Source organism: Panicum virgatum, chromosome 2N (genome assembly GCF_016808335.1).
Source record: "Panicum virgatum strain AP13 chromosome 2N, P.virgatum_v5, whole genome shotgun sequence".
Taxonomy (NCBI): domain Eukaryota; kingdom Viridiplantae; phylum Streptophyta; class Magnoliopsida; order Poales; family Poaceae; genus Panicum; species Panicum virgatum.
In genome coordinates, this window is record NC_053146.1 from 4,203,482 (window position 1) to 4,265,156 (window position 61,675).

The 61,675-nt window shown below is 49.1% G+C and overlaps 4 protein-coding genes and 1 long non-coding RNA gene across 6 annotated transcripts; 2 read left to right on the forward strand and 3 right to left on the reverse strand.

The window, feature by feature from the left end:
* Positions 1–12,001: 12,001 nt before the first annotated feature.
* Positions 12,002–13,231, forward strand: LOC120659355. Its single transcript, XM_039937473.1, has 2 exons — positions 12,002–12,469; positions 12,680–13,231. The coding sequence occupies exon 1, from the start codon at positions 12,182–12,184 to the stop codon at positions 12,419–12,421; it is 240 nt and encodes a 79-aa protein (XP_039793407.1). The 5' UTR covers positions 12,002–12,181; the 3' UTR covers positions 12,422–12,469; positions 12,680–13,231.
* On the reverse strand, positions 12,557–34,798 carry LOC120659354 (Fanconi anemia group D2 protein homolog). 2 transcript variants are annotated; one of them, XM_039937472.1, is made up of 30 exons: positions 33,775–34,797; positions 33,396–33,650; positions 33,065–33,277; positions 32,831–32,962; positions 20,134–20,263; positions 20,018–20,064; positions 19,839–19,940; positions 19,617–19,730; positions 18,919–19,061; positions 18,723–18,817; positions 18,356–18,437; positions 18,204–18,255; positions 18,051–18,131; positions 17,288–17,383; positions 17,097–17,200; positions 16,219–16,681; positions 16,041–16,076; positions 15,757–15,964; positions 15,492–15,625; positions 15,213–15,399; positions 14,897–15,126; positions 14,469–14,561; positions 14,206–14,298; positions 14,096–14,128; positions 13,861–13,986; positions 13,713–13,773; positions 13,519–13,574; positions 13,363–13,419; positions 13,155–13,275; positions 12,557–12,999 (listed from the first exon to the last, which is right to left on the reverse strand). In XM_039937472.1, exons 1-30 carry the CDS (start codon positions 34,507–34,509, stop codon positions 12,818–12,820), a joined length of 4,461 nt encoding a protein of 1,486 aa, XP_039793406.1. In that variant the 5' UTR covers positions 34,510–34,797; the 3' UTR covers positions 12,557–12,817. The 2 variants fall into 2 exon arrangements, with proteins under 2 accessions (XP_039793406.1, XP_039793404.1); XM_039937470.1 differs by having other exon boundaries at positions 20,018–20,263; positions 33,775–34,798.
* A 5,687-nt stretch (positions 34,799–40,485) lies between these two features.
* On the forward strand, positions 40,486–42,023 carry LOC120659356 (putative oxidoreductase C1F5.03c). The gene is made up of 2 exons (XM_039937474.1): positions 40,486–41,336; positions 41,441–42,023. The coding sequence occupies exons 1-2, from the start codon at positions 40,565–40,567 to the stop codon at positions 41,824–41,826; spliced, it is 1,158 nt and encodes a 385-aa protein (XP_039793408.1). The 5' UTR covers positions 40,486–40,564; the 3' UTR covers positions 41,827–42,023.
* Positions 41,994–44,040, reverse strand: LOC120659358. Its single transcript, XM_039937475.1, has 4 exons — positions 43,630–44,040; positions 43,330–43,514; positions 42,633–42,741; positions 41,994–42,541 (listed from the first exon to the last, which is right to left on the reverse strand). The coding sequence occupies exons 1-4, from the start codon at positions 43,978–43,980 to the stop codon at positions 42,221–42,223; spliced, it is 966 nt and encodes a 321-aa protein (XP_039793409.1). The 5' UTR covers positions 43,981–44,040; the 3' UTR covers positions 41,994–42,220.
* A 2,140-nt stretch (positions 44,041–46,180) lies between these two features.
* LOC120659359 lies at positions 46,181–50,091 on the reverse strand. The gene is made up of 6 exons (XR_005668989.1): positions 49,545–50,091; positions 49,265–49,383; positions 49,097–49,174; positions 48,856–48,945; positions 46,575–46,653; positions 46,181–46,470 (listed from the first exon to the last, which is right to left on the reverse strand). It is a non-coding gene; the product is annotated as an uncharacterized LOC120659359 (long non-coding RNA).
* Between the last annotated feature and the right edge of the window lie 11,584 nt (positions 50,092–61,675).

Consider the following 61,675-nt stretch of genomic DNA (forward strand, 5'->3'; position numbering starts at 1 on the left):
CTGGTGCTCAAATTTTTACACAAATCTAAGCATAGCATGAAGTAGCTACCCACCAAAAATAACCCCTAGATAGTGAGTAGAACTCCTAGAATAATTACAACCTATGTAATCTAATCTTTTTCCTAGATTAAAATACAGACATAAAATAAATATGTGCATGTAATGAAAGTTGTAGATATTGTTGCAAGGATTCCAAAACATTTTAGTTTGCATTTTTCTGATTTTTCTACGATTTTATATTGAATTTACAAGTTTGCTGTTTTTGAAAACAAAAGAAAAAGAAAACGAACTTTTGCATCTAGGCCCCTGAACTTCTATTTCTTCTCAGCATGGGTCCTTGGCGGACGGGACAGTACAGGGGAGGTTCGGGCGGCCGTTTTCCGGCGAGGTTCGGCCCCGGCGGCGAGGGGGGAGTTGGGGAAAAGGTTGAGGGGGCTCGTGCGCACCTGTGGGTGGTGGTTTGGGGACTCGAGGTGGTCTGTAGTGGTGGCGCCACGGCGAGCGGCGGTCTGGTGGCCGTGGGCGACGATGAACGGGTCGAGGAGCACCGGTGGGGGTCAAGGAAGCTTGCTGGGGGGTCGTTTGGGCGCGAGGAAGGGTGGAGGAAGGGTTTCCGCGGCGGCCTAGGAGGCGGCGGCGCTAATGGCGGCAGCGGCTGCTCTGGTCGCCATGGGAGGGCTCGGCCGGGCGCTCAGAGCAAGGAGGAGAGGGCAGGGGAGATAGGAGGCGTGCTTGCGACGCAAATGGGAGGGAGGAGGGCCGAGCAAGGGTGAGGCGCGGTTGTCGGTCGTGGCACGGCGTCGTCGTGGCGGCATCGGCGACAATCCTCGGTGTGCGCGCACAGAAACGGCGCCGCGTGGCGAGGCCGAGTAGCGTCGAGAAGGACCCGAGCGTGGCACGCTCTGTCGTCGGGCATCGCCGAACGCGTGGCCGGCGGCCTCCGCTCGACGGACAGAAACGGGAGAGGCAAGGAAGAGAGAATGACGTGTGGGGTCCACGGGTAAGAAATTTTTTTTATTTGAATCCTAATTTTTGGGATTGTTACAGATTTCCAGTGTATATGTGAGCTGGGCTAGAGGCGAATCTAGCAATGGATCCATAAATAATGGAGGCCCCTCTCCATTTTTGAGAAATAAGGAGAAAAAAGGGGAGGAAGAAGAAAAGAAAAAGAAAGAGAAAGAAGAAAATCAGCTCCTCTTAACCCATTCCGGAATCCTCCACTGCTGGGTCACTCAGCTCCGTTTGATCTTGATCTCTGCGTATACCTAACAGGATTACCAGCCACATACAGGTCGAGTCAATCGGCCAAAACTTGATGCTTGCTGCATCGTCTCGCGGAATCATCCATTACGCACTTAGACTTGTCTAGATCATGTAAAAATTTGGACAAAATTTACTGTAGCAATATTTAACTGAAGATTAGAAGGACTAAATATGATCTAATTATAAAACTAATTATACGGATGGATGAGAAATCGTGAGACGGATCTATTAAGCATAATTAATCCATTATTAGAACATGTGTTACTGTAGCAGTTTAGTGTCTAATCACTATTAGATGTAGTCCCACATCGGAAATTGATTGTGGGGAGCCCAATATATAAGGTGGGGCAACCCTCACCAATCAGGCTAGTCTTTTGGGATGCGTTAGGCCTGAAGCCGGTGGACCTGAGACTTAGTAGGGCGCCGGCTCGTGGGTATAGCGGGCCGGGCCGGATTCTGCTGCGCACTCTAACAAGTGGTATCAGAGACGATGGTCGGGAAATCTGTAATATATCTGGGGTCACATGGTGACGGGGGAGCCCGTGAACGTCTCCGGATGGTCGCACGAGATGTGTGTGGCTGGAGAGTTGGACTCAGGGCCTGGAGAACGTCTTTCGGGAGATCACATGGGTTATATGTGATGGAAGAGTTGGGCCCGATGCGTGACTGGGGAGATTGTTAGATTTAATCCCACATCGGAAATTGATTGTGGGGGAGCTCAATATATAAGGTCGGGCAACCCTCACCCATCAAGCTAGTCTTTTGGGATGAGTTAGACCTGAAGTCTTGGTAGGTTGGGCTCCAGTGGACCTGAGACCTGGTAGGGCGCTGGCTCGTGGGTATAGCGGGCCGGGCCGCATTCCGCTGCGCACTCTAACAATCACGATCTAATTAGGCTTATTAGATTCGTCTCACAATTTACAAGCAAATTGTGCAATTAATATTTCATTTTGTCTATATTTAATTCTCCATGTGGGTGCCGCAATATTCGATGTGACACTTTTGAAAATTTGAATTTTGGATCTAAACAAAGCCACTACTAGCTAGGAGATACTCCCACGCTTGTACAACAATATATATAATGATGCTTTTGTGACTTTGAGCACCAATGTAGAGCAGCAGGTTTGCATCATGAGAAATTAAAATACCTTTTGGTGCGGTGGCGCATCTTTACCGGCTATATATGGTTTACATCCGAATGCGGCACATGAATATTTTTTTTAGAAAAAATTGTGTGCATCCTTGCATTGGTTGTTACTGCAGAGGCAAGTGTGCTAGAAGATTAATTACTTCGCCTATGGAGGTGTGAATGTGGTGTGTACGTGCAACTTGTACTTAAGAAATCCTTAAAGGTGGTCGACTAACAGAACACTAAGACGACATTGTGAACTTGTGGCGGGCATATTATGTAAGGCAGACGCGTGCAGGCCTGTTTGGGGCCCCATTTCGGTTTCAGCTTCACCTATTTTGCACAAATCGAGACACTGTTGTGTGAAACTGTTTTGTAAGTCCGAGCTAAAATGGTCTAGAAGCTATCCGAGATTATTTTCTTTAGCTTAACCGGCTCTAGATTTACTAGTGAAGACGTTTTGGGAGAAAGCGCTCAGCCCTCTGTTACTACCTCAATTTTACTTCATAGTCCTCTCTATATACTGCAGCTAACATGTTGCAAGACAAAATCATCCGAAAGCTGCCAAAACTCACCACTGCCATTATTGCTAGTTCTTAACAATCTCCCTGATGGATCTACTAGTATCCATACCTGGAAACATAAAACATATACTCGAATGTTCAAATGGAACCTTGCTCATATATATATATATATATATATATATATATATATATATATATATATATATATATATATATATATATATATATATATGTCCTAAACTTGTGCAAGGTTCCAAAAAATAATTGGCAAGCACAACCAACCCTTGCAGTCCGTAGAAATCGAATCCAGTTCTTTTGCCTCGCGCATAGATTACGTACCACCCTACTATATACATCATATGTAACTTTAGTTGGGATGTGGAGGATCATTTAGTATGTACCAATCGGGACTAAATATCCCTCCCCCCACCACCCATTTGGACCCGGGACTAAAGTTTTTGTTAGTCCCGGGATCAACAGAAGCTGGGACTAAAGTCCAAGATTAAGGACCATTTATGTACTAGTGATTTTGTCCCCACATCATCAAGGAGCTAAGTCTGCTCTAGCTAGCTTGGTACTATATATATTCCTTCAAAGCAGGCAAAGCAATGCAAGCTTAATTACGACGTACGTGTGGAGTTTCATTGCATTGGTTATTGGCAGTGAACGGGGCTAGCATAGTACACATACGCGTGTATCAGCGGTCTTGCAAGTGCATGTGGACATATGGGCTCCATCCTACGGTTGGTGGACAAAACTCAAGGTCCCTAGGGCAACACCAAGGGTCGCCGGCGCGCGCCGCCGGCTCGCCGCGCCCCATGAAAAAAGCACCACTAGTTTACACTTTACACACGCCCCATCATTTGTTCTCGACCAACAGTACGTGCTCCCTCTTGCATTAGACGACTACTTGTTTTTTTAAAAAAGAAAACACATTAGATAGACTATTTGTACTTTATGTTCTCTAGAGTGAAAAAACAAACACATTAGATAGACTATTTGTACTTTATGTTCTCTAGATTGTTCATTGCGCTGAGTTGCATTGACCCTTCCTTTCATCTATATTTTTAAAGTGCACTGAAATTCATATGGATTCGATATCGGAAAATACCGATGCATATTTGTGCATGGATGGATCGGATTATAACATTGGATGGATCGGATGAGCATTCTGGTTCCTTATTTCCAACTGCATTCCCATCGAGCAAGCAAAGCATGGCAGCTTGGGTTGCTTGGATTGGATCGTGGTCACTAGTAGAAGGGGCGCTAGCTCCAATAAAATTGAAAATTCTTGCAAATAAACTGTAATAATGGCATAAAAAGCATTCCAATTTAAGTAGAAAGATGTGTGGCGAACTGAGCGTAGCTCAGTTCAGTGGCAGAGGACAGACAAGAATCAAGGTGTGGCGCAACTTGGCTGTACTGACAAAATTATAAGCTGCAGCATATTTCCTAATGCTTTGAAGGCTTAAACACTTAATGATATAAGTTAATTATGTGTATCTAGAAAAATTTAAGGTGTGGCAGCCGCCACACCTGCCCTACCGGGCGCTCCGCCCCTGGCTCAGTTGGTAATGTTTCTTATGATGGAACCTGCTGCCCACCTAGGGATGAGTCTTGACTCAACACAGGTGCTCGTATTTTTTTGGATTTATTTCAGAATTTAACCAGCATTATTCTTTTAGTGGTAGACGACATGCCCTTCGACATATAGATGGCCAAATGGGCTTGGTCCGGTCGGCCACATGATGGACGGCACGAAAAAAACCGACTCTAACCTCGCCTGACCCACTACCAATAGGGTCAGTGCCGACCCGACCCGATGAACCGTGTCGTGCCTGGGTCGGGACCTCAACCCATAGTGTCAGCCTGGACACGACACGACTAAAGGCCGTCACGATCCAGCCCCTGTAACAATAGCCCAACTCCTCCCCTCCGTTCCTTCCCTCCCTACCGATGGAGAAGCCCACGCGCAGGGCGGAAGACGGCGACTGGTGCGTGCGGCAGAAGCGCGGGTGCGGCGATGGACAATGGCTGGCGCGGCGGAGCAAGGTGGCAGGTGTGGGTAGGGGTGGCGGAGGACGACAGCCGGTGTGGCACGCCACGGGAATGCCGAGCCGTCGTGCCCATCGTGCCGCCACGGCCGGCACGACGGTGCAGGTTCGTGTCGTGCCTGGGCCGCGGCGCCTGTTGCACAGCACGATTCGCCGAATGTGCCTTATCGTGTCGTGCCCAATAGTGCTCGTGTCATGCCGCCCTTCTGACCATCTATAGCTCGACAGCAAGACATCTATGACTTCGTCAATTTTGAGGATCTACTGGTTCAATTTCTCGAAGTTGATCATAGAGGTAGGGTTGCGTGCGTGAATTCATAAAGATGAATATGTATGCACGTATATGAGCGTCTGTGTATCTACTATGTTAAAAAAAAGATGTGTTTCGACACACAATGTCACGGAAACAGTAAGGTGTTCATCATGTGTATGCATGTGGACAGGAACCATATATACAAGAAATAATGTCAGAGACATTTGGTTGAAGACAGGAGGTCAAAAATGAACAGTAGCAAAAGAACAAATCCCTTTCTCCCGTAGGTGTGTTAGAGCAAGTATTATAGCAAGTTACAAACAGGCTAAATAGGAGAGGAGAAGAGAGAAGAAAGCGGGCGCTTTGCTTGCCGCCAGCTGAAACGAGCGCGTTTATCTCTGCGCGTGGGTCCGGTCAAGACAAACGCCGGCCTTTCAGCCTGCAGCGAGCGCAGAGCAGGCGCACGCAGCCCGCTGGTCGGCTGCGTTGCTAGCCTAGCTCTTATAGGGCGTGTTTAAATGAAACGAAAAAAAATTTGTGATGAAATTTTACTAATTTGAAGTGCTAAATGAAATTTATTTACAAAATTTTTTGCACAGATGGTTATAAATCGCGAGACGAATCTAATGATGCTAATTAATCCATAATTAGCGGATGAGTACTGTAGCATCACTGTTACAAATCATGGATTAAGTAGGCTCGTTAGATTCGTCTCGCGATTTCCATCCCATCCATACAAAAAGTTTTATAAATAGACTTCATTTAGCACTCCATACATATGTCCAAATATTTGATGTGACGTTTTTTTTGTATTTACAGGATTTACGGATTGTGATCTAAATAGACCTATAGTATGGTGTGCCTGTCACCAGGGTTCAAAATTTCGGTCGATTTTCGGCGAAATTTCGGTATTTTTCCCGTTTTCGCTAGACACCGGGAACAGAAATTTCGGTAGATTTCGGGATTTTTCGTTTCGAAATTTAAAAATTCAAAAATATTTATAAAAAATTCGAAAAAAATATGATAAAAAACTAGGTGTTCTTCTGAGCAAATAGGACTAGAACACACTCAAATCTAAGATTATTTGCTAGGCTAAAATTGTATTTTAGTTGAAAAACAAGGTTATTTGTAGTCTAATGAGGTAGAATTTATAGTTTTTTAGTATCCGACGCAGCTTGGCATTTCTCCAGACCCCTCCTCGCTCTATACAAATTACATTTTAGGAATTCTCTATACAAATTGAATCAAAAAAAAATTCAAACACTGTCACATGAATTGATAACCAATTCAAATCATGTTTGTCCTGGATTTAAAACAACTTTCAATTGGATCAACTAATGTCCCTGAAATTTAATAGGCATATCCGCAATAACAAGAATAATAAAAGTCTAGTTGAGACCTAAGAGAGAAAATGGAAGTTGTCACATGAAATGACAAGACTTTTAATTGGAAGTTTTTGAAATAATTAAATAACTTTCAAACCATTGCTCAAATGAAAAAGTTCCTGAAACAAAAGTTGTAGATCTCGAAAAACTGAACAAAGTTGGTATTCAAAAGTTTTTCATTTGACCTCCGAAACAGTACGAAAATCACAACGGACATCATTTTCCGGTCGAAATCACCGAAATTTCGGTCGAAATCACCGAAATTTCGGTCCGAATTCACCGAAATTTCGTTTTTTGAATTTGAATTCTCTTTCCGTTCGGAATTAGCGAAATTCGGCGAAATTTCGGCCGAAATTTCGTTTCCGGGAGTTGGCGGAATTCGGTAGAAAAACGAAAAGGTGAACCCTGCCTGTCACCAAGCCATGCCAGTGGCCCGAGATTACCGGGGAGAGGAGGGCCAACACGGGTTTCGAGGCAGAGCACACCCATGCGGATTGCGCAAGGCTCCCTATGGTGTGCCTGTCGCCAAGCCATGCCAGTGGCCCGAGATTACCGGGGAGAGGAGGGCCAACACGGGTTTCGAGGCAGAGCACACCCATGCGGATTGCGCATGGCTCCCGCGCTAGGGACCATGGGTTCCATGTGGAGGAGCAAGGCCAGGCTTCTGATTCTCAGAGGAGGTTTCTAGATCCAAATGATCCGGCTAACAGGACAATGGCCCATCCGTTCTGTCCACAGAATAGATACGAATGTACTGTGTTTTATGCACAACCAATGATAACAGTGACGAAGTATATATATTAAGTACTGTTGGCACTTGGCAATAATTGTTGTTCTGTACATGTAACGGCCATCATCCCCTCCATTCTAAATTGCAGATCATTTTAACATATCTAGATACAATATTTTTTCTAAATACGTAGCGAAATTTATATATCTAAGATTTACCAAAATGATATGTAATCTGTAATGGAGGAAGTACCATTTTATTGGTCCATATAAGCAACCGTGTTAATTACTAGTGCAATCTTCATGCTTCTAAAAATAGAATAGATCGACAGCTAGCAAGGGTGGTTCACCAACAAAGTTCTACTTCTCCCTCCATTCTGAATTATTAGTTATTTTTTATTTTCTAGATACATTAATTTTACTATACACTTAGACACGATAATATATATATATAAGGTTATATATGCATCTAGAAAAATTAAAATAACTAATTTGGGACGGATGGAGTAGTTGCTAGTCAACAAGAGGTAGTGTAACGATAATATATAGGTATCAAGGAATATTCGGTGTGGCGAGTACGTCTATGCCAAACCCAGGGGAGTGGAGTGTGTGCGTGTGTGTACGACTCTACCTATCTGCGCCTGCATAAGCATCCTACGTATAATTAACCTATCTAGCTATCTAGTGATGGACTAATCAGCCAATAATCTACACTGCATCTTTCCTGTTCACATATTATTATAAAAAAATGCATGCAGGTGCTGACACGTGCACGTCCACGTGTCCTCTCGAGCTCGCTCGTGACCGCCTCTCTGTTTTATCTGCCGCAGCAGCATGTATGCATTATTGTTGTTGCCTACTCATTTTGCCCCATTTTGTAATTTCTCGTCCATCCATTTGCATTCATGATTCATGCATGGTTTTTATTATATGTAATTATATAGTAGTGGCTTTTGAGCACACATGCGTGCATGCATGTGGATGCACGACAATGTCAATGCTGCAAAGCATTGCTGTGGGAGAATCCGATTGCATGCATGCATGCATGCATGCATGGGCCCACCTGCGCGCATATGCATGAGGGTCGGTCGTTGACAACTGTGTTCCCGCCCAGTGGCGGACCTAGGATTTCTAAGTAGTGTATTTCTTAAAAAAAAGACCAGCTACAATGGTCTAAATGAAGTATTTTGGTTCAAGCATACTGAGTATACATACCAAATGACCTATACATATATACATATATTTAATTTGTTTTTCTGGCAGCAGGGTATTCTTAGGAATACAGGGGCATCAATACTAGGTCCGCCCCTGTTCCCGCCTAATTTCGGTAAAAGATGCCCCAGGATAATGGTAACAACAACTTTGTACATAAGCTCTGGACGTACTTACTCTCAAGCGAGCGAAGCCCTTTATATTTGTTTATTTAATTATTTATTTATCGGTAGTATATATACCATACTCAGTTGAACGATGACCAGATCGAGTTACGACAAGATCATATATAAATCCTATCGCTACTAGACTCGCGGGAGTACTATTAATAAAGGGCGGACACAGATTCTGTTTAGAGCCAAGTGCTAATGGTTGAAAATGATAAATTTTAGCACTAGCAGTTCATTCAAACAGAAGTGCTAATTAATATGGCGTGTTAAAGCTAAGTTTAGCTAAAACTCAAAAACTTTAGCAAAACCCACATTTATCTTTTCCATAAGAGTACTGCAACAAGGTACTCAAGATATATACGAGTAAGTACGAATCGTGTATAAATGGACACAACACACTGTGTCACTGCTTACGTGTGGGAACCATCATCATCATGCGAAACCGTGTGCCGCCTCCTCCAAACCCGTCTTCCAGCATTCCTTCTTTTCTTCTCTTCTCTGTATACACATAGAATGCACGTACGTACGTAACGTAGCGCACGGCTGCAAACTCTCCAGCCACACAAATTAAAGTTCACGAGAATCACGACCGGCCGATCGACCAGCAGATAAAATTAAAAATATTCCTCGATCTCTCTGCACGTACGTATATATATGCAGTATTTCCTCAACTGGCGCCTGAGCTGTACAGCCATGGGCAGTGTATGTACATATTCAGGCACAAAGAATCGTCAGGGATTTTCTGAGATGGACGGATCCGTGATTGTCAACCGGATTGAGCTGGTCGAGACGCCCTAGCATGCATCTGTAGGTCGTATCTACTTCCTCTGTCGCTGGAAAATTGGACCAGGAAACAATGCACCCCTATATAGCAATGATTACCTTCGATACTTTTTCACAGTTTCAAATAGGACAGACCATTGAGGGGGAGAAGGGTGGCTTTCTGGTCGACAGCTCATGGTGCGGTACATGCCTACAGCTACTACCTAGTACAGGTTAATAGCCAACGACAATTATTTAGGGACATGCCACTGTCGCTTCAACGACAGATAATTGGGGACGGAGGGAGTACACATCTACTAGTAGATTGTAGCCATCTAAAATGTGCATGCACGATGCATGTATCTAGACAACGTACATTTGAATTTAAAGATTTCCGCAATTAGTTAAGTAAAATAAGCACCACTAGATCTAAAGTTAAATGTATTTTAGATTTAACTTGTGTATGTATCTATTTCCATAAATATAAATCAATAATGTTCATAGAAAAGATGAAATGTAACAAAGATATCAATGTTGTCATATATTTAAAAACAGAGGTAGTATATGCATGTATGTACGTGTACCTTAACAGTTAACACTAGACCCAGGTGACCCGAGATATGGACCTGCTGCACAAGTTTTTAGTGAAATTATTATACATACAGGTTGCTGCTGGTCACTTGATTATTATTGTCTTGCCCGGCCTAATTTCTCGTTCTAATCCAGTCTAAATGATGCTGTCCTGACAGTGAGTGACCAAAGTATCTTAGTGCTTTTCAAATGTCCCGTTTTTATGCAGGTGGGAACGAGAAATCTCTGGAGCAAACTAGTAAGCTCCTGCATCAGCAGCACTTTTTTAGATAAAATCAGTGTAGTAGTGCAGAAGATACACAGCACATGCTGCTCTCGGACCAATGGGACATAGAGAGGACCGGTATCAGAAGCAGCTGTCTAGTATCCACACTAACCAAAAAACATGTGGGTATATGCATGTATCCACGTGTGATCACGCACAAAAAAGAAATGGTACACGATCACTACACGGACTCCAACAAGTTAATTCTGACCTGGGTGTGGATGCTTATCAGCACAGCAAAGGTCAGACAGTCAGATGTGGAGCGTATACATTCCCTGGTAAGTCAACGAATCGCGCGTAGGAGCGCGCGTCATCTATCCACTCATCTGACCCTTGCAGCAGGAGCAGGAAGTTTTGACACAAGTGATCAATTTGTAGAGAGATACTCAGGGTGTGTTTAGTTGGTGAAAAATTTTGAGTTTGGCTACTGTAGCACATCTTGTTATTTGATAATTAATGTCCAATCATAAATTAACTAGCATCATTAGATTCATCTCGTAGGAATCAGTTAGACTATGTAATTAGTTATTTTTTCAACTACATTTAATGCTTCATGCATGTGTCAAAAAATTTGATGTGACGGGTACTGCGCAAATTTTTTTGGAAACTAAACGCAGCCTCAAGCAATAAACAAATCCATGCAAAACAGTTACCAGCATTTTGAACTTCTGTACGACTGTATGTTCGTACGGAAACTTGATAAGTCAATGCAAGATGTGTAACTTTACATTGGTTTTGACTCAGGCATCGCAAAAGTTAGAGACGGTCCGATCCATCGGGTTGATCTCTTTATCCTAACCCTGTACTTCCATATCTGATGGTCTTTGCAGCAACAAACAAAGAGCAAGAAAAACAAGTAAATTAGCTGGGCCACTAGGTTGCAGCCCAACAGGTCACGTGGGTTGGACGCACGTGAAGACACATGTGATATATTGTGGTTACGGCCCTAGAACAAGTCAAGTCCCATGGGCCAAGCATCAACAGCCCATTGCACATGACTAAAATCACGAGTCGGCCCGCCTGATGGCTAAGAGCACGTATGCGCAGCAAGCCTACCGAAATCTGACTTCTCTAACTCAAAAAAAATAGCCAAAGGGCTGCTATCGTAGTGGTAGCATCGCTGGAGGCACTCCAGAAGTCGTCCTGGGTTCGATCCCCTTCGGAGGCGAATTTCAGCTCTGGGGTTAAAAAAACTCCCTCACTTGTCCCACGTCCAAAGCACTATGGAGCCCGACCTAACTCACAAGGCGACGGACCCCCGTGTACGGATGGGGCAAGGGTTCGAGGGTTTTCTTGTCATGCTGTGAAAAAGTCATTCTACCTCTCAAACAATGCCGTAGGGACAGTCCCCCAGGTCAATTTTTTTTTAACTCAAAAAAATAAATCCGACTTCTAAAATCTGATGGTAGCGTCCTCGCAGCAAATGTGTGGCATCCACGCTCATCGATGACTTATGTGGCTTTGCCAAATTTCTAGCATGTAAGAGACACCAAAGATTGGTTGTATTTATGTATAGAAGCGGACCAAGAATCTTTTCAGTTCCTTTTCTTTGGGGAACTTCGATTTGGTTGACGAGGACCTTGAAAAAGGACAACGGCGATCTGCATTGGAGGTGCCGAGCCCCGGCCGCCCGGACGCCCGACTGCCCGAGTCCATCCAATCCAACCGCTGCTCTCTCTCACATTACTGGCTCACTGACATGCTGGGCCCACGGCAACGGCCCCTTTGTCCCTCTTCAACTGGCTGCCTGGCTCTCTCCGTACACTCTCCACGCACCCCCGAACTCCACTCCAGATCCGCTCCACGAGGCCATCAATCAGATCGCTGAGCAAGCGGCGCGGCGGATGGGGGCGGTGGTGGCGGCGGTGATCGCCATCGCGGCGGTGGTGCTCGGCTGGATCACCATCGAGATGGCCTGCAAGCCCTGCCTCGAGACCGGCCGCCGCGCCATGGACCGCGCGCTCGACCCCAACTACGACCCCGACTCCCCCACCAACGCCACCACCACCAACGGCGCCTCCACCACCGAGCCGCTCCTCGGCGACCTCTCCGCCTCCACCGCACCACCCGCCAAGGCCATCTGATCGCCTCATCCGGCGGGACCAGCCCGGCCGGACCCGCAGAACGCAGCTGTAGGCTTTGCTCCTTCCTCGTGATCTTGTTTGTCCCCATGTATTTGTGTGTGCTTATGAGTTGTTCATGTGATTTTTGTTAAGATATGGTACCAAACTGCTATCTAGCTATGTAAGCTGCTGTAGGAAAAAAACGAGTGAACGTGGTTCGTCTGAGTGTCTTGACTACATACATGATCCTGATTCAGGCTTCATTTCTCTATGCTACAGTACAAATGACATTGCAACCTAGATTCTGAAGGAGGCTTCACCTTTCTACACCATATGCACACGCTCGGTTGATTTGGGACAAAATCAGGTTAGGCTAGCGGACAGCAAGAGGTATATGTACAGATTAGTACCTGGCTGCTATTCTTCCTCCATTGGAACATCATTGCTCCCTTCAGCTGCATCCTCATCCAGGGTGTTGTCATTCTCATCTGCCGGAGTGTCCGAGTCAGTCTGCGTCTGCTCCTCATCTTCATCATCCACGCTTCCATACACCTGAGAGCTCACCACATGACCGTGCATGTCCTTGTGCTTCAGGTTGCCTATCACAAAATGTGGGCATCAGAGGTTGGCATAGCTTTGTAGGTTGTAGCATACAAAATCACAGCTCTGGATTGAGAAGTCGTTTGTTTCCAGCTTGCATTTTCCTGGATAACTAGGCAATATTGCGATTTGCGAATGAGGCTGCGAGATTTACCCATCCAGAATTTCTTCTCGGTCGAGCAGTTGTGTAGCAACGCCTTAACTTGGAACAGGAACTTTTCCATGGATCTCTTTGCAGGAGGTACTTTGCTTGTGATCATTGTCCGCTTGTAACCCTATGCAGGATTGACGTACTGTTGTAAGCATGTAGCATAAAACTTGTGATAATGAACATGATGCACAGAATTACTTGTCAGTTGTACCTTAGCCTCTGAACATATAGTTTGGATTGTTCTTGTCGCTTTCTGAAGTTCATTTAGCTGTATTGGCATAATTTCATCAGTAACATTAAGAAGTAAACGTAATGCATCAAAGATACCAACAAGGGGGAAAAAAGTAAATAGCCTATAGTTCCTTACCATTGTAAGTATAATGGCATTATGTTCCTTGAACTGTGTCTCTAGTAAGTTGAAGGCTGCAAACGGAAATGGTAAATTGAACATTTTCTGTTGTCAAACATCAGGATGAAGATACACAAATTGGTGTTGCCAACACCATGTTTGCAGGTAAAGGCATATATACATAGTGAACTTATCAAACCACAATTCCTCACCTTTCAGAAATGTGTCGATATACTTTCCCCCATGTTTAACTGCCATTGCATGGATAGAAACCTGTTGTTTTATGAGTTACGACTAGTGTAAGCAGTGTCTATTTCATCCAGCAGCCCAATACATAAGCATCATTATAGTGCAGCTAACCTTTTCATGGGTCTTGCACATCTGTATTAGATAAACAAACGCCTCCACTGATTTCTGAATTTCTTCCAGAATAGTATGGATTGATCCTCTTTCTGGCAATGCTCTAGTCTTATGGGCCTGCTTGATCTAGACATTAGAATGGAAATTGCTCCAACATCAGGCAACACGGCAGATTTATATTCATGAACACAAGATAGGGCAAATAGGGAGCCAATCTAGAGCATATGCTTCTTACTGTCTTGTTTAAAGTCCCAGTATTCTCCTCATGCTGCATTAGTGACCAAAATATTAGGAGAGGGCGAACATGGGATACTTCATAAAATGCATTAAATACCAGATACTTACTAGGACACGGTACCAAGTGGGGATAGTGGATGAACACATTGTTGGAAAACCATTTGACGCTTCCTGGGTACCTTTTGTTTTGAGCAAAGGTGCCTTAAAATATGGAATAAGATGCCTATGAGGAGTCTTCTAAGGCAAAAGGCAGTGCTACTATTTAATTCATATGTACACGAATCTTCTAAATGAGATGTCTCTGAGAGTCCACCAAAAAAAAAAAGATGTCTCTGAGAGCATCATTCAAGAAGCAGAGATGGCATGCTCACCTGAGTCAATGCTTTGGAAAGCTCACAAAGCAGATCTGAAGTGGAATCACTATTTCTTAGGTATATTTGCAATATCTTCTGTATAAGATCACCCTGACAGACGAAACAGGGGACATATTAGGAGCTACAAACTTGTCAACTCACATACTCCCTTTAATCATAAATATAAGTAGTTTTAGGTTTGTCCTTAGTCAAACTTGTTTAGCTTTCACCATCAATAGCTAAAGATATAAATATTGGGGACATAAGGTTGATGTCACAAAAGATTCACCATGAAAATCGATTTCAGACTGTAGTTCTCTCTATTTAAGTTTACAGAAATAGATGGTCAAAGTTGCACCTTCTAGACCGTGTCAATATCCTCAAATGCTTGTGTTTGTGATAGGAGGGAGTGGCACATTAAAAGCTAGAAAGAAACTTTAGCTTACTTTACTCTGCCATCCATTTTCAGCATGTTCACTAGGTTGATCCGCGGTTAGCAGCTTATGAGCTGACTGGCCAAGATGCTTTCGGAGAAAGGGAATGATCGCCTTGGAGCATCCTATTTGTATCTTCTGATTTGATTCCCCAGATTTGTCGAACAACACGACAACAGAATTTACAATTGATTGCATAGTAATTAACACATCAGAAGACAGAAGATATGAGAACGAGCACACTGTAGGAAGATTAAAGAACAAAAATTAGGCGAAAAGGTTGCATAATCTCCAAACACTGTGGGCACAAAACTAAATAGCTAATTACCTGGATCCATAATATCCTCAAACATTTTATATGCACCGCAGTATAGATAATCAACATTGCTAGGAGCAAGAGATGGTTGGAACTCGGAAAGAATATCATCAAAATTTTCTGTTGGCTGCAAAGTCTGTAAAAGTTGCTTCAGAACTAACATGTTTGGTTGATTCAACAGATCAGGAATGGCCACTAACTGCAAAAGGCACCAGACACGTTAGCATTGGGAATTTTTTTAGCTCTAGATCTCTTCCCTCGCCATGAAAGAAAAGACATTCAAACAACAACCTTCCTGTAGCAGCCAAGAATCTCCTTACATACTGCAGTTGCGATTGATGATTTGGAGACCACCACATACGGAATGTCTGGGTTGCCAGCTGAAGATGAATGTGAACTCCAATTATCTGTGCAGCTTTCTGATTCTACAGAGTAGTGGTAGGTTATTATGTTATTGATCAAAAGCAAGGAGAGGTAGGATTATAAGTACAGAATTAAACACTACAAAATGATTAAATGAATAAAGAGGCAGAAATTAGGAAATAGGGATGTTTACCATCTCTGATCATTGAAATTGCTCCATCTAGATGCTTCCTTAAAACTGAGAATAGTGACTGAATTTTTTCAAGGAATTCTTGTGTGTTGTCATGGCAATGAACACGTGAACATTTTGCTTGAGAAGTACTAAGAAAAGGCTTGGTTGCAGGATTTAGATTATCTAATTTGTTGTGCAGATCACGGAGAAGATATAGATATACAGGTAGCTGCAAAAAAGGCATATATTAATAATTTAACCATATTTTAGTAGACAAATTATCTAGTAGGAATGTAGTACGGTACCTCAGTTTCAAAGGAAGAACAAGATGAATCTTGACACTGCAAAAAAGTGCATCAATTATTTTCAGTGAACATAAGATGGTAATGAAGATAGAAAGAAAGGTTTTCTTTTTTTCTGACAGGGGGAGATGGCCCAGTGCATTTTCTGATCTACTAGTAAATTTAAACTGAAGAAAGATACCTCTGAATAGTTCAACAACGACAAGCATCTTGTATGCAGAGTTCTGAATTTGAATCTTTGCATATCCAGCTGAACTGGTGCTGTCATTAAATCTACAAGCCCAAGCTCACCAGGATCATTAGCCTCTTGTTCAATATCCTTTGACATCATTCCACTTGACGATGGTTGAGAAGAAGCTCTGTTTGTCGTTTGACTGACTGTTACTCCTGCTCTTTTGAAAGCATCCAGTAGTGTAGGTTGCTTGAGTTTATCACCAGGATTCATCTTTTCTGAGGCTGCCTTGTCCTTGCAACCCTTTTGTCTTTTGTTGGAAGATGTGTCATCCATGCTCTCTTCTCCCACTTTCTTTGGAAGGTTGAATTTGCTGGTGCTAGTTGATCCAGAACAATCCCCAAGATATCGCAGCTCAGGAAGAGACAGAGGATAATTTTTGAGAAACGCATTCAGCAAGCCCTCAAGTAATCTGCATGGAAAATTTTGTCATCACAATTTTATTAACATATCTCATGCCACGAAAACAAAGGGTACATTTTTTACATTTATACATTAAACCCTCTAATATTCTGTTCAAGCAGCCAGCAGCCTGGTAAAGAAAAGCAGTTGATAAAGAACATGTGAAATCTACTTAGTTCTGATATTTAATATTAAGAAATTGGATAACACTGATGGAAGTTCACTGCCCAGACACATGAGTAATAAATAAGAAGGAACAGGGCCTATTTTCAGTCAGGTATGGTGATGCCTTTAACAGGTAACGTCAATGAACATGGGACTTCAATGGTTCTATCCCATTTATAGATGTTTTCTGGAATGGGTACAACTATGAATGTGTATTCCTTAAGAATATTCAAGCACAGTAACAGTGGGCGTACACTCACATCAGATTTCTCAGACGCTTCAGAAGTTTTAGTGCTGTCTCATCCCTTGCTTTCTGTGAGAAATTATCAACCCTACTTGCAACCTGTGTGCTGAAAGCATTAAGCTGCATTGATGCCACTAGTTTTAGACAATAGGCATAGATATCAGTATATCATGCAGTTTGAAAGAAGTAGCACACAAAACCACTCACCAACTCCCTGATCCAGTTAATTGCATAGTACAGTGAATGGCACACTGCCTTTTTCTGCAATCCTGACAAGTTTCCCCATTTAGCTCCATCCAAATGCTGGCGGTGGTATATATATTAGAAGTTATTATTCTATTTAATCATTTAAAAACTCTCAAAATGCAGTTAAAAGTTTCCGTACTGCAAAAAACGACACATGTATTTGAAAGCAGTGAAAAAGTTTTGTACAAGAGTGAACAGATATGCAAACAGCCTTAGGTAAACACCTCAAGACAGTAGCTACTTCTGCCATTCTTAATGCCTATTTGGGACTGCTCCAACTCCAAACTCCACCGTGGAATTAGTGGAGCAGTCCCAAACACCCAACTCGACCATTTTCTAGAGCAGCGAGCACTCCTAGTTTAATTTTGGAGAGCAGGCAAAGAGGTGCTCTGTGGATTCTTTTTTTTTTTTGGCAGATCTGCTCCACCGTGGATTTTTTAAGCAGAGTGCAAAACTTGGAGTGGATCAGTCAGCAGTCACAAACAGAGCCTTAGTTGCTTGGCATTAGACAACGATAGTTACGCGAAGATTTGGCACTTCCAGTCTCTTGGAAATATTCGCAAACTACCTTTTGAATTAAATCATTTGCGATTTGCCACTAGAAACCATTTAAGTCCAGAGCAAGTGACAGTTGGAAGGATTCTGCACCCCAAGCAACTTATAACTACAAAAAGAAAGTAGATATGGATATAATTTAAAAATTGTAAAGAGAAGTTTATATAACCTTGGTTGAGGGAAGGTGCAAAGGACAGCCAAGTAATGCATTTATTCCACCAAGTGAGCCTTCATTTACTAAACGTTCAATCTTTGATATAAAGCAAGAAGAATGTAAGGTCAGCAAATAAGACATGTAACAGTACATAATTATTACACTTACCGTACTTAAAAGTGAAAATTGGGATGGAAGGATCTGCAAGCAGGGTTGAGATCTGCAGTATGCAAGAATAATATCAGTAAATTTAGCTAGTGCAGGTTCTTCGAAACTAATCGGTTACCAAATAATGACCATTAATAACTAAGATCTCTTACTTTTGTGGCAAAGTGGAGGCTAGAGGCATAATATTTACACATATTGGAGAGACATCTCCATCCAAGTTCATCCATAATTCTCCTGTAAACGAGTCAACAATTACACTTGCCCTTGCTTATTGTAAGTATTCAAATCCTCTGTTTTCAAGGCGTCGCCTAGGCGTCGCCTAGGCGACAAGGCGGTGGCGGCTCGCCTTGCTTAAGGTCTCGCCTTAGCCCACCTTAGCCCGCCTAGGCGTCGCCTAGGCGATAAGGCGGTGGTGGATCGCCTCGCCTCGCCTTACCGCTTTAAAAACATAGTTCAAATCTTATGATTAAAGTAAATGTAGGAGTTCTACAAAAAGAATTATAAAAACATTTAGCTTACCTTCTATGCCATCATACAGATGTTTCTCTGATAGTTCACCATTGTTTAGATCAGCAAGAAAGGGTGTGTCGAATTCTGCAACATAATCTCCTACCCTGAATGGGCCAGTCGGAAAAAAAAGCTATCTTGCATGAGCACAACAAGCAGAAAATACATAGGAAGAAATACCTAGCATGCACTAGCATTTTATACCTACCAGTCACAAATTGCAGAGTGAAGAACTTTGCTCTCCAGTAAAGTAGCTAATTCATCATATAGAAAAATTAAGGGCAATGTCACAAATTTGCAGGAGTTAACAGACATCTTCAACAGTTCCAGGGCCTCCTCACAATTTGGTTGCTACCAAACCAAGCAAATAAAACAGCATTTGAATTTCATTTAATGAAAAAAAGAAGGCAGCTATCATGCTGAGAAGTTTTTGATGCAGGAAGTGAGGTTTCTTATCCCAAAAACCAGTTCAGGTGTATAGTCTATGAATGCCTAACATTTCATCCTTCATTTCAGCATGTGTGTGACATATAGGGTACTATTTTGTTAGTTATTTTCATGATGCTCTGGATCAACCTAATAACCATCTAATAATGAGTGGTTTAATTATTTCATTTATTTGTACAATTTTTATTTTCTAAAAATATTCGTTATATTATACGGTTTATCACTTTTATAACTACCAAGTACCAATACAAGGTATTCAGGGTATTTAAATAATTTCAGCAATAAATTTATCATGGTATTTTATTATGGTATTTGTGATCATATGAATGCTGGCATTCGCATGCACATTTGAAGAATGCCCATAAGCTCAGACAATAATATATGCACTTGGCTTGTTGTTTTGAGTTTTGACACAAAAATTGTCATTTATCCTATAATTGCATCATACTAAAAACAAACCTGAGATGACGAACAGTTCATAGCAGCATTGACATCAACATGAGCAATAGTTGAAACTATTCTTAAAGCTCCGATTATTCCCATTCTCCTATACTTCATATCTGGATTGCTAACCTAAAAGGTAAGAGGCAGGCACAGGAAACAATTACACATTGTAATTTTGCAATTGAAAACCATATTTACTGGAAGAATGTGCCACCTATATAGTAAACATGGTCATACCTGCTTTCTCACCACCATTAGAAGTTCATTAGCTACAGAAGAGCCACCTGAACCAGTGTTGAAACCAGCAGCTAGTGCCAGTTGACAGAAGATATCATAAACCTAAATTATGTCATTGATTATTATTCAGGGATTATATTTGGTAGATTAGGAAAAAATAAATGAACTATATCACAAACCTTCCGAAGATTATCTTCATGAAAACTCTCCAAGTAATCCAATATTCCTATAGCGTAAAAGTTGATGCGCCTGTTCAGCAAATGAAAAGCACTAAATACAAAGGAAAGTATATTACCAGTTATATGTGAAGATATAGGAATCAACTCCTCGGAGTTGTTGGATGTTAGCGAAATCATGATATCCAGAGAAGACAAAACTTCGTAGCTGACCCCAGAACCCATATGAGCGACCAATGAGCCTACAAGCTGCAAAAAATGGCAATACTCATTAGTAAATGAATAACAGATAAAATGCACAGAATAGGAGATAGTTAGCAATCAAGGATAATCAATTCCGTGTCCAAGAAAGTTGCATGGACTAAATCTCTTCGGCTTAACACATAAGAAATCACCTCCAAATTCCATGGTTTTTGCCAGCCACTTGGAGCAAAGAAAAGGTACAACAAACTGAAAGTAGTACCTGTTAGCTCTCCCTGATTAGCTGCACCTCTTGTGCAGGACCCTCAGCTCACACTCACACACACAAGCACACTGGGGGTGGAAGAAGAAGAGATGAAGAGAAGCAGAGGAAGACATGAAGTGTTGATGCTTGATCTTGTGAGCTGCAGCTGCTCTCCTCTTTAGAGACACATGGTCAAGGTAAGAATTTGCAAGGTATGGCTCCCACAGTGTAGTGCAGCCTCTACTACCACTACTTCTACTGCTACCTTTGTAGCGAAAATGACCTCTCATGCCATATTTCAATATAATATTTTGGTGATTGATATAGACAACACAACACTTGGACTAATATGATTATTAAGATGATCATTCTCAGGCTTTTAGGTTCAAGTGATGACAAAGAGAAGATAGGCGTAGCTAGGCCCGAAGGGCCGCCCCTACGGTGGTTCCGCTATCACCGGTTAAACCGATGATAGGAAAATTGTAATCACCGGTGCAATGGGCTCAGTGGAGACCAAGTCAGCAGAGTGCACCGGTTGAACCGACAACGGAAAAAATGAAGGCGTCGGTGCAATGGACCCAGAGGCTGAGGCTAGGGTTTAGCACCGGTTAAACCGACGATGCTCAAAATTGAGCGTCGGTGCAGTTGTCCAGAGACTCCATTGGAGCGTCGGTTTAACCGACGATAAGAATTTTTGTCAGTCTTTCCCAACGGCTCTTTTGGGGTGTGTGGGCTATATATACCCCCAAGGCCGGGTCATTTGAGGTAGCTGGAGAGTGCTAGAGTTGCTGAAAGCTTACTACACTTGAAGAACACCTCCAACTACCATAGAGTTTCATTGTACATCATACAGGCTTAAGCACACTTGTGAGAGTGCTTAGTGCTTGTAATAGGGATTAGTTCTTGCGAGAGCTCCCTTGAGAGAAACCTTGCTGCGGCAAGCATCTTGTGTACTCGTCGTGTGACCCTCCGACTTGGTGTGGAGAGGTAACGACACTTTGTGCGGGGAAGGAGACCCCTCTTGGTGAGAAGCTCCGATAGTGAAGACGGTGCCGTGGGTGACGCTTCGAGAGAGACGGTGGCGGTGGCCTTGTCTTGGTGACTTGGGGTCACTTAGCCTTTGCTTGCCGTGAGCCTTGGTGGCGAACGCAAGACGGTGATCAAGCGGAGAGACTCGGCATCACACTTGTTCGTGTTGGACAAGCGGCCGTGGACGTAGGGAGGGACTTGGTGTCCTAACCGAACCACGTTAAATCGTGGGTCTTGGTGTCTTCACGGGAGTTTGCATTTTCTCTCCCTTATCTCTTTACTTACCGTATTACGTTTCCGCATTTACTCTATCTTGCGTGCCTTTACTTTTCTAGTTAGTTTGATTAGGATTGGCTATAGGTTACAAGTCTTTTAGGAGTAAGTAGAGAGTAGCATAGATAAACCTTAGTCATAAATAGCATGTGTAGGACGTGTTAGGTTTATCTCATGCAAATAGATTGAGCCCTAGGATAGAAAGCGATCAGCGACACTATTCACCCCCTCCCCCTCTAGAGTCGGACACCCCGGTGATCCTTACAACCTTGCTGCAACTTGCAGCTACTACTATTCTCAATAGTCTTTGCCGCCCAAGATTAAATGGTTGGCTTGACTGAGTACATGCTAGTGCTACTACTACTACTAGGCATGAAAAAGCAAGCATAAGCATGAGTAATTATCTATCAATTCTTCCCCTAATTGCACTACTCTTGCTTGATCTCCTCCACTCCAATCTTGGTCCTCAACTCTGTGAGTCGAATGCGCCCAAGTGGCTTGGTGAGGATGTCCCCGAGCTGTCGAGCTGTCTCGACATACTCGAGCTTGATCTGTCCTCCATCGACACAATCACGGATGAAATGGAACTTGGTGTCGATGTGCTTCTGTCATGGAGGACAGGGTTCTTTGCCAAAGCAATGGCGGACTTGTTGTCCACCATAAGCACAGGCGCGCAGGGTTTCTCCTTGATCACCTCCTGCAGCAGCCTGCTGAGCCAAACTCCCTGGCAGCACGCCGTCGCCGCTGCAATGTACTCGGCTTTACATGTGCTCAGCGCGACCACCCTTTGCTTCTGCGACTGCCAGGAGATGGGGCAACCGTCAAGGAAGAACAGAACTCCGGACGTGCTCTTTCGACCATCGACGTCCCCAGCCATGTCACTGTCACTGAACCCGGTCAGCTCCGGCCCAGCCCCTCTCCGCCTTGGGTAGACGATGCCGTACCCAATGGTCCCTGCTACGTAGCGGAGGAGCTTCTTGACGGCGGCAGAGTGGTCCTCACGCGGATCCTCCATGAATCGACCAAGATAGCCGACGGCGAACATAATGTCCGGCCGAGTGTGCGTGAGGTAGCGCAGCCCGCCAATGATGCTGCGGTATTGCGTCGCATCCACCTTCTCCGCCGTGCTCTCCTTCGAGAGCTTGATCTTTTCATCCATGGGTGTCTGACACAGCTTGCAGCCGCTCAGACCACCCCGTTCCACCAACTTTCAAGCATACGAGCTCTGGCGGAGCGTGATCGCGTCCCTCCCCTGCTCCACCTCAATGCCGAGGTCGTAGGTGAGCAGGCCGAGGTCACTCATGCGGAATCGACCCTTCATCTCGCGCTTGAAGTCGTCGATGTTGCGCTGCTCCGACCCGGTGATGATCAGGTCGTCGACGTACACGCCGACGATCAGATGCCCGTGCTCCGTGGACTTGGCGTAGAGCGCATGCTCGATGGCGCACTTGGAGAAGCCCAGGGACGCCAATGTCGCGTCCAGCTTGGCATTCCATGTCCTCGGAGCTTGCCGCAGCCCGTACAGGGCCTTGCGCAGGCGAAGCACCTTGTGCTCGCCGCCATGGACTGCGAACCCCGGCGGCTGCTGCACGTACAGCTCCTCCTCCAGCTCGCCATTGAGGAAGGCCGACTTCACATCCAGATGATGGACTCGCCAGTTCCTCGCCGCCGCCAGAGCCAGCACCATGCGCACGGACTCCATGCACGCCACCGGCGCAAAGACTTCCTCGAAGTCGATGCCCTCGCGCTGCACGAATCCTTTGGCAACCAGCCGCGCCTTGTACTGCACCACCTCGCCATGCTCGTTGCGTTTCACCTTGAACACCCACTTGAGCCCAATTGGCCGACAACTGGCCGGCGGATCCACCAGCTCCCAGGTGCGGTTCTCCTCCACCGCCGCCATTTCTTCCAGCATCGCCGCCCGCCAGCATGCCTCCTGCTCTGCTGCGGCAAAGCTTGGCGGTTCCTCTGCGCTGCCCAGATGCAGCTCAAGGTCGTCCAGCACTCGGGCCGCCTGCCCTGGCGGACTCGTGTCGCCGACGAGGTCGTCCACCGCGCGGAACCGAATCGGCTCACCGGAGTACTCGACGTCGACGTTCGTGGTGGCGCTCGGTGGAGGCGTGACGAAGCGAATCGACGAAGTGGTGCTCGTTGCGGCGGAGATCAGAGTCCCCTGCCCCACGGGCGATCCCGGCGCGACTTCCCCTATTTCCGATACAGGGGAGCCCAAAACAGGGGATCCTCTGCCTGGACTCGCCGCCGTTGTCAAGGGTGTCCCCTGTGTCGCTATCGAGGGTGTCGCTTCCTCTTCGTCGTGAGCCAGCACCTCCGCACTGGAGTACACCGTGTACTCGACGGTGAAGGAGCTGCTCAAGCCGCCTGCTCCAGCTTCCCCGGTCGCCGTATTGCCCCAATTCCATGCCGCCGCCTCGTCGAAGACGACGTCGCAGGACACGACCACCTTGCCGCTAGCCGGGTCGTAGAGCCAGTAAGCCTTGCTCCCGCGCTCGTACCCCAGGAACACCATGGGAGTGCTCCTGTCTTCCAGCTTGGCGAGGTTGGGCTTCGTCTTCTTCACGTGCCCGACGCAGCCGAATGTCCTGAGGAAGGACACGTCCGTCTTCCTCCCATGCCAAGCCTCGAATGGCGTCGTGCCTTCCAAGCTCTTGGTGGGCGCGCGGTTCAGGATGAACACCGTCGTGCTCACCGCCTCGCCTCAGAACGCCGTCGGCATCCTCTTGGCCTTGAGCATCCTTCTCGCCATGCCGACCACCGTCTGGTTTCTCCTCTCGACGACGCCATTCTGCTGCGGCGAGTATGGCGTCGTGAGGTGGCGTTCCACGCCCTGTCCCGCGTAGTAGAGGCCGAATTCGACCGAGGTGAACTCGCCGCCGCGATCCGTCCGCATCACACGCAGCTTCTTCCCCGTCTCCGTCTCCACCTACGCTTGGAACTCCTTGATTGCCGCCAGCGCCTCGTCCTTGCTCGACAGGAGGTGCAGCCACATGAAGCGGCTGCAATCATCCACCAGCAGCAGGAAATAGCGCCGCCCGCCGTGCGTTGCCGGCGTGATTGGCCCGCAGAGGTCGCCGTGGACGAGCTCGAGGATGTCCCCGGCGCGGTAGCTCGCCTTCTTGGGGAACGGCAGCCTCCTCTGCTTCCCGGCAAGGCAGCTGTCGCACAGCTCGCCGGCGTGCTCGATCAGCGGCAACCCTCGCACCATGCCTCGCCGCGCCATCCTGGCCAGAGCATCAAAGCTCAGATGGCCAAATCGTGCATGCCAGCGCCATGCCTCGTCGTCGCAGCGCGCCGCCAGGCACACCGGGCGCGCAATGCGCAGCACCAGTGTGTAGAGGCAATTCCTGCCGCGCTCGACCTTGGCAAGCAACTTGTGCTCGCGGTCCTTGATCCGGAGCACGCCGCCGTCGATCAGCACTTGGCAACCACGCTCGTCGAGCTGGCCAATGCTGACGATGTTGCTCCGGAGCTTGGGGATGTAGTACACATCCGTCAGCGCCTTGTGCTCACCAGCCTTGCACTGGAACACGACCATGCCTCGCCCCCTGATGTCGACGCCGGAGTTGTCCCCGAACTTCACGGTGCCGACGACTCCGGCGTCGAGCTCGAAGAAGGCCGCGCGGTTCCCGGTCATGTGGTTGCTCGCGCCGGTGTCGAGGTACCACAGCTCCTCTGTTTCCTCCTCTGTTTTTCCGAGGCTCACCCGCGCGCGCGGCTCGTACTCCCGCCAGAGCTGCTGCGCCTTCGCGTTGCGCACGCGGTCGCCGCCCAGCCGCATCGTCTCCAAGCTCTCCCACGCCTCCTTGGCTGAGTTCTTGGCGCCGAGCGTGACAACGTACTCGGTCTTCTTCCTACTCGGTCCCGTTGGAATAGGGGCACAGAATACTACCTTGTAGGAATGAAAACTCATATAGAGTACCTTGTAGGAATGAAAACTCATACAGAATACTACCTTGAGGATGGCCTCCATGGCGGACTGGTCGTCTTCTTCATCAGCGGCGCCCACGGTCACCGCCCACAGGCGCCTCGCCTTGAGCATCACCTTCATCAGCACCACCCACTCGGCATAGTTTGTGCGAGTGAGCATGGGGTACTGCTGTTAGCAGCTCAATTTTCACTCTCATTGAGCTGAGAGGATGACACTCAAGTTGGGGAAGTTTTCTGGGTTTTTCTTCATTCACACTCACAATGCCATGCCTTCCAACGGGAGGGGTGGCCACGCTTTTATACAAGGGCTGCAGGGCAGCCAAAACACACACCAAGGACTAGTCTAAGATGCTGTCCTCTAGGTCCTAATTGTTGTCCTCTAGATGCTGTCCTCTAGATGCTAAAGCTAGTCTAAGATGCCAATGTGCTGCAGCTGCAGCAACCACCACGCAGCAAGGACCATGCAAGGTCTGAGATGCTGGTCAAAAGAGGAACTGAAACCTGTCCTAGGTGCAGACTCACAAAGACCGAGATGACATAGACTTATTCCTTCATTCTCCCCCTAAGTCTTGTCCGTCGTCTTGTGGGAGGGTTGAACCATTCCGGTCCTGGAGCAAAGCTCAAGGAACTTGATCCTCCCAAGGGGCTTGGTGAGCAGGTCCGCAAGCTGATCCTTGGTGTTGATGTAGCTCGCCTTGATGCTTCCTTCCTCCAAGCAGCCTCGGATGAAGTGATACCTCACCCGGATGTGCTTGCTCCGTTCGTGGAAAACGGGGTTCTTCGCCAAGGCCAGAGCGGACTTGCTGTCCACCCTGAGCTCCACTGATCCAGTGTCTCTGCCGAGTAGACCACCAAGCAGTCGAGCGAGCCAGAGCGCCTGAGTCGACGCGGTGGAGGCCGCTATGTACTCGGCCTCGCAGCTGGACAAGGCCACCACCTGCTGATTGACCGACTGCCAGCTAACGAGGCACTTGCCGAGGAAGAAGAGGATCCCGCTCGTGCTCTTACTGGTGTCGATGTCGCCGGCGTGGTCGCTGTCACTGTACCCGACGAAGTGTGCCGCTCCAGGGCACCTCGGGTAGTGGAGACCGTGGTCGAGAGTCCCCGCAACATAGCGGATGATCCTCTTCACGGCCTGCTGGTGCTCCGTCGTCGGTCGCTGCATGAACCGACTGACGTAGCCGACGGAGAACGCCAAGTCCGGCCGTGTGTGGGCGAGGTAGCGGAGGCTCCCCACAAGACGCCGGTACTGAGTAGCGTCTACCTCCTCCGTCGTGCTGTCACGGCTCAGCTTCAGCCTCTCCTCCATCGGAGTGAGAGCTGGGTTGCAGTCGGTGAGCCCAGCGAGCTCGACGACGCGCTTGGCGTAGGCGGTCTGTCGAAGTGTGATCCCGGAGTCGTCCTGGTGCACCTCGATCCCCAGGTAGAAGGAGAGAGGCCCCAGGTCGCTCATCTGGAAGGTGGCCTTCATCTCCTCCTTGAACGCCGCCACCTCCGCATCCTTGGTGCCGGTGATCACCAAGTCGTCGACGTAGACACCCACCAGCAGGGCATTGCCTCCTTTGCCCCGCCGGTAGATGGCCGCCTCGTGCGGGCTTTGCTCGAAGCCCATCCCCTTGAGCGTGGAGTCCAGCTTGGCGTTCCACGCCCTCGGGGCCTGCCGCAAGCCATAGAGGGCCTTGCGCAGACGTAGCACCTTACCCTCCTTGCCGGGGATCGCAAACCCCGGCGGCTGGTGCACGTAGACCTCCTCCTTCAAGTCGCCGTTGAGAAACGCCGACTTGACGTCCATGTGATGGACACGCCAGCCCTCCTGGGCAGCTAGCGCAAGGAGGAGTCGCACGGACTCCATCCGTGCCACGGGAGCGAAGGCATCGTCGAAGTCGACTCCCTCCTGCTGCACGAAACCTCGTGCCACCAGGCGAGCCTTGTGCTTGACGACGGTGCCGGCCTCATCCCTCTTCAGCTTGAACACCCACTTAAGGGTGATCGCGCGGTGACCGCGAGGGAGGTCAGCAAGCTCCCAAGTGCGGTTCTTCTCAACCGCATCCATCTCCGACTGCATCGCGGCACGCCATGCCGCGTGTCCCTCGGCCTCTGCAAAAGACCGAGGCTCGCCGTCGTCGCACGCGAGGTGCAACTGCGCCTCCAGGTCGTGAGGCACCAGTCCCGGCACCGGCTGATCGCCGAGAAGGTCCTCCATCGTACGGTACCGCAGCAGCTCACCGTCGTGGTACGCGTCGATGCGCTCCTCGTCGTGAGAGAGCGGAGTAGCGAACTCCACCGGGCTGTGAGCAGGTGCTGGAGTAGGCGTGCCCGGAGGAGTGGCTGTCGGTGCTGGAGTGCGCGGCGTCGCCGGCTGTGGTGGTACAGCTGAGGAACTCGGCGCAGCCGGAGTCGTAGCTGAAGGGCGTGGTGCCGCCGGTGTGGCGGGCGCCGGAGTCGGTGGAGGCTCGGGGACCGGGGTAGGCACGCTCGGCGAAGAAGAGCTGCCTACTCCCCCAGCTCCCTCGAAGTGGACGTACTCGACGGTGAAGTCGTCGTACGTCGGAGTCGAGCCGTCGTCCACCGCCTTGTCCCACGCCCATCCTCGCCCTTCGTCGAACACAACGTCGCGCGCCGTGCGCACACGCTGTGTCTCCGGGTCGAGAATGCGGTAGGCCTTCGAACCCGCCGCGTAGCCGATGAACACTCCCGGAGTGCTCCTGTCGTCGAGCTTGCCGATGTGGCCAAGCTCCTTGGTGAACGCGAGGCAGCCGAAGACCCGCAGGTGGGAGACCGCCGGCTTGCGCCCATGCCAAGCCTCATACGGCGTCATGCCGTCGAGTGCCTTGGTGGGCGAGCGGTTGAGGATGTAGACGGCCGTCACCACCGCCTCTCCCCAGAAGACAGTCGGCATCCCCCTCTGCTTGAGGAGGGCCCGGGCCATCCCCACAACCGTCTGGTTGCGCCGCTCGACGACGCCATTCTGCTGCGGGCTGTACGGCGCGGAGTAGTGGCGCTGGATGCCCTCATCCGCGCAGTACGCCGCGAACTCGGCCGCCGTGAACTCGCCGCCGTTGTCGGTGCGCAGCACGCGCAACTTGCTGCCGCTCTCCGCCTCCGCAGCAGCCTGAGCACGCCTGATGGCGTCCGCAGCCTCTCCCTTGCTGCCGAGGATCATCACCCACATGAAGCGGGAGAGGTCGTCGACGAGCAGCAGGAAGTAGCGTCGTCCTCCCGGTGTGACCGGTGTCACCGGGCCACACAAGTCCCCGTGTACGAGCTCGAGCCGCTCCTTGGCTCGGAAGCTCGCCTGCTGGGGGAAGGAGTGCCGCCTCTGCTTCGTCAGCACGCAGACGTCGCAGAGCTGCTCCACGTGGTCGAGGCACGGGAGGCCTCGCACCATCTCCTTGGCGCCGAGCCGCTTCAGGGCCTCAAAGTGGAGGTGCCCAAAGCGCTCGTGCCACTGCCATGCCTCGTCGTCCCTGCGAGCTGCAAGACAAAGAGGCTGGGCCACCCCGACATGGAGGATGTAGAGGCGGTTCTTCCCTCGAACCACCCTGGCGAGAAGCTGGCGACGGTGGTCCCAGATGCGGAGGACTCCGCTGTCGATCACCACGCGGGAGCCGCTCTCATCGAGCTGCCCAAGGCTGATGATGGAGTTCCGCAGCGCCGGGATGTAGTAGACTCCGGTGAGCATCCGGTGCTCTCCGGACTTGGCGGTGAAGATCACGGAGCCCACGCCCTTGATCTCCACGGCGGAGGAGTCCCCGAACCTGACGGAGCCACCTACGTCGACGTCCAGGTCGGAGAAGAACTCCCGCCGCCCGGTCATGTGGTGCGTGGCGCCGGAGTCGAGGTACCAGCCATCGACCCTGTCGTCGTCGGAGCCGTTGCCGAGGAGAACTCGGGCACGCGGCTCGTCGAGGTGGAGTAGTGCGGTGACAGGCGGTGCCGCCGGCTGCGGCTCCATGTCCCCGTGGAGTAGGAACAGAGCCGGCTCGTCATCCGGCTGGGCCTCCGCGACGTGGGCTTGGCCCCCACGCCTCCGCTGCGGGCAGTCCCTGGCCCAGTGGCCGGGCCTGCCACAGTTGTGGCAGGCGTTGTCTCGTGCCGCCTTGGGCCTGTCAGCGGCGCCGCCCTGAGCATTTCCGCAGGCGCCACTCTCGGCGCGCCCTCGTGCCCCGGCTTGGGCACCTCTGCGCCCCTTTCGCGACTTGCCGCGCTTGCGGCCACCAGTCGAGGAAGAGGGCTCCCCCCTCCTCCTGTCACCGCGCCGAGCCTCCCACTGCTCCTGAGTGAGGTGGAGCTTCCCACCGATGGAGATGCCTCCCGAGGGAGGCTGTGGCTCGTCGCTATCGACGACCTTGAGGCGACCTATCGCCTCCTCGATCGTCATGGTGGAGAGGTCTAGCAGAGACTCGATCGAGCGAGCGGTCTGCCTGTACCTCTCGGGGACGCAGCGGAAGAGCTTCTCGACGGCTCTCTCCTCGTCGTAGGTGTCGTCGCCGAACTGCACCACCTTCTGCAGTAGAGTGTTGAGACGGAGTGCGAAGTCATCAACATCCTCACCTGGCTTGAAGGCCAGGTTCTCCCACTCCTTGCGAAGTGCCTGGAGAGTGGTCTTGCGGGCGCGGTCGCTGCCGATACGTGCCGCAGCGATGGAGTCCCAGGCCTCCTTGGCAGTTCGCTTCTTGGAAAGCGTGAACTGCATCTCGGGCGGGGCTGCTGCGATGAGAGCATCCAGCGCCCGTCGATCCTCATCGTAGTCGACGTCGCCGTACCGGACTGCCTCCCACATATGCCGCACCTGGAGCTTCACCTCCATGACCGCGGCCCACTCGACGTAGTTGGTCTTGGTGAGGGTGGGCCACCCACCGCCGGGACCGACGTCCCTGACCACCGCCTGGAGGCCGTGGTAGCCGGGGGCGCCGCCGCGCGCACCCCAGCCAGGAGCGCCGCCACCGCCCTGCGCGCCGCCGCCAGGGGCGCGGCCGCCGCCAGGGGCGCCGCCTCCGCCCTGCGCGCGGCCTCCGCCGCCGGGTGCGCGGCCCCCTGGACCGTCGCCGGGCACACCGCCAGGCGCGCCGCCGTCCAGGCAACCGCCAGGCGCGCGGGCCCCTGGATCGCCGCCGTCCAGGCCGCCGCCAGGCGCGCGGGCCCCTGGACCGCCGCCGGGCGCGCCGCCGTCCAGGCCGCCGCCGCCGGGGTGGGCTGCTGCCCACCGCGCGGTCCGCTCCCGCGCTCTCTCCCTCTCCAACTCCTCAAGGTCCTCGTCGGCGGTGGCGTCGCCGGCGATGGAGCCGCTGAGGCTGCCGCGCAAGGTCTCAACCTCGACCTCCGCCGCACGCGCTGCATCCTCCGCCTCCTCTGCTTCCACCTCCGCCCTGGCCGCAGCCAGCTCCGCTGCAGCCAGCCTGGCCGCCCTCGCCGCTGCTGCAGCGGCTTGAGCCGTCGCTCGCCTGCGCTCCTCTGCCGCGGCGAGCTCGGCGTCTCGCTGGCGCCGTGCGCTCGAGGCGACCGAGCGCTGAGACGGTGCGTCGGACATGGCGCGCCTCCAAGGGGCTGTTGCGTGGAGAGGGGGAAGGGAACGGGGAAGAAGAGGCAGCCGGAGCTGCTGCTGTTGCAGCGGCTGCTGCTGCTGCTGTAGTGGCTGGTGCAGCTGCTGCTGCTGCTGCGCTAGCTGCTGGTGGTGGTGGCTGGGCTGCTACCGCGGCTTGGGAAGGGGAGGAGCAAGAGATATCCAACCTACAGGAAAGTACGGCTTTGATACCAGATGTTAGCAGCTCAATTTTCACTCTCATTGAGCTGAGAGGATGACACTCAAGTTGGGGAAGTTTTCTGGGTTTTTCTTCATTCACACTCACAATGCCATGCCTTCCAACGGGAGGGGTGGCCACGCTTTTATACAAGGGCTGCAGGGCAGCCAAAACACACACCAAGGACTAGTCTAAGATGCTGTCCTCTAGGTCCTAATTGTTGTCCTCTAGATGCTGTCCTCTAGATGCTAAAGCTAGTCTAAGATGCCAATGTGCTGCAGCTGCAGCAACCACCACGCAGCAAGGACCATGCAAGGTCTGAGATGCTGGTCAAAAGAGGAACTGAAACCTGTCCTAGGTGCAGACCCACAAAGACCGAGATGACATAGACTTATTCCTTCAACTGCGCGCTGCCGACATCCCGCAACGTCTTCTTCACGACGTACGTCGTCTCGCCAAGACCACGTACACGTCGCTCCGGGGAACGCCCACGCCCGCGCTCACGATCCAGGAAAGCCATGGCCACCAAGCGCTTCAACTCAAGCTCTGATACCACTTGTTAGCTCTCCCTGATCAGCTGCACCTCTTGTGCAGGACCCTTAGCTCACACTCACACACACAAGCACACTAGGGGTGGAAGAAGAAGAGATGAAGAGAAGAAGAGGAAGACACGAAGTGTTGCTGCTTGATCTTGTGAGCTGCAGCTGCTCTCCTCTTTATAAACACATGGTCAAGGTAAGAATTTACAAGGTATGGCTCCCACAGTGTAGTGTAGCCTCTACTACCACTACTTCTACTGCTACCTTGCTGCAACTTGCAGCTACTACTATTCTCAATAGTCTTTGCCGCCCAAGATTAAATGGCTGGCTTGACTGAGTACATGCTAGTGCTACTACTACTACTAGGCATGAAAAAGCAAGCATGAGCATGGGTAATTATCTATCAGTACCAGGTTGCAACCAAAGTATCCCTCCCAAGGCTATGCTACCTGGACATGAAACATATCACACAAACTTACTTCACTGCTATAAGACCTGAATATGACCTGAAACTAAGTTCCTCAACTGTAAGCAGTTTTCCAAATTACTTCCTCATCATCAACTCTTAACACTCTTCTACCTAAAGTATTATTAAGTACTACATTCCATCGAGCATTAGGACATGTGCTTAGTACCATGTTTTTTAATGTATTTTTCATATGGTGGATCTGAACATAGGCATTCAATGCAAAGTGCTAATTCACAGTTAAGTACATATCCATGTATTATGCATTCGTACTTGCACCACAACTTGTCTGAATTTTCTACAAAATTGAATGTTTCAGAAATCATAGAGTATATCGTGCCATCATCATGACCAGAGGTATTGGCAGCCAAGGAGTACCTCCTGCCTCGAATACGTATCAGTGAATTCTTCAAACAGTGCTGTGAAGAAATAGGATGCAAACTCTCTAGCTTTCTCTTCCTTGCAAGCCAACAAGTAATCGCTCACTGAGAGGAACGACATGAAATGTTCCTGATTCAAGTTAAACCATGTATAACTTAGACTCTGAACAAGCATGAATAATCAATCATATGCTGCTATTGTACCATCATTGCAATAAAATGAAGAACTAACCTTGACCAATTCAGTATTCCCACGAATGCATTGATCAAACAGTGACTCTCGTATGCATCCCCGCAAAATCTTGGACTTCAATATTTTCTCTGCACTCTTTTGCAGAGCACCACCATTGGCATAGATGAGCATGATAAGCCAAACATCAATCACTTTGTGATCCTTTGGATGGTCAACTGACTTCAGCTCCTTCAAGAAAGCCTCACAAAGCATCTGCATAATTTATTCACAACAATGCACAGCCAAGATTAGGCTTCAACATATAGTACTCAAGTACTGTACTCTGGTGCAAAATAAATAAACTGAAGAATTGAAGATTCAAATAACTTACATTCTTAAACCGTAGGCCAGATCTCAGCGTATCAAGGATTGCCCCATCGGTGCTATTCGCCGATGCCTTCCCTTTCAGCTTCTTGCTTCGAGCAGCCCGTGGATCCACAACACCAACGAACCTCAGCTGCTCGCGGATCTGCAATATTATCCTCCCAGCATTGGCTGGTGTAGCAGACAGCAGCAAGAACCTGAGCAAATGTGGCATCTGGTCCGGAGCAATTGTCCGGATGCACGATATCGCAACAGTCACCGCCTGCAAAGTGTTCCACGAGATCATAAGAAAATTGGTCAGCCCACATCATCATATCATATATATACAAAACAAAGTTCCCTGGAAGACATACAAAACAGAGCGGAAGAAAATGTGCCAGCATCACCTGCTCCTGCAACTCCTCGTTGAGGTTAAGATCCGACAGCACGTCGAGCACGGCGACGACGACCTCCGAGTCCTCCTGAAGGAGCTTCTCCAGCGCGGTGACCACGGAGGCATGGCTCTGGTCGCCAACGATCTCCGGGAGCGAGCCGATGATCTCCTTCTTCAGCCTGGGCGGCGCCACGGAGAGCACCTCGACGAGCTTCTCGACGAAGGCGTCGGCGTCGGCGAGGAAATCCAGCCACCGGAACTGCGAGACGATGAGCCTCCCGACGTCGTCCTGCAGCGGCAATCCGTCGAGCGCCCCGCCGCCGCCGTCGTCGAAGTACTCGGGCAGCTTCTCGAGGAGCAGCGCAAGGAGGCCCGGCTGGAGCGCGGGGACGGAGAGGAGCGCGCGCGCGAGGCTCGGCGCGTGCGGGGCCGCCGGGAGGAGCAGCTGGCGGAGCCGCGCGGGGGAGGCGGCCGCGAAGGCGGCGAGGCCCGCGAGGAGGCGCGGGGCGGCGGAGGGGTCCGCGGAGAGCGCGCGCCCAAGGCGGGCCGCGAAGGCGTGCGACGAGGGGAGCGGCGGGGCCTGGTGCGGCGGGACGAGGAGCGTGCAGCCCGCGTCCGCCAGCAGCGCCGCCGCCGCGTCGACGGCGGCGGAGGAGTCGGCGCCGGCGGCCCTGGGGGGCTCCGCGTCGGGCGGCGGAGGCGGGCGCTTGCGGGGGTTGGCGGGGCGGCTGCGCTGCAGGAACACCATGGCGCCGCCGAGCGCCGATCGCCGCCGCGGGCGCGAGGTTGGCTGGCTTCCTCGAGAAGGCAGCCGCGGAACCGGGGAATTTTGGATGGGTTTTGGCGGAAATGAAATTCTCGCGCTCGCGCGCACGGGGATGGAGGCATTTCAGGCTTTCTGAACCGACTGCGCGTTCGGAGGATCACACTGGCAAGTGGGGTCCAATCGCGTGGGCCCAAAGTATCAGTGGGATACGGATACTGGCCAGCCAATTCCATTGCAACCAAGGCGGCGACATGGATGATCCACAACTCCACCTACATTCCTAGATTCAGGCCCCGTTTGGCAGGACTTCGGCTCTTCCAAAAACAGCTCCGGCTCTGGCTCCTCAGATGGAGCGGCTTCTCTGGTGAATTTGGAGCCGTTTTAGAAAATATTTGGCAAAACAGCTTCACTTATTAGATTGATGTGTAAGCCGCGTGAAGCCACGATTTCATGGCTTCACCTTGCCTGTGTAAGCCGCCGACGGCTTCAGAACCGGCTTCACGTGTGAAGCCGGTCCTGAAACAAACGTTTGGGAGGGCTTCACGTGAAGCCGCTCGTGAAGCCCTCCCAACAGCCGTGCCAAACGGGGCCTCAGGCTGTGTTTACTGTTTAGATCTAAAATCTCAAAATTTAAAATTTTTATAAATCGTCTGCATTGTATATTAAATATAGTTAAAAAATAAATCGCATTACACAAATGGACTATAAATCGTGAGACGAATCTAATGAGCCTAATTAGGGTACAATTAAACACTAAATTGCTACGGTAAATCTACAGTAAACATGTGCTAATGATGGACTAATTAGACTCATTAGATTCGTCTCGTAGTTTACAAACGAGATCTATAATTAGTTTTATAATTAGTCTACATTTAATACTTCAAATGTTGAAAGATTTCCTTTCAAAATCCAAAAATCCAAAATAAACTAAACACACCCTCAGATGATCCTTGAATTTTTTTTTTGAAGCACCCAGGAGCTTTGGGGAGTTATGTAAAATTTTGGACGCCCACGCTAACCGGATTCAACGCAGACAAGACTACCCAAGTAGTCTCGAAATACGTCATACTGACGCACTCACATCAACACACACGCACACCCCCCGCATGCTACAGTACTCGGTGGAAATAGTGGGTCCAGCGACGCCCGAACCCACGACCGGCCGCTCCCACACTTGGAGCGTTACCGCCCGAGCTAACGCTCGGTTCCTGATCCTTGAAATATACAAGAGACGGATCACTTCAAAAAAAAAAATACAAGAGACGGATCATGATCCCTTAAGGCCTTAATCATATAATCTGGAGGCTGCTGCACGGCACTAGCATCAGTAACATTTCCGCAAAAAAAAAAGTAGCATCAGCAACATTCGGCGAAATACTTTTACAAAGCCCTTATTTACATGCATAAGATTTTGGTTGTAAAACACTGTAGTACTTTCGTTTGTATTTGGTAATTATTATCCCGTCATGGGTTAACTAGACTCAAAATATTCATGTCACAAATTATAGACAAACTATATAATTAGTTATTTTATTTAATTACATTAAATATTTTATGCATGCGTTTAAATATTCGATGTGATGAGAAATCTTGTAAATTGTTGAAATTTTGAAGGCCTCTAAACAAGGGCCAACCATGCTGATGAAGGCTCATCATGGTGTACAAAGTGAGTGACGGCTAAAAGCTCGATCACTCCGAGTAGAAAGGGAGCTTTTTGGATTTAGACCATCCTCAGAAGTGGGCTTCGGAGAAATGCCATCGTGAAAAAAAGGTTTCGCCGGATTACCATTATAAAACAATATTCACCCGCTAGAATGCTATCAGAGGACTTTTCCATACTTTTTTCCTCTATTGGCCCTGCCCCGGAACGGATCGATCACTACACACTCGTTCGCTCCGACCGACCGCGCCCAGCCCGCCGACAGCGAGCGCCCGCGGCCGACCGGCCTCCCGCGCCGAGACGCCTCCAGCACTGGGGCCTCCTCCGGCCGACGGCCGCCTCGCACGGCGATGCCACCTTCGAGCACCGGCTCCCGCGCCGGGGCTGCCTCGCGGCGAGGGTACCGCGCCCGTCGAGGCCATCTTCCCCGCGCCGAGCCCGCCTCCCGCGGCGAGACCACCTCTGAGGGCCTGCTCCCCCATTGGGGCAGCCTTGCTGCGAGCCGGGCCTCGGCGCGCTCGGCGGCCTCGCCATGAGCGCGCTCGCCGTCGGCGGGCTGGGCATGGGGCGGCTATGTGCGAGCGCTCGCGGGTGCGGGCAGGAGCGAGCGTGAGGGCGCAGGCTCGGAGTGGGGAGCGCGCTCGCCGAGCGCCGGCGCCGCGCGGTCACGCGGAGAAGACGAGCGAGGAGCGAAAGAAAACAGAGAGAGGAACTCTTCCGTTCCGTCCACGTGAAAAAATAGAGAGGGGCAGGGGCAATACAGGAAAGAAAGTGTCTGTTGTCGGTCAAAACCCACCGGCGAGTAGCGACAGGCAACACGAAGAGCCGGGAGGCTGCCGGGGCGCTGGCTGGCACCGGTCCCTCGGTCAATGGCCCAGATCCTGGCACACGCCGACGCTTCCGGAGATGCAGGGCGTGCCATCTGACCTATACCTGATCAGGAAGGTGCAAACGTGCTTTCGATGATTTGCCTGCATGCACAAACACATGTAAACATTAGTCCGAGCCGTGGTCGGCTCCCCGGGACGACTCTTGCATCGGCTTTAAAGAGCCGATCGAGTCCCGGTGTCAGATCAGATATGCATATCTGGATGTTAATAGATAAAGTAAATAACTGCAAAAACTGCTTCAATTAGATCTAGTTAATCCAATCCACAATGGTAAAAGCTTCACTGTTAGATCGGAACATCCTACACGTAATTAGGCCTAACGAGCGTAATATATAACCAAACTTTAACCAGAAAAGAGGCCTAAGAATAAGCGAAAGCCGATTCCCGGATCAATCCCTATTAAGATCAGAGCAAAGCATTTAATACGTCGCCGGATCATCCAACCCGTTTTGCGAGGCCTAACCTAGCAGATATTAAGCCGATTATTAAGTATAAGAACAAAACATAACAGATTAGATCTACTAGATAAAAAAGAAGCAGGGTGTTATCTCTACGCGACTAATTCCTATGCAACGAGAAATAACGTAAGATTAATACATCATCAAGCAGAGATTACATGATATTCGTAGATGATAAACAACAAGAGCATGATAGATCTACTAAAGGTCATGCTACGAACATCGGGATAACTAGCATTACTCGCCATAAAAAACGCTTTAGTACGAGTAATACCAAAGTAAAAGTAAGAACAATGATGCCCTGATCAGAAGAAGTGATTAGTGGTGGTGGTCAGGGCAGCATGGCGCTTACTTGGATGAAACCTAGGATTAGTGGTGGTGGTGCGCCGAGAATTGTTGTTGCGAGACGTGATGATGTTCTCTCTCCTTTACGAATATCATATGGTACATATTTATAGTCCGGAGACTTGGAAAACAATCTAAACCAACGTGTCCAAATCGGACTCTATCTCTAACCCAAACTGAACTAAATCTAAAGATACATGGCCCACGGCCAAAACACTCACGCAGGAGCCGATTCACAAGCCTTCTTTAATTCCTACTTTAAGCCCAATTTATCCGCGTTCCATTAATTAACCATGTTAATTTATGGCGATAACAGTGTCTAAAACCTCTTGGATGGCATTCTAGCAGATGAACATCGTTTCATAATGGCAATCTGGTGAAACTCTCTTTCACGATGGCATTTCTCCGAATCCCAATTCTAAGGATGGTCTAAATCCAAAAAACTCAGTAGAAAGGCCCGCAGATCAGGGGTGTTTAGTTTATTTGGAGTAATTTTTTTAAAAGATGATCTTGTTATTTCAGAGTACTAATAAAAATCGATTTACAAAATTTTTTTGCGCGGATGGATTTGTAAATCGCGAGATGAATCTAATGAGCTTAATTATTTCATAGTTAATCAATAATTACGGGATGGTTATTGTACTATCACTGTTGTAAATTATGAATTAAGTAGGCTCATTAGATTCGTCTCACGATTTACAACTCATCGGTGCAAAGAGTTTTGTAAATATATTTTATTTAATATTCTATGTATGTGTTCAAACATTCAATGTCATATTTTTTATAAATTTTTTTTGGATCTAAACACACCCAGCCAGTAGAGCAACAAGGCGAGAAAGCATCAAATCAAGCCTCTGGTTATGGCCCTTTCTTTGTTTCTTTCTTTCTCTCTCTCTTCTTTTTTTTTTTGCCATCTCCAGTTCGGCGTGCAGCCTATCAACAAGCTTCGCCTTGTGCAACGGGAAATTGCTCGGGTCGAAGTAGTGCGGAGCTAGTATATATCAATCAGCCTGCACATATGGCAAGATCGTTAATGACCCTGTAAACCCCGTAAGCATTAAAAAAAACGTCACATTGAATGTTTAGACACATGCATAGAGTACTAAATGAAATCTATTTATAAAATTTTTTGTATGAATGAGCTGTAAATCGCGATACGAATCTAATGAGTCTATTTAATCTATGATTTGCAACAATAATGCTACAGTAACCATCCCCTAATTATGAATTAATTAACATCATTAGATTCGTCTCGCGATTTACAACTCATCTGTGCAAAAAGTTTTGTAAATAGACTTCATTTAGTATTTTAAATTAGCAAGATTCCATTGTAAAATTTTTTTGTGTTTCATCTAAACACGGCCAATGTCTCTCTTCAATAGAGCTCAATCTTCAATGGTTGACCCGCTCTATTCTGTTGGCAGCAACCTACCATTCTCCAGACCCCAGCCCAGGGATATCAGTGACCGTGCGGATGAAAGTCCTGGAGGTCAAGATGCATTCGCTGTAGATGACGCACTCCGACTCATGGTCCATACAGCTCGAGGGGTGAATATAGTTAAGGTGAGTAATTTAGATTTTTTTTGAAAAGGGAAAAATTCAATTTACTCCTCTCAATTATAGATAAAGTCTGAATAATCCCCTAAACTATAATTTGATTCAATTTACCCCCTAAACTATTTTATTTAGCTTATTTTACCCAATAATATAATTCACCTTTTTTGTTTCTCCATAGACACGTTGAATTTTAATTACAAATTTCGCAGGGTGGTAGTAGACATCACCATGCATATTTAGAAAATATTTTAAAAATGTTCCCCACTAGATTTCATATAATTTTGAACTCCAATGATTAATTTATTATTAAATATTCTAATCTATCAAAATAATGATAAAAAATTATAATGTATTTTTTCTAACATGTATTATGGTGTGTACTATTATCTTATAAAATTTCAACTTAAAAATTCACCTATGCATGGAGAAATGAAAAATATAAATTGTATGAGGAGTAATTTGAATCAAATGGCATAGTTTGGGAGCTAAAATGAACCAAACGATAATTTAGGTGGTTATTAAGATTTTGGCTATAGTTAATGAGAGTAATTTAGACTTTTTTCGAAAAAAAAGTTACAACAATAGAGCAGACAAACACTCTAAACCTGAAAAACAACACTAGAAACAACAGACCTGGTTGTCTTTTATGGTCAACTAATGTCCAGACCTCTCCAGGTGTGCGACTTGGGTGAAGTACCCTGCAACCAGTGCTTTCTGATACTAGCATAATACGCACGACTGTTAGAGTCCGGGCTGCACATCTTGAGGCCCAATCTGCTCATGATGCCGACAAGCTGCCATCTAACATTGTCAGCATACTTCAGTGATCTGGCATTGATGAAAATCTCATCACACCACTGGGGATCTTCGTCTGCATTGGCGTTTTTTTGTGCAAACTAGTGCTGGGCAGTGGCCACTGCAATCCGATTGATGGATCGAAGCTGAACCAGCATGGGCTTTGTGTTATTAGCCTGAATTCAGTGGAGGTAGAGCCAACGTGTGTGCCTCCAGCCCTCCACCGCCTGAACCAGCTGCCCGCCTACATCGCGTGCGCAGACACAACTCTTTCCACAATCCACACACTTCCAGGCTTCCACTGAGCCCGCCCCCACCCAACGCCGACGCCCATGTCCGCCGCCGCCCCGCCCCGTCGCGTGGTCATCTGCGGCGGGGGCGTGGTGGGCGCGTGCATGGCCTACTTCCTCTCCACCCACGCCGCGTCGCCCACCGTCCCGACCCTCATCGAGAGGTGCGCCCCGGCGTGCGCCGCCTCGGGGAAAGCCGGCGGCTTCCTCGCCCTCGACTGGTGCGACTCCACCCCGGGGCTCTCCGCGCTCGCGCGGGCCTCCTACGCGCTCCACCGCCGCCTCGCCGCCGACCTCGGCGGCGCCGACGCCTACGGCTACCGCCCCGTCCACACCCTCTCCGTCCGCGTCCCCTCCGTTCCCAAGCCCGCCTCGCCGCACCCGATGCTCCCGGCCTGGGTCGACCCGTCGGCGTCCGCGGCCCCGCCGCGGGAGCTCGGCACCCCGGACACCACCGCGCAGGTCCACCCGGGCCTCTTCACCAGGCCCGTCCTCGCCGCGTCCGGCGCCGAGGTCGTCATCGGCGAGGTGGAGCGCGTCGTGGTGCGGGACGGCCGCGCCGCCGGCGTCGCCGTGAAGGGGCGCGACGGCGTGGTGGACGCCGACGCCGTGGTGCTCGCGCTCGGCCCGTGGTCCGGGTCCGGGCGGCTCGAGGTGGTCAGCGAGGTGTTCGACGTGTCCGGGCTCAAGGCGCACAGCATCGTGCTGCGACCGCGCGAGCCCGAGAACATCACGCCGCACTGCCTCTTCCTCAGCTACCAGCCGGAGCCCGGCGCCAAGATGCTCGACCCCGAGGTGTACCCACGGCCGACGGGTACGCCATTGCGGCCACCTACCCTGCCGAATTCATGAAGAATTGCTGATCTGAATTGCACGATTTGCTTACATTGTTCTTGCTGTCCATGTCTCTGAATTCAGGGGAGGTATACATATGTGGAATGACCAAGGACGAGAACCCGCCCGACGATCCGGCAACGATCACGGGTGAACCCAACTCAATTGCAATGCTGCACAAGATTGCCGGGAAGGTGTCCAGCCAGCTGAAGAAGGAAGAGGGGGCAGAGGTAGTGGCGGAGCAGGCGTGCTACCTGCCGTGCACCACTGACGGGATGCCGGTCATCGGGGAGATGCCAGGGGTGAAGGGGTGCTATGTGGCCACCGGGCACAGCTGCTGGGGCATCCTCAATGGTCCAGCCACCGGCGCAGCCCTGGCAGAGCTCATCCTCGATGGTAAGGCTAAGATCGTCGACCTTGCACCGTTCAGTCCGGCAAGGTTTCTCAAGAGGAGCCGGCGTGGAGCCTGACTGTGTAAGGTGCTTGATGTCAATTGTGAAGGTTCAGACTTGCAGCAGAATAAAAAGACACTTGTGATGAGAGTTGCAAAACATGTACGAGTGAAATAGTGAATAAGAATGGATACTTATTCTGTACTTGTTAGAGTTAGAACACACTCATTCCAATTTGCAAGCAATAAGAGTTGGAGGATGTTCATTTAGCTAAATTGCTGATGTTGAGTTCAACAAGTCAATCTCAGCAGATGAGAATGTGATCCCATACAAGGCAACCTGCCTCTACAAAAAACTATGCCACGTCATTCTGACACAGCCTTAATGCTGCTCTTTCTTAACTCTGAAGAATAAGCATGACTTAGACTATATGATAGTTTGGAAGTCTTAACCTTTCTAACTATAGGCGTTGCTAGTTGGAGTCCAAGTACAGGGTCACCTTCTTCACTGACGTGAACAAAGTTTGCAGCCTCCAGTCTTTCTGCTTCCTGTTCAGTGGCCTTCCTTTCCCAGCTTCAGCTCTGTTCTCCTTGACATCTGCCAGTTTCCAGACGCAGTGCTCAGCCTGAGTGTCAACTGACTCAAGCAAGAAGATGCCATCCTTCAGTAGGTTCTGCTTCGAGTCAAGGTTGCTATCACCTTCGACAAGGTATTGCACCCTCATAGCCATGTCCTTGAAGCGATCCAAGTCCTCAGGCACCTTCAGAAGCCTCTCAGCACCTGGTGATGATACCTGCAATGACCAAAGCAATTAGTACTTTTCTGTAAGTACGAGTGAGCTGCAAATGCATCAATTGGGTTACAAATTCGTTCAGGTAGCTTGCCTCAACTGCAAGGTCCAGGGGTATCTCGCCTCTTTCAATGATCTCATCCAGTTTCTGCTTGTAGAGCCTATTGAAGCCCTCTATTTCCTCAATATCAGGGCACCCATACCTTTTGACATTCCCATAAGAAAAGGGAAAGAATATGATGATCAGGACTGATTATAAAGACAATCTGGTGCTAGCTACAGATTTAAGAGCAACATAATAAAGCAACGCATGACACAACAATAACAAATGAACAGAGGTGCAATCACAGTACCAGCTAATAACAGATAGACCGAAGCATGCAGAACATGCTATAGTTCTAAGTTGCTAACGACTAACATTATCATTGTATCCTAACAGCAACACGAAATTTCATGATTAATGAGAGGACAAGAATGCTCAAGGCATCAAATTGGGCACTGAATCCTCAGAGAACAATCCCCAGCCTGTGAATTGCTGACTAAGGATATAACTTATGTGTTAGCCAACTGCAGTGGGTCACAGCCAACTCCATTCACACAAACTCTGAACTGCCTATGCACAGACCTTAAATTGGAGAGAACTAGCCGTCAACTGCATTGGGTGACACTGAACCCCAATCGTGCAATTTATGAACCGCCCGTGGACAAGCACAACAACGTAATGAGTGTAAACGAGACCAAGCAATGCCTGTGGAACAACAGCTAAAGCCTAGAAGAAAAGCGTCACTGACATGTTGGTGAGCTTGTCCAGGCGCACGTAGACGTATCCCTTGGGCGACACCTTGAAGGCGAACATGGCGACGTCATCCCCGAAGTGGCCAGCGAGGACCTCCTGGGCCGCGGCGAGGGCGCGCTCCCCCCACTTGACGTCCCGCAGCCGCAGCACGACCCCGCCGCCGTCCCCGCCGTCGCCGATCTGGAGGATAAGTCGATGCATGGTCAGAGCGGCGCTCCCGCAACCCGCTGCAACCGGGGTCCGGTCCGGGGAGAGGATTTAGAACGGCAGCATGTAGGACCGCGCGTGGCCGTACCTCGGGGTCGTACCCGTCGTCCTCGCTGTCCTCCCACTCCACCGCCCACTCCCGCGCCTCCTCCTCGCCGTCGGCGTCGGCGTCGGCGTCGCGCCCGCCGACGCCGCCCCGCGCGGCCTCGCTCGCCAGGGAGCGCGTCTGCGTCTGCGCCCGCGCCGCGTGCAGTGGCGAAGCTGGGTAGAGGCGTCGGCAGAGGGAGGCGGGTAGGGAGCGAGAGGGGGCGGCGCCGGGAAGGCTGGACAAGGAGGCGGCTGCGGAAGATGAGGAGGGGGACGGGGAGGAGCGGCGGTGACATTTCGCCGAGCACCTGGCGAGCAGCGCGCGGAGCGCCTGGGCGCGGGCGGCCGCCATGCTGGTGGCTCTCTCTGGTCTGGTCTGGTCTGGTGGTGGGGCGGGTCCGTCTGGGTTCGGGCCCGTGCGTCGTCAGAAGTTCGTGGGTTGTTCGTTTGTTCTGGTCTGGTCTGGTGGTGTTGGGCCATTTTGGGTCCCACATAGATGTAGGCCCGTAACTGGTACTTGATCGTTCTATTTTTCGCGGGGGGCTGTTTGCCAATGGGCACGGTTGTGCGTCGCTTCAGCTTATGGTTGAATAGTGGTTTTTTTTTTGGTCAGTCTCAATGCACAGCTTTATGCATAGTTATCTAGACTAGTGGAGATGCACATGCCACATACACGTGTTTAAAGAATATTTATATTTAAAAACATCACATATTAAAAAATAATTATATTTAAAAATAACAGGAAATTTAAAATTGATATAACAAAGCAAACAGATTGTGATACACTTGAAATATTGATATTTGTAGTCGCTTCAAATAAGATGAAAATTAGTTTAAGAAAAAGGCAAATTGTGTTTTTCTTGAGTCCACACATCGTGGGCGCGAACTAGGGTCTCGGTCATCACTGTGCCCACAAGCATTCCATATGCCACCATATCTGCACAATACAAATACAATTATCTATATAATAAATTAACCATAAACACAAAGTGAAACGTCTAACTCATAAAGCAGGAGCCCACTTGAGCTTCAGGCAGCTCCCATGAGGTTCACAACACGTATATTCAAAATTGCATATGATGTTTTAACACCATTGGCTGTCACAGAAATAACACAAATGAAATTCTTTCAAAATTGCTAATCACACAAGCAGCCAAGAAATGAAATCTATCGCTCGCAGCAGAAGCAGCTGGCCAAGCATTCCGTGCTTTCATCCTTATCTTTTGCAATGTCACCCGAGGAGTTTTTCTTTCTCGAATGCGCACGAGAGCTGCGTATATTTGTATTAAGAGAAATAGAATAGTCCAATTTACAAATTAACGCTCCTTACCTTGGACTAGAATAGGAAGCGCACAAACAAAGGAAGAAAAAATTACAAGACACCCAAAGGTAGGACCAGACCAATTGCACCACAGCCCAACCTAGTCATGGGCTACCCCCAACTCGAGGTATAGGGTACTCAACCCCTTAGCCCCAGTACATTGCCAAGCTTGAACCTCATCCTTAAACGCTTGCACTGCCTGTTGTAAGTTTGGAGCCACACCATCAAACACACAAGTGTTCCTATGTTTCCAAATGGTCCAAGCCCCAGAATACAGAAGGAGTTGAATCCTTTTCTAAGATGTTTCTGCAGTTTCCTTTCGGCCTTCTTCCACCACTCAGCAAAAGAGGATCTCCTGTTGGGTGTTAATCTCGACAAGTCTAGTTGCTGCAATATGGTGCACCAAAATTATCTTGCAAATACACAAGTCGTGAGCAAGTGTTGGATTGATTCTTCCTCTTGGTCACAGAGAAGGCACTTTTCTGGATGTGGCATTCCTCTTTTTCATAATCGATCTGCTGTCCAGCAGCGGTTCCGCAAGGCAAGCCACACAAATGTCTTGCACTTCCCAGGCGCCCAAGATTTCCACAGCCGCTTCCAAGGTTCAAATGTGATGGATCCCACAAAATAACTTCTATAGGCTGATCGCGTAGAGAACAAACCTGAAGCATCAGGTTTCCAGCGATGAATGTCCTCGATGTTAGTTAGATTGACTCCTGCTATTAGATCCCAAACTTCAAGATATTGAGCCAATCCACGCCATCCAAGTGCATTTCTAATGTCAGACACCCAAAGATTATCTTGCAAAGCCTCATTGACTGTTCTTTTGTTTCTAATTCTGACGGGAACACATTGGATGACATTTGGGGCTAAATCACCTAGGCAGCAATCATGCAGCCAACGATCAGTCCAAAATAGAGTATTCCTTCCATTCCCCACCGTAGTTTCAACAGCAATAGCAAACATAGCAGATGTGTTTGAGTAGACCGGTATTTGGAGTCCTGCCCAAGGGTGATCTGGTCTTGTTTTCTCCAACCATAACCATCTCATTTGAAGAGCCCATCCCATGATCTCAAGATTATGGATGCCCGTCACCCCAGGAGTTAAATAACTCAGACTCAATAATCTTATTTTTGTGATCCGCTTGATTTAGTTCAACCTATTAACCATAGCCGTGTCAAAGCTCTTAATTATTTATCAAAATTAATTTAGTAAAAATCTGTAAAAAGTTTTTTTCCCTTAACAACCTAACGATGCAAACAGATATCTTCGAAACTACCCATTTTCAGAAAAGAACATAAACTGGGACAGAACTAAGACACCTGAAATTCTTTCAAAATTGGTAATCAGGCAAAAAAGAAAAGATTCAGAACCACGAAACTCATACCTTAAATGTGCCCCTTCCAGCAACATTTGGGCAAGCATCTTGTGCTGCATCCTTGTCGTTTCCAGTGCCACCCTAGGGGTTGAATAAGTTAGACTAAGATTCCTGTTTATCTTGTCAGCTTGATATGGTTGAACCTATTAACCACAATCGTATCAGACCTCTTAATTCTTTCTTAAAATTAGCTTAATAGAAATATGTGATAAGATTAATTTTTTCTAAACAAACAGTGCCAACTCACTTGCAGAGCTCCAAGAAGACTTCAGTTTCTTCTGGGACTCCTTGAAATTGCATAGGCTCTCTCTTAGCATGCATTCAGACTGTTCAAAGCTCAACATAAGTAGTTGAAGGACAAAGAAAAGAGAAAGTAACACTTAAGCTCATGTCCACTGGACCAAAGATAAATCTTGTGTAATAAGAGAACAAAATTTCACCTGGAGTTTTAGCCATCAAGCCCTTTGCTGTAAGTTACAGTCAAGTTAGACTGACCAACAGGGCCATAAAAGCACACTTCAATCTCAGGAGAAGCAACCACACTTTCAAATTCTACATTATCAACTGAACAAACCTATACACCATGGGAGGTACAGGGTCTTGAGTTAAATACACCAGTGATCCTCGAACTTGTCCCGGGGTGCCACTTAGGTCCACGAACTTGTAAAATCAAAATCTGGCACCCTAAACTTGTTAAGTTGTGCCACTTAGGTCCATACCACTTGATGTGGCGCCACGTGGCATGAATATATGCAAAAAAGCCCTTGAATTTTATCATCTTCTATATGTAGATCCTCCTCATCTCTTTCACCTCTTTCTCAATCCGCCACGCTGCTCCTACCGCCGGCAGCCACTCCCGCCCCGACGTCCAGAGCGCCGCCGCCCCATCACCTGCACTACAGCCACGCCGCCGCCGGGCAGCCACCGCGGGAGGCTGGGGCCGGGGCCGGGGCCCTGCCTGCGCCCAGCCTGCTGTCGGCAAGCGCCCGCAGCCGACCAGCCTCCCGCGCCGAGACCACTTCCCATCGAGGGCCGCCTCCCACGGCGAGGCCACCTCCCACGGCGAGACCACCTCCGAGCGCCGGCTCCCATGCTGGGCTGCCTCGCGGCGAGGCCGCCGCACACGCCGAGGTTGTGACGGCGCTGCTGCTACTACTCCCGCTGCTCGCACTCGCTGCACGCACCGACGACGATGGCGGCGGTGATTCCGAGGCCACGGCGGTGTTGCCGGCAGAGGCGGGGGCCGGGGTGTGGAGGGAGCACCCTGCTCCCGCCGCCGCCGGATGCTCCGGCCCCGGCGTTCATAGCTGCGCGCTCGCCTCAGAGGTCACCGACGCACACCTCCACCCTCTGCAAGCTCCTCTCATGGTGGGACACGAGCGGCAGTGGCGGTGTTAGCTCCGTCGTGTTGATGCCAGGGCAGGGGCCAAGAGGGCGCGGCAGCAGCAGTAGGCCCTGGAGGACAAGGACGTGTGGCACCGTAGGGCGCTCACGGAGGGCACTGGCGCCAGGTGGCAGGGTCTGAGGCCGCAGCGGCGCTGCTGCTATTTGTGCCCACTGCGCACGCAGACGATGATGGTGGCGGCGGGTATGAGGCCGCGACAGTGTTGCGGCCGTTGCCGACGACGATGGCGGCGGCGAGTCCGAGGTCACGGCGGTATCACCGGCGGAGGCGGGGGTAGGGGCCGGGGTTGAGGGCGTGGCGGCGGCGGCAGGTCGCGGAGGACGGGTACGTGCGCTGTGGCAAGGCGCTCGCAGAGGAGGGGGCCTAGGCGGAGGGCGCCTGTGCTGGGCGGCGGGTCCGTTGTCACGGCGGCGGCGCTGCTGCTGCTGCTTGCACACGCCGCGGCCGCCACCGACGGCTGTGCGGGGCCGACGCCGCAGGGGTGCAGGGCGACGACCACGCGCGGGTCGAGGCACTGGGGGTGCTTCCTGCCCGTGCTGGGATGCAATGGTAGAAGATCCCAAATTGCATCCCAGCACGAGAGGAGAGGCGCGCCGGCGGAGCGAGGAGCGGCGCGCAGGTCGGCGGCTCGCCGGAGGTGGGCGTGCGGCATGGAGGCCAGTGGCTCGCGGCCGCGGGAGGCACACTCGCGGCGTGGAGGCCGGCGGTTCGCAGAGGCAAGCACGCGGCAGCCCTGCCTTCTATCCCTCAAGGATGTGAAGGTAGAAGACGATAAAAATCAAGGGTCTTTTTGCATATATCCATATCCTTTGAAGGGGTATGGATCTAAGTGGTACAACTTAACAAGTTCAGGGAGCCAGATTTCGATTTTGCGAGTTCGTGGACCTAAGTGGCACCTGGGGACAAGTTCGAGGGCCGCTGGTGTATTTAACTCTTATCAAAATTATAATCCCTTAAGCTGAGCAGATTTGTGGTGAACACTGGTGGTATGTACCTTTTCATTAATCAGGTGTCATATTAGAATCAATTCATTATGCATCAATTACCAAGATCGCAATATAGTCAAGCCATCATCGATCAAGTAGTAGAAAGCAAAAGATATTTCATCAGGCAGTGAAATTACCTGGAATGTTCCATCACCAATCTAGGCACACGAACAATGCACATGCACCCACTGACCATCAAATTTGAGTATTGTATTTGGAGTTCATATCTGCACCATCAAGCAGTTCTTGTCGGAACAAGTCACAAAAAGTTCAAGAGAAATGAACAAAATATATTACCATCAGAATGCTCACCCGCTACCCTCAAATTGTTCGAATAAAAAAGAATGGGAAGAGGGTGATCGAGGGAAAAAACATCACCTTGAATAAGTCGACGACTTTTTCGATTGAGTAATTTAATCTTTTACTTCCTTAAAACCTAGCATTCCACTGAATAAACTGAGAGCAAATGTTGGCATTTACATCATATATGATATGTATCAAACATAGCAAGTGCTATTTAGCTTTAAGAGCTTACTAAAAGGATACCTGATGAGAAAGCAGTAGCACACTTCCTCTTTTGAAGTCTGATAACAATTCCAATTGCTGAGATGTACATACCATTCCTTCATAAGCATAATTAAAATGATAAAAAATAATGATAATCCCTGTGCAACAAAACAAGATCTTTTTAATTTCCTACAAAAAAACCATTGAAATGCTTTAGGGAAAATGTAAATATTATAGCTCATGCTTACTGAAATTTAGAGTTTCTCTGATTTTAAATTTGCAAACAGAATGCATCATCAGAGAATGTTTTGGCACTAACCGTCTTCATGAATACTTGCGCTTTTATTATTAGAACGAACACCCTAGCTGGTTACGTTCCTTAAATCTCCAATTGGAGGACGTTGATCCATCAGGACCAGCACAAGATGCGGTCGATCTATAAGCGATCGTGACCAGTGGGATTGACGTGATCGTGTCCGGTGCCTTGGTCGCCACGCCGTGGTCGCGTCAAACGCCTTGGATGCTGTGGAAGTCAGTGCTGCTGACCAGCTAATCCTAGTTGGACAGTGCTGGAAGACACACATCACCGTGTTGAAATGGAGTTAGATCAATAACTGTGCAAACTGCAAGCATCAGTTCAACATGGCAATAGAATAGTTCACACCTAAAGGCCTTTATAAACAAAAGGATTTACTTGTTAATCCCTTTAGAAATGGTGTAAAAATTCCTTCACATTTTTTTCAATCAGTTAATCATATGGCAATAGAATAGTAAATCACACTTTAAGATTCCCGTGGAGCAAAACTTGCATATAGAAGGCAAGGCACGCAACAGAGTCAGGAAAATGATAACAGAGCTAACAGACTCTAAACTTTTACTTCCCTGAATATGCAATGTATCATATTGTATCCATCGTTGCGCACGGATGAGAATGAGATGTGGCTGTGCATTCATCTTCTTTCTACCCCTTCTTGGTTATCTCATCTCCTGCACGTGGGCAAGCAGTGCGGCTCTGGGCATGCTCAAGTGGCGAAGCGACCTTGGGCGATATCGAGCACACACTGATGAGCTCTAGCGGAGCGAGTGAGCTGGCTGGAGAGGGCGCAGGCTTGGCGGCTGTAGGTAGTCCAGCTCCTTCAGGCCTCCAGGCTGCTCTCCCTCGGCGGACGGCATGGGCGAGGTCTCTCTCTCCGCGTGCGAGGTGTCCCTCCCCTGCTTGCTACGCCGAGAGCGCCGCCCCTCCCATCGTCCCTCCCCAGCCATGGCACCCCTCCGCTCCTCCCTCCCTTGCCGCACCGCCCTGGCCGCACCGCCCCTCCCCTCCTTCCTCCCCACAGCCGCGGAGCTGTGCGGCGTGGATGGGCCTCGCTGCGGCCAACTCCCAACGGAGGCGAGGCGGGCGGACGGTGGCGCGGGTCCTCACACGGGCGGCGCCGCGGCCTCGAGCTCGGCCACGGCGGGGCGATGGCGTCGCGGCGGCCGAGGCCCTCGCGCGGGGAGCGGGGGCCGGCGAGCGCGTTGTGGGCGAGCGCGTGTGGCAGGCGCTGCGGCTCGGTCCCCTTGCTCTCCCTCTCTCCCTCCCTCTCTGTCTGGCGGCGGGGCTGGGCATATCCGGTGGCCTCGAGCTCCGCCTGTGGCAGTGGCAGCCGGATCTGGCAGCCTCGACGTCCAGCTATGGCGGTGGTGGCGCCCTCCTCGAGCTTCACCGCGGCTGGCGAGGCACAGAGGGACTGCGGGTTGATTTCTACTAAATTCAGGGTTCTTTTTGCAAAAAAAACTAGGTAATGCGTGATCCAGGCCGTCCATGGGCCGATCCGACGGCCGAGGTGAACTGCGCTGACGTGGCCACGCTCGCCTCCGACCTTTTGGTGCGCGAATCATATTAAGAAGATTGCCTGATTGGCTGATTTCACGGAGAGAAGATATGCAGGGTCGGGTGGGTATCGGCGGGCGGGTAAGGCTGCGCATGGGTGAGAAAAAACATGGGATTTTGGCTGAAACATTTTCCTTGATGGTGTTTTGTAGTTTGGTTATAGATGGCCAATGGGCTGGCCCGGCCCGGCACGATATCGGGCCGGCCCGACCCGGCACGATATTGGGCCGGCCCGGCCCGTTAGTGCTCGGGCCGTCACGGGCCGTCGTGCCTCACGGGCCGGGCCGCTACGTACTTTGTGCCTGGCCTTCGGCCTAGGCACGACACTATGGGCCATTTTTCAGGCCGTGCCGGCCCGTGAAGCACGCCCAAAGGAATGGGCCGTACCAGCCCACAGCCCATTTTGCACCTCATCTGCTGCAAAAGGTCAGCGTGGAGTCCGCCGTCTGCGCCTTGGAGCCACGGAGGGGATTTTCATCTGCCCCCGCCATGGCGACCCTGATGCCCGAGCTCGGACGAGCCCTCATGGTGAGAGGAGGGGAAGGGAGGGAGAGAGGAGACGAGGTTAGTGAATGGCGGCGCGGTGGAGGAGTGGCGGCGCGGTCATCGGAGCTGGGGGCGGTCAGAGGCGAGTGGCGGCGCGGTCACCAGAGCTGGGGCAGTTGGAGGCAAGCGGCGGCCGTTGAATCCAGGGATGAGAGGTCGAGAGCTGGCCGACAATAGAGAGCGAAAGGGAGTGAGCGGCCGCGACGGCAGAGAGCGAGTGGGAGCGAGCGGCGGCGACGGCTCCAGTGGGTAGGGTTTGGGGCGGCGGTCGGCGAGCGGTTTATTAGGGTTTGGGGGGAGGCGGTGCTGGGGGGAGGCGGGGCTGGCGAAGGCCGCGTCGTGGGCTGGGCCGTCAACCGTCATCGACCAGGCCTCCAGACTCCAGTGAATCAATGGGCCAATGGGGGAATGGGGAGTGGGGTGGAGAGGAACGGGCCACTACCGGGCCGGCTGTTGAAACCGGGCAGTGCCCGTGCTGGCCCACGTGCCTGGGGTGCAGCCCAGGCACGGCCTGCACCCCCGGGCTGTGCTAACCCGGGCCCATAGGTCACCGGGCCGCGCCGTGCTTGGGCCGGGCCAAAAAATAAGCCTTGGGCCGGGCTAACGGGCTCGGGCTGCATGGCCATACATAGGTTTGGTCAAGCATTAAGATCTTCCATGTGGGCCTAAGAAAGGTATTTTGTGAGAGGGGTGGGTGGGTTTAAGTTGGTAACAATTGTTTTCAATTCTTTCATCCTTTATAATACAGAAGATAGATAGAATAGATTTAAAATTTGACAGATGAATTTTATGGTGATGAAACTCTTCTTACATTCCATAAAACTTCATCATTCTCGCTCCTTGCATTATCAGCAAAATTGATGATATTTAATGCTATGAAACTCTCTATGAAACTCCCATTGAGCATGGCCTAATTAGTGACTTTTAAGTACTCCTCCAACCCTTTTTTAGTTCAAAATTTTATATTATTTTTCTAATCATATCTCATTTCAAAAAAGCAGTATAATATTTTAAACTGAAAAAGGTTGAGGCACACCTAAGGGTTATCAATTAGCACCCCATGGTTGAGTGAACCATCACCTGAAGCAGTGAGCCAACAGGTGTTTTGGGCCCTAAGAGGCCCATTTAAAGACAGATTTTGTATATGCAAAGAGAACTTAGATGATGACATCACCCACACGCATGCAATTTCGAAACTAAAAAAGCTATAAGCATTAAATTGAGCATCCAAATTAATTTTGGATGGCACCATTATCTTATTTATGATAAGATCTTCAAAACAAGATGACACTTGCTTATATTTGCGCTATATTATTTAAAAATATTTTTTATACTAAATAATTATTTTTTAATCCTGGGAACAAATAATTTAACTACACGAACTAATAATTATTTTGACAAACAAAAAATTAAACATAAAGAACAAATAATAATGACGATGCACAAGAACAATTTAATTTACAAAGCGAACAATGGTTCAACGTCAAGGAACATTTAATTGTATATGAGCTTTAGAATGAAAAGAGGGAAAAATAAAAATTAATACAAAGCAGAACAAGAAAAAGAAATGAAAAATAAAATTTAGAAAAAAACTAGAATTGGAGAAATAAACAAAAAGAAGAAGGAAAAAAGTGCTACGACGCTTGTAGCTTGGAGTCTTGTTTTTCAGTAGAAAGCCCAACCATATGAGCCTTAGGGTGTGTTTAATTGAGCTTTTGGCTGTGGCTTTTGCCCCCAAAAGCCAACAGCCCAACTAAAAGGGTTGGCTGTCACTCAAAGCCACAGCCAAAAGCAGCTTTCATCTAGTATAAATTAGAAAGCACCTGGACCCCCTTTTTTCACTGGCTTTTGGGTCAAAAAATTACCCACCTGCCACTGATTATGTAGATAACGGTTCGCTTCTTTCTTTTCCGTCCTTCTTCCCTCTCGCGACTGCTTCCTCGTCGGCACGCCACTGCTCCTCGCCGGCGCCCCTCACCTCTGGCCGCCCTCCGCTCCGGCGCCCCTGACCTCAGGCCGCCCTCCGCTCTGGCGCCCCTCTCCGATACTCCCACTCCGCCGCGGGAGTGGGGCCAAGTCCCAGCGCGTGCTCCGCCTGGAGCAAGCCGTCGCCGGCTCAGGCCCCGCCACGAGGGCGAGCTCGGTCGTTCTCCAGCCGCCGCTGGAGCTGGCTCCGCGCCCAGGGCGTGCTCCGCCGCGGCGAGCCGGCGGCGGCTCGGGAGTCGCCCCCAGGTGCTCTCCGCCGCCGGCTCGGGCTCCGCTCCAGGGTGAGCTCCGCCACGCGTGCCGCCGGCGGCGCGAGCTGCATTTGTGGTCAGAACTGAAGATGAATTATTGGCATTACTGTTGGTAGGGGTGGATAAGGAGCTACCTTGTCTAATTAAAGCCCACTTAGGTAAGAGAAAATTCCTTGTATGACATCAGAAGATACCTCAATTCCTTTCTTGACCCTGAAAAAATTTCGATGCCTCATATGATTATGAATTTTAGTTTCGTTCCTCCAATAACACTGTTGTCAGTTTGTTGCTCAAATGTCGTGAAGTGGCCTGTGAAAACACCAATTTGCCCCTGGAAGCAGAATGGAGCCTACAGATAAGCAGAATTTTCCCTTGACGTCTGTTTTCTTCTCATTTGCCCCGCGGCCCCGTCGCTGCTACCTGCCGCGGCGATGGCAGCCATAGAGCCCCCACCCACCGCCCGAGGGGCAGCCAGGAGCCACGCCCCCTGCCACCCGCGCCGAAGGGCAGCCGGCCATCGCACCTGCCGCAGCCACGACGGCCACCGAGCCCCTACGCGCCCTGCCTCTGGCTGCCGCGCCCCTACCTGCCGCGGCCTCGGCAGCCGCCGAGCCCCTGCTTGCCGCGCCTCTGGCCGGCGCGGCCATGGTGGCCGCCGAGCCCCTGCCTGCCGCGCCTCTGGCCGGCGCGGCCATGGTGGCCGCCGAGCCCCTGCCTGCCACGCCCGAAGACACCACGCCCCTACCCCCCCTGCGCCGCATCCATCAATGGAGCTTGAAGGACCGCCCGCCCTGCCACCGCCAGCCATGCCCGCCTGATCTAGGGTTTCATGAGGAAGAGAGGCGAGGGAACAAGAGAAACATGGGTTTCAGGGAGAGATCTGTACCATTTAGTATTTATGTAAAAGGGTTATTTGGATAGGTGCCATTGCAACTTTCACATGTTAGAAATGTGCTACTACAATTCACCATATTGAAGATATGCAATCAGAATACCTCTTTCCCCTCCTTGGGCCCACCCGCAGGGTACTCCTTCCCTGTATTTTCCCGTATAGACAATTTTACCCCTCTCTACTGCTCTGCCATCACGCGTCAACTGAGCCAGGAGCTCAGGGCTCCTGCCACCGCCGCCCCTCCTGCACCTGCCGGTCACCCTGGCTCCTGCACTCGCTGGCCGCGCGCCCACCTCGGGAGGGCCCGTGCCTGGCCTGCCGGCCGCTCCGCCACCCGTCCTGGAGGCCGCGCCTGGAGGCTGCTCCCATTCCGCCTGGAGGCTGTGCACGCCTAGCCTGCCGCTCCGCGGCCGCGCCGCCACCCGGTCTAGAGGCCGCTCACGCTGCCACCCGGTCTTGGGCGCGCGACGGCCAGCGGCGGCAGGAAGCCTGGGCGCCTGGCCCAAGCGACCGAGCGACAGGGTACTACGTACTAGATGGATTGAGAGAGGGGTAAAATTGTCTATATGGGAAAATACAGTGAATGAGTACCCTGCAGGTGGGCCCAAGGCGGGAAAAGAGGTGTACTGATGGCATATCTCCAATATGGTGAATTGTAATAGCATATTTCCAACCTGTGAAAGTTGTAATGGTACCAACCCAAATAACCCTATGTAAAATGTAAGGGTTGTCGATGCTCTCCCTTCGTGGAAGCGATCCTGATGTACGGTTGAGATTCAAGTTATACGTGAATGATTTGGGTCGTCCCGAGGACACTCGAAGGACTACAGGGTTTAAAGTGTTTGAAGTGCGCTTACAAGAAATTACTGTTTCGGCAATGATTTGGCACTCGTAAGCCAATTTAAGTTGGATGGTTCCACCACATACTCCCGCGAACCCAGTAGAAGAAACCCAACCCAACGCCACACACAGAGTTGGGTGGAACAAGACAAAGGAAAAGCAAAGCCTCCATGCCACTCTCCGATCCGTGAATAGGCTCGAGGGCTATTGTCGAGGTCAATTACCATGGGCACCCCGAAGAAAAGTACCTGCTGGCCGGTGGTCACACCCGATGACCTGCTAAGCTGGCCGCGCACGCGGCGACGCGGCATCGGCCCCCTCGGCAAGATGGCAACTGCTAGACACATGCCATCATTCCAACCTCCCGTAAGTTCAGCAGAGTCGGGGAACCAACGCCAGACACATGTGGCATCGTCCCGATCTCTAGAGAGAAGTTTGCCTTGAGGGAGGAGTGTTGAAAAGAGCAAGGCAATATTCTAAAATATTCTTCACCATGCAAGGAGATATTTTCTACGGAGCACTCTAGAACTAGTAATAAGTAAAATTAGACAATATTAGAATATTTAGAAATTCTTCAGAAAGCGGATACTTGTCTTAATATCATGGTCCCCTTAGCCTATAAATAGAGACCCCTCCATTACCATGACATTCATCCATTATGATGGTAGATAAGACGAGGTAGTGCTAGATAGGAAAGAGCAGAGAGAAGGGTGTATGCTCTTGTGTAGTATTATTGTGTTGCGACAAAGTCTTATTCTTGTAAATATTAGCCTCCCAGTTGAACCATATAGTTACTTACTCCATCCTTATTAAGTGTCGCTAGAAAACTAAGTTAGGAACCAATGCAATTGGCAAAAGACCCTAACAACTCTACGTAGTAATTGTCAGCTGACACATTTGGATGTTTATGCCATTGCAAATTGCTAGCTCCAAGATCGACCAATTACATATGAAAACAGAGAACTTTACCACCAAATTGCTAGCTCAGATTCCTTATGAACATATAAATTCAAAGGAGACAGACTCCATTTAATTCAAGATAGCACATACCAGCAGCACATCCAAGTAAGTACTACTTTGATTATTAGAACCAAAAAACACATAACATAATCTACTCCACTTCAAAAGGGTAGAGTTAGGGGCCATACTGGAAAAAAAAAACTATACCTGGCTTGCGGAGTTGGACTTGTCTGATAGGGCTACTCTCTCGGCTGCTGCTGTCGCCCTCTCGGCCACTGCGGTAGCCCTCTCGGTAGTTGTGCGTACCTCTGCGGTGACCTTGGATCCCATGTTCCCTGTAGCTTGGGCTTCAGCCTTTGTCCTCGGCAGCCGTCACCAAGTGGTAGATGATCACTAGAAAGGTGGCAATCATAGCGCTGAGACACGCAGCAGTGACTACTGCTATCACACCCACCTGGTCCTTTGCCTGGGAAGTCTGGGTCCTGCATATTAGATTTTAATCAGAAGAGTTCATGAAAATGAAGAAAATAGCAAAATTTTTTATTGAACCTACTCCATCAATTTGGAAGTTGATGTGAGATCTTGTTGCACCCTGTTGAGCTGCTCGCGGATTGACTGCGCCTCCATCGCCAGTTGGCCGCTCACCTCCTCCAGCTTGTTATATATGAAAAGCTATGTCTTGGTCAGACTGGAAGGTGGCGTGGAAAAAAACCCGAAGAGGACGCGGGACAACACTAGATGAGGGCGAGGGTGAGCCGGTGCGTGGGAAAGGCGGTGTGTCGGTTATAGACATTTTCCATCAGCACCGGGACATTTGCAGAGACACAGTCGTCAACTATTCAGCAAACAAACAGACCTACAATGATATAAACTTCTGAATGTTTGTAGCCACTTTTCAGAAAAAAAGTTTTGTAGCAAAGTGTACTATTAGATCGTACTTGGAAACATGAAGAGCGACACAATCTTTGAAATATCAACCAACACACAAATGAGTGATAAATTTTTACAGAAGGGTACTTATATTTCATTTGCGACAATGATTTCCATTTACCAGTAGTACCTATAAATTAGAAGAGAAGAAGAATAGACACCATATATAACAAGCAAATAGACAGACATTATTTTTGTGAAAAACAGAAAAAAGACAAACGACATGCAAATCCAATTCAATACTCACATGCCTCTTCTCTCCTTTCTTCGTTCATTGTGCACATTCACCTTGCATGCTTCCAAGCTCATAATTAAACAGAAATGAAATTTTGGGAAGTGGTTAAAAAAAGACTTAATGGCCCTCTTTAGTAGTTTCGATAAGGAAGAGATCAACTTAGCAAAGCTGAACTATGCCACTATAGTGTTAATCCCGAAAGAACCAAATGCCACCAATTTGAAAAAGTTCAGACCTATCAGTCTTTTAAACTGCAGTTTTAAAATTTTCTCTAAAGCCTTGAATAATAGGTTGATTAAAGTGTGTGATAGGCTCATTGCTCCCAATCAGAATGCCTTCATTAAAGGTAGGTTTATCTTAGAAAGCATGGTAGCTGCTCATGAAATAATTCATGAGGTTTCGAGGAATAAAGAAAATGTTATTATTTTGAAGTTAGACTATGAAAAAGCGTATGATAGAGTGAGTTGGGAGTTCCTCGAAGAGATGCTAACTACTAGAGGTTTGGGAACCAAGTGGATCTACTGGATAAGGTGTGTGGTGAGAGATGGGTCTCTTTGCGTTAAACTTAATGATGAGGATAGTCACCACTTCAAACCTGGTAAAGGTTTGAAACAGGGTGACCCTCTATCGCCCCTCCTTTTTAACTTTGTAGCCGATGTCTTTACAAGGATGCTTATGAAAGCAGTTGACCACAACTTAATTGCTGGTCTGATGAAGAATTCCATTGATGGAGGTATCATTAGTTTGCAATATGCAGATGATACAATCCTTTTTCTAGATAATGATTTGGACAAGGCCCGGCACTTCAAGTGGCTTTTGGCCTGTTTTGAAAGTCTTTCGGGCATGAAAATAAACTATGATAAAAGTGACATGATGGCCATTGGCCTGTCAGAGGAGGAATGTAACCAGTATGCTAGGCTCTTCTACTGTAAACTGGGCACTTTCCCCTTCAAATACTTGGGCGTCCCCTTACACTATGCTAAGCTTAGAAGAGAGGATATCCAACCAGTTATTGACAAAATAGTTAAATGGATTGCAGGTTGGAAAGGGAAACTCTTATCCTATGGTGTGAGGCTGACCTTGCTGAAAGCTTGCTTAGCAAGCATTCCAATTTATTTGATGTCGGTAATCAAGTTTCCTAAATGGGCTTTGGAAGCCATTAATTCTCAGATGGCTTTCCTGGAATAACAAGGAGGGTGAGAAAAATACCATTTAGCTAATTGGCAGCTTGTGTCCCAAAAAAAAAAGAATATGGGGGGATGGGGGTCCCTGATTTACAAAATCTGAATTTATGTTTGTTGGCCTCTTTGATTAAGAGATACCACCTTAACAAAAGTAATGTCTGGAGACGAATAGTTGACAGCAAATACAACTTAGACAACCCCAGTATTTTCTGTTGCCCTGATACAGGGGTTTCCTCTTTTTGGAAAGGTGTCCTTTGGGCGTGTAAGGCTGCAAAGATGGGTTACTGCTGGAAAGTCAATAATGGAAAGTCCATAGATTTTGGGAAGATAGATGGTTTGGCAATTCTAGCCTAGCCATCTAGTTTTGGCCTCTGTATGTGATTGCTAATGAAAAGGGAGCTACTATTGATGAGGTGTGGGATGGTACTGACCTGAAATTGACTTTTAGAAGGACAGTTTCGGAACAGGGTAAGGCTTTGTGGTATGAGATCTGTAGTATTGCAGAGTCTCTTTCCTTAACTGAGGAAGAAGATAGGCTGATGTGGAGCTTTAGCTCATCAGGTACCTATTCAGTCCAATCGTTATATGGTGTGATTAGCTTCAGAGGGGTGAAACCTATCTATCCCCCAACAGTTTGAGGTTGAAAGTTCCCCCTTGGGTTCAGGTGTTCCTTTGGCTTCTTAGTAATAACAAATTGCTCACTAGGGACAATCTGAGTAAGAGAAGGCCGATGGCGGATGTAACATGTGTGTTCTGTTCTGAAAATGAGTCGATTGTGCACTTATTCTTTGAGTGTTGTGTAGCAAAAGAGGTTTGGTCCTCATGTGCTAACAGCTTGGGCATCTTTCTGAATCCTGGGTTTGAGTCTATTGCTAGACTTTGGATTTATAAGAAAAAGCTTGCCATCACTAACCTTTGCACATCTGCTATTCTGTGGTGCATTTGGAACTTACGGAATGCCTTTTGTTTTCAGGGGAAATGCTGGAGGGACGTGCCAATAGTGCTAACCAAAGCCTGCAGGATGATGAGGAGATGGAAAAGCCTTTGCAATGGTCAAGAATCGATGCAACTGCATAAGATGGTGGAAGAAATAGAAGGAATTGCCAGGCAGCCGCTGCGCATCAGCTGGGGACATCAAGCTTCATGGGATGTTCAGCAGAGACAAGACTTGGAGGGGACGGGAGCAGTCGCTTCATCTACTTTTGGCGCGCATTCAACATCTGAATGTTTTGTCTCTAGGACTGTTTACCGATCTAACGGTTGTCTTGAGGGAGCGGGTTGTGCTTGAGCGTCCTCTTCTTTCTGCACTCTCACTTGCTGTAACAGACTGTTTCGTTTTCTTCTCTGCTGAGAAGTTAAATGAGGGAAACCTTCCCTTTTGTCTAAAAATTAAACAGAACTGAAACCATCGATATGTTTACAAGCAAGTTGTGCATCGAGTTTATGTCCATCTCTAGATTCTGCTCATAAGTAAAAGCAAACAGAGTATGTCGATTAGATCATATCATACTGCTCGTGACTTGTGAGCAGCTTATGTTGGCAAGCCGCAAGCGTCACGCCGGCCAGCCCTAGAGAAGAGCAAGCTAATTGCAGACGTGCTCTGTTTCCCATCACACTCGTGTTCACAGCCTATTTTTGTCCACTCAGGAAAACATGAGAGTGGACAAGAGCACACTCTGTCATATAGTATTATACTATACTAGAAGAGCTGATTTGTATTAGGTTATTTTTGCTCATGAAATTGTATTAGGTTATTCCAGGGAATTAAAAGGTTTATTAATTTCTAATGTCCAAACTAGACGCAAAAATTGGAACAACATTATGAGATGTACAATCTCTATGAAAGGATCGAGCACCCATTTCTTCCAGGTAAGTAGTACAAACAGGACAAGAAGTTGATGTTAGGAAGATTGTCTGCTCATAGCTCCGACTTGCAGTTTCTACTCGCGTTTCCAAACAGACGCTTCAACTTCTGGCACGCTGCTTCAGAGAAACTGAGGCGCAGATGCCCTGCAAGCCAACATTCTGTTCCCTTATGCTTCCCAATCCTATACTGTTGCCATCAAAGTTGAGCCAACCAGATAGCTTCCACAATCTCAAAGGCAATGTTCTTGACGCTCTTTGTCATCCTTTAAGTCATCTGCATTCAGCCTCTTATTTGCCCCAGTATATAAGCCTTAAGGCTCTCTTAAGCCTCATGCATAGGATCAAAGTAGGCAACAACTTTTTATTAAATCATCAGGATTCATAAATGACCTCTGGCCTTAATACTAGTAGGTGCACGGAAAAGTCTAAGCTGACGGGGCAAAAAGGTTTTTAATAAACTATACATCAACAATTTTGGATAAAGGAAAAATCCCAGCCTTGAACATTGACATGTGAATGTCTACAAACCAATCGTTACAAGAGTTCTTAGACTCTGAACCTCAAAAGAGGATCTAAAAACACAAGAAAGAAAACTCTAAAACAAAGAAAGAAATCAAGAAAACTAAGCTTCAATCCTTCTCTTCGTCCATGTTTCATCCTTGCAAAACCTTTACGCAGCACCTCTCGTTTTCATAATTTTGTTACTTAGTAATCAGTTAAGTGATACCAAGCAGTTAAGGTGACTAAAAGCAATAGTTTATGCAAACAACAATAGATACATATGCTGGAGATTGTGAGATCGATGCCAGGTTAGAATAGGTTACTCGAGTTGCAAGGACAGATGCTTTGCAGATCTGCTGCGATATTGTGTTTTAAGTCTTAACTCT

What these genes read in the sequence shown, in the direction of transcription:
- LOC120659355 (XM_039937473.1), top strand. Translation starts at nt 12,182, where the DNA reads ATGGGGGCGGTGGTGGCGGCGGTGATCGCCATCGCGGCGGTGGTGCTC.
- LOC120659354 (XM_039937470.1), bottom strand. Translation starts at nt 34,509, where the DNA reads ATGGTGTTCCTGCAGCGCAGCCGCCCCGCCAACCCCCGCAAGCGCCCG. An exon ending in GCCTCCACTTTGCCACAAAA is followed by an intron (nt 18,256 to 18,355) that starts GTAAGAGATCTT and finishes TGCATACTGCAG; the next exon opens with ATCTCAACCCTGCTTGCAGA. An exon ending in TTAACTGGATCAGGGAGTTG is followed by an intron (nt 17,201 to 17,287) that starts GTGAGTGGTTTT and finishes GCATCAATGCAG; the next exon opens with CTTAATGCTTTCAGCACACA.
- LOC120659356 (XM_039937474.1), top strand. Translation starts at nt 40,565, where the DNA reads ATGTCCGCCGCCGCCCCGCCCCGTCGCGTGGTCATCTGCGGCGGGGGC. An exon ending in GGTGTACCCACGGCCGACGG is followed by an intron (nt 41,337 to 41,440) that starts GTACGCCATTGC and finishes CTCTGAATTCAG; the next exon opens with GGGAGGTATACATATGTGGA.
- LOC120659358 (XM_039937475.1), bottom strand. Translation starts at nt 43,980, where the DNA reads ATGGCGGCCGCCCGCGCCCAGGCGCTCCGCGCGCTGCTCGCCAGGTGC. An exon ending in CTGGACAAGCTCACCAACAT is followed by an intron (nt 42,742 to 43,329) that starts GTCAGTGACGCT and finishes GAATGTCAAAAG; the next exon opens with GTATGGGTGCCCTGATATTG. An exon ending in CCCTGGACCTTGCAGTTGAG is followed by an intron (nt 42,542 to 42,632) that starts GCAAGCTACCTG and finishes TGGTCATTGCAG; the next exon opens with GTATCATCACCAGGTGCTGA.